Below are 72,089 nucleotides of genomic sequence, written 5' to 3'. Positions count from 1 at the left end.
ATGTAAGAAGAAAATTATCACTGTGTTTCAAGTTTCAAAATATGCTAACTCCAGTAATAATCAGCTCTCCAGCTAACATTGAAAATAAAATTTGTACACATATGCATAAAATGTATAAATTTAAGTATTTTAATTATTGCATAATTCTCATTAATCAAATTTTAAACAACGCCAATGCAAATCTATAGGGCAATGAATAAGCCTAATTTTGCATACTAATAAAAATAATTACTAAAATTATCCATAGCTCCACATGAGCGCATGTAAATTATTAACATATTCTGGGGTATGTGGATAAATTTTGTCAATATAACATTGATCTAAAAAAATTAAGAGACATAAAATTATACAGTATATGTAAAACTAATAAATGACTAAGAAAAAGATAATATTAAAGCACCAATGTTGCATACTTAGAAGTCAAATTAAATACATCCAACTCATTCAATACTCAGAATGCAGAAAGAGTTTGTTAGTGGATAGATTAAAACATAATTACTAGCAATCGTATTTGGACTTTTTTGAATATTCTATTTCCTTTTGTAGTATTTTATAGTATGATTTTAAATGAAATAGAATTATATAACTTTCCTTCCTCCAACTTCTCCCAAGTACCCTCATGTCCCCCAATTCCAGATGTCTCTTCCTGCACTTTCTCCCTCCATCCCTTCCCCACACTTGAACCCTCTTATCCTATCCCCAACAGCCCCAGTCCACCAGCAAATTCTGCTCTATTTTTCCATTTGCAAGGAGATCCATGTGTGTCTTCTAGAGCCCACTTTTTTACCTAAGCTCTCCAGGTGTTGGGTTGTAGCTTTATTATGATTATCCTTTACATAACAGCTAATAACTACTTATAAGTGAATATTCTAAGACAGAATGTCTGCTTCAGGTGTCCTAGTATTCTCCTTCTGGTAATCTTTTCATAGCCTCTTCCTCACTCTTCCCTGAGCTATACACAGAGAAGCTGTGATGTAGACGTAGTCCTTGGGGCTTGAATCCAGACAATCTGTTGATCTCTGAAATATGTCCAGTTATACCTTTCTGTTATGGTCTTCAAATGCTGTAAAGAGCTTGGTCCTCTATAACCGAAGAAACTACGCACTCAGAGCACAAGACTTGATTGAACTAGATCTGACCTGAATGCTTCCTTCCTGAGCTCTAGCCCCTGTGGTATAGAAAGCAGTATTAAATTGCCAGGGAGGGAAACAATTGAACAGTCCCACCCAAGCTACCAGGACAATGACCAGCATGGCAAGATATCTGGAAAGGTGTAATAAGTGGCACTTGCATATTAGTGGTAACCGGCAACTGTCTAATTGGAATTAAGGCTTAATCAGCAGGCGGTACATCCCGCTAAACTGAAGAAGTTAACAACATCTTAGTCTGACTACACTTGGTGTTTACTTAGGCAGTTCTTTGCCCTCTACCGCTCTAAGGCCTATCTGCTTTGGGAACACATTTACAACTCTCTTGAATGTGACCATGGTCCAGATGTATTAGTCAAACTAATTAATTTATACTAAAATATCTTTAAAAGGTATAAGTAAAAAATAATTGTCAGTATACATCTAAAATAATTACTATGTTCTTGCAGGGCCAAATGTTTCAAGATGACTCTGACCCTCATATAAGTTTAATGTGACTTACAGTTTTTGTAATTTTTGCCTTTAAAAACACTGTAGTCCTGAGCTTCAGCACCAGGAATCTGAAGCATGTGCCTAGTCTTGGTTATTGGCAAATAAAGGACTCATATCCTTTTAATTGGCTTAATCACCAATTCTTGTGAAGATAATTACAATGACTAGTATTGAATTTCTAGTGAGTTTTCCAAGGATAGTGAGGTCATGAAGATTAGACCTCATAAGCAGCTATTACTGGTGCTCTCCTAGACCAACATAATTTCTTACTACATTCTAAATCTGGGCCTTATACCTATACATATGTACCCTTACCTATCCGCATAATACTCCATCAAAATATTTGTGATTGATATTTCTACATCATAATTTATTAAGTAACTTGTTATATATAGCATTTCCTTCTGTGTATGAAGTCTTTCTAAAATAGAAAAAAAGATACATTCCTAAATGTGAAGGAATGTCTCCTGTAGATGTAGCAGCTACAATAAAGATCTGATTGGCCAATTAGATAGGCGGAAAGACAGGGATTGGAAGGCGGGACTTCCTGGGAGAAAGAGACTCCAAAAGGGGAAGGGAAAAAAGCGTATTGGCCAGGAGACACAGAGGAACACTGCTGAGTTGGTGGAAGCAAAGAAGAGCTGGCCACGTGGTGAAGCAGGGTGGACAGGTTAGCTTAGGTGAGGTCGGTGAGAGTCTACTCAGCTAAGGCCTAAGTCTTGGTGTCTTTATACGGATTAAGGACGTGAGGGAGAATTTCCTGGGGCATCTGTTACCCCATTGATTGCCAGGGTTGAATCAGCTGATCTGGCTAGCCAGGAGAGTGACCCCTTCCTCCCTCACCAGTCCATGTGCATCCCTCCCAAAGACGTGCCCTCAGTCGAAGAGGATGACCATCCCCAAATATAAGAGAGCCTCTCTTCATTCAGATCAAGGTTATAGGAGTAGCTGCCCTCTCCTCCTAGACCCTCAGTCGAAGAGGATGACCATCCCCAAATATAAGAGGACCTCTCTTCATTCAGATCAAGGTTATAGGAGTAGCTGCCTTCTCCTCCTAGACCCTCCAGACAAGCTCCGGGTCGATTTATGTGGTTTAAAGACAACCCCGGGGCTTAGGTTTTTTTCTTCATCAGGACGTACAAGCTGCTAGTCTTCAACCCAACCTCTAAAACCACGTAATACATTATAGTTTCATTATTGACAAAATATTACAAAAAAAAAAAAAAAAAAAAAAACAACCAACGAAGCAAACAAACAAAAACCACTGAGGCTATCTCACCTAGGGTACCACAGATTTCTCCAGGGAAACTGAACTCTCTTTTCAGTGAGTTGTCTCATGAATAACTGAAGTTAAGAACAGAAACAGAAGGCTAAAAGATAATTTTATTCAAGTTTAAGAAAAAATCAACAGGGCAGGCAGTCTGGAAATTTCTTCAACTGTACAGAGATGTAGAGCAAAAACCTTATCATTTAGATAAACAGGCATGTTCAACAATAAAGGTTACCACATGGCAGACAAGTGGCAGCATGACACAAGAAAAGAGTGACTTTAGAGAAAGAGTGAAGAAGTCCAAAGTCCTAGGGGAAATGTGCTTAGAAAAGAGAGAGAAGGACAAAGAAAAGTTTCACTCTCCTGGGTAATAAAGAGAAGCAGGCTGACTTAGGAAGCACAAGTTTGAAGCTCTGAAAACAGCTGTGAGGTTAGGCTTTCCAGGGAGAAAAAAATATAATCTTATTAAAATAATAATTATACCTCCTGCTGCTTTAGCAAAGATTAAAGCAAATCCACCTTCCAGGGGCTGGTCCCTTAAAAAGATGACCAAACTACCCACGAAGAATATTAAGTCTCCACCTAGAGGTAGATTTCCATATGTTAGCTGATAAAATATCTTTCCTTTAATGGGCCTTCAATACTACAGTAACAAAAGAATGAGATGCAAATGAATAATAAAAAAATGGTTGTCTCTATGAATTGTAAGTTAGTCAAGGTCACAGAGTAGCACCTTATGGAGAAATTGGAAACCATCCTTTTCATCTTCTGATACCCTTTGTAATACCAAATCTAAGAGCCTGTGAAGGAATGCATTTTTTTCTGAAACAGGTTGGCTTGAAAGGGAAAGTATAAATGCCACACACTCTTCTGAGAATAGTGACTGCAATAAAAGAGGAAGAAGTCACATATTTGAGCCTAGCCTTTTAATTCCTGAGTGATCCCAAGGCCATAAAAACAATGATTAATACATTGGACTTTATGAACTTTAAAAGCTTCCCTAAGGCAAAGTATACCATCATTCAGACAAAGAAACAGCCTACATAACGGAAAGATATTTTTACAAACTATACAACTGATAAGATGGTAATATCCATAATATATAAAGAACCCAAAAAACTCATTATCAAGAAAACAGCACAATAGAAAAATTGAACTACTTATCTAAACACAGAATTCTTAATAGCTGAAATTCAAATAGCTGAGAAGCACTTAACAATGTGGCCAACATCCTTAGTCAGCAGGAGGGAAATCCAAATCAAAACTACTTTGAGATTTTATTCTCATTTTACATCAATCAAAACAGTTAAGATAAACAAAACACATGAAAATTAGTTCAAGGGAAGATGTAGAGTAAGAAGACTCATCCATTGCAGGTAGGAGTACAAAACTGCACAGCCACTAAGGAAATCAGTGTGGTGGTTTCTCAGAAAGATGATAATTCATCTATATTAACATCCAGCTTTATAACTCTTGGGTATATACCCAACGGACGTTCCATACTACTACAGAGACACTTGCTCAACTGTTTTCATTGCTGGTCAGTTCATAATAGCCAAAAATTGGTAACAAGCCAAATGTCTGTTAATGGATGAACAGGTAGAGAAAACGGATATATTTACAAAATAGTTACTCAGCCATGTACAATAAAGTGAAATCATGAAATTCGTAGGTAAATAGAACTACAAAAAAAATCCTCTTGGGTGAGTTAATTCAAACCCATGAAAATATGTTATGTTGGTTATATGTGGATGTTAGCTGTTAATTCATTGATAAGCAAACTACAATCTATATAACCACAGAGTGTAGGTAGAGAGTCAGGGACAAGGCGTGAGGAATGAGTTTCCTCAGGAAGAGAAAAAGGAAAAGATGGATGGTGGGTGACTGGAATGGGAGGGACAAAGAAGGTGAGGAGTGAACTTAAGGAATGACAGCTAAAACTAAGGACCATTTGAAGGGTTATGGGGAAACCTAATACATTAGAAGCTTCCTGTAAGTGTACATATATGAAAGTGATCTAAATGAAATATCCAAAGACAAGGAAGACAGCTCCCCAACCAGACATCTCTCATCATCAAATAGGGCTTCCAGTACTGGGAATGTACTATATTTTATAAGGTCTTTGGCCAAAGGATTCCCATGAAAACTCATAAACAACTAAGGATATTGCCAAGACTCTTGTTTGTTTCTCAAAATCTGATGGCAAGGCCTCTTTGCTGAAGACAATACTTATACAATCCTTTGAACATGGATAAATTGAGCTCATACCTACATAAAGACTTAATCTGAATTCTAGCATCTTTGGTACAGGAAGGTACTTTGCAACCTAAAGGGAGAGAGAGACAGAGACAGAGACAGAGACAGAAATAGAGACAGCGAGACAGAGAGAGACAGAGAGAAATATAAACACCAATCTAACCACAAAGCCTTCAAATTACGTGAGTGACTTGTGTGCAAGATATGCTGGCTAATTAGTAATCAAAGTTTATGGGACTAACCAACCAATATCTCATTTGAGTAAAGCCATCCTCTTTTAGGTCACACCCATATCTAATGTTGCTTTACTGGCCAAGAAACAGAGGCCAGATAGTCCAGGGACCTAGGGGAACTCAAACACTATTGTTCTGCTGAAGGAATAAATTTCTGCTAAATATATTTCTGTTCTGATAATTTAATAATAAATAAAAGTACTCTCAATGTTCATGTTGCTGTACTCATAGACCTGTGCCTTGCTCAGCCATTGTCAGTGGTGCTTCCTCCTGAAGTAGAAAGGAATAAATTCAGAGACCCACAACCAGACAACAAGGAGAGAGTGAGGAGGGATCTTTGAACAATTAGCCCTGAAAATGATGTCTCTATTCACTCTCTCACATTAGGGCACAGGGAAACTTGAGAAATAGTAGGTAAAAATAAATATGTAAGAGCCTGAGTGGAAGAAAGGAACCAAGGAATCAAGGCCTTTTAGACACAACAAGAATTAGGCGCATATGAAGTTACAGAGACTGTGGTAGCATGGACAGAGCCTGCAAGGGTCTGCATCAGATTGGGTCCTAGAACTGAAAAGAGAAGTGGACACATGCCCCCATCCCAAATCCATAAGCTATATCCAATTGATAGACACTAGAAAATGAAATAATGGTTTTCTACAAGGGAGTCTCACTGGGGAAACCAACAACACATATGGGTAGGCCTCATGCCCAGAAGTATACGGCTAATACAAAACAAACTCAACAGTAACTTTGGAGACATTTTATCTCACAGTGTTATGTGAAGAAATTGATTTTATGTTTTAATGTTTAATTTAATCTCACAGGGGATCTTTCTGCATATATTATGACTTCAAAGTTGGCATTATGTGGAATTTCTGTGTGTGAATGTGCATTTCTTATGCCTTATCATTGATCCTTTTTCTTGTTTGGTTATTTTTTCATATTTTTATTTTCTTGCTCTAGATTTATCTTATTGTTTGTTGTCTAAGGAGAAACGAAAAGGATGTGAATCCAGATGGAGAAGATGTGGGAATAAACTGGAAGAAGTACAGAAAAGAGAATGTATAATCAGAATATACATATGAAAAATTATTTTAAGAAAAGAAAAAATAATAAGAGAAGTCTGCAAAGTATAGCTACAGAGGAAATAAGCACGCTTACATATTAGGAGCACAGGCATCTTTTAGGTGAGGTTACAGTCGTATTCTTTTCAACAGGAAGCATCAAAGTGGGAGAAATTCTGTTAATAAGTCAATTTTTGAGAGTGGAATAATAAAATATTCTTGTGCTGAGCTCACATTCTCTACTTCTATACAATCTGCAATACTTTACCCAGGATAATAGAGTCACAACATTCATCAGGTGCTCCGAACTACAGTTAACAAAATCAAGACAACCCCCACATACATGCCCACATATTAGACTTGTCTAGAAAATATACATTAGGAAATAAAAACAATATATTAAATAATAATATGATAATAAGGCATACAATGATTATAAAACATGGTTTTATAACATCTAAAAATTGCCAGGAATGATTTCAATATAATAATAAATCAAGTCCATTATAAATCTTTAGGCTATAATCATTTTATTAGCATAAAATGCATAGGTTGAAAGTATTTATAAATTTCATGTTCATATTTGTGTTTTTCAATAGATACTTTTTTGAGACAGAGTCTGATTTCATAGTCCAAACTGGCCTAGAATGCACAGACTGGCCTTGACTTTAAGATATTCCTTCCTCTTAGGTATCATACCCACTGAGATTACAGACATGAGCGACCACACCCAGCTTTTTCCAGCAGATTGCTATAAAAGTGCTGCAGTGGCACTGAGCAACTTTATTGAGAAGCACTCTGTGTACTGGTTTCTACGCGAGGACTTCTTTTCGGCTCCCATTCTATTTAGCCTATCAGGGATGTTCACCAGTGAAATATATTTAGACCTGTGCATTTGATGTGTGCTCAAGGAAATATCTGGAACTGTGATCACAGTGTCTTTTTTCTTGGGCATTAATTGTATGTATCAGTGTGTGTTTCACTTATAAATCTCTAATAGAGTTTGATTCTTCCATCCTTCCCGCCTTTGATTTTGTTTCATATTTTCATATGTTTTCAGTTAAAACTCAATCTAGTAAATTATTTAAATTGCTACTCCTTTAGAATATCTCTACATTTAACATTTCCCAATGCAGCAATCCCTGGGTCCCACTGTGTACTTAACACTTTGAACTTATGAATAATATATAAAAATGTCCAACAATTATCTAATGACAAGTCTGAGAGTCCCTGTCCCCTTTTCTACAAGGCTTTGTTTAAGCTTTTCATAACACATGTGTATGTTGATATTGTTAGGTTTATTCCCAGGTACATTAACATACACTTTTTTCACAGAAAAATAATCTGACTTTTATAAAAATCTTACTAAATAGTTGCTTCATAATTTTAATTTTAGATTAAAACAAGGAAAGCATGAATGTTTCTCTACTTGATGTAGGAAGACAACAAAAATTTGAAAGTTAACTCATTTCATTACAGATAAGAAATTTGTAAAATAAAGTCCATCTTTTTATTTAAAGATCACATCAAGAAAAAAGTTTCAATGACTTTTTCATCAACTCAGAGACGTGAAGCAGCCCTACTCTCACAATCTAAAGGCAGTGGCAGGACATAGAAGCTTCTGGAATCCAAATTGTAACACTGAGGTACACATACATTTCACTAAAACTCAGAAAAATGCCATGGGCAATAGATAAAAGGATTCTGAATAAATATAGAATCTCCTACTCCCACTCCTATTCATTCATTCATTCATTCATTCATTCATTCAGAGCCTGCATATATAATATGAACAGTTATATACCCTTACCATTATCACATTCCATTTCAATGTGACTATGTGCCTACCACTCAAGTATAAAATATGTAAGTTCATATTCATTGGCTGATAATTTGACTTGCATTACTAATGGAATCTGATATAATTTGAGTTGTGGTATTTAGACATTTGGGTCCTGCTCACATCTGCTATTCTTGTGCAGCAGGTCCTGGAATGTTAACAAGTCCAGAATGTCTGATGGATGATGAGAGGAATCAGATCTAGAATCACTGAACCCCTGGAAGGAGAGTATACTTATTTATCCTTTAATCTATAAAGCACAAACCTAGCTACAAAGGTGAAAGTCAGCTAAATGAAAATTATAAGATGCTAATAAAAGAAATTAAAGAATATACCAGAATGTGAATAGAGCTTTTGTGTTCATAGAATGACAGAGGTAATATGGTTGAAATGCTTATATTATATATTACCAAAAGTGGTCAATGTAGTCAGTGCAGTCCCCATAAAAATTGCAATGACATTCATCAGAACGAGAAATACATAGCAAATCATAATATGGAAATAAAAAAAAAACCTCAATCTAAAGCAAAAGGCAATAAGCCAGAAGTATGTTAATACTTGACTTCAAACTATGCTACAGAAGAATAATAGCAAAAAGGGAGCTACTGAAATAAAAATCTAAAACCACTTGGGAATGTAGTCTTACTGAGAAACTGTCTAGAACAGGCTGGCTTTGGACATGTCTATGGGGCATTGCCTTGATTTTGTTAACCAAGGTGAGAAGACTTGATCACTGAGGTGGCACCATTTCCTGGGCAACAGCCATGGATTGATATGGGTAGAGACAGTGATACCAGCACAAGTATATATGTGTTAATCCAATACATTTGAGCCTTGATTTGATGTAATGTGACCAGGAACAGAATATGATATGACTCTAGAAATAAATAATCACAGTAACAACCATCTCATACTTTGGAGAAACAGAGTCTCTTTTAAAATACCACTTAAAATTTAAATGTCCACATATACAAGAATAGAAAACCATCTTTATGGCTTATCACATGGTCCAAAAATTAAGTGGAAGTGGATAAAATATTTTGTGCACAGTATGGAACAGTGAAACTCCTAGAAGAAAACACAAAGAAATAGCTGTATGCAAAGACTATCTGAATCATATTTTAATATTCCTATGAACAAAAGCAGAAATGATATTGCATTGAATTTGTTGCATTCTGAGCCTGTTTTTTATTTGAGAAAAACAAAAACATAATGAGCCAAATGCTTCAGTAACCCATCTTAGCTTTTCATATTGTTGCTGGCTTCAAATACCATTGAAAGATAATGAAAATACTGTATTTTTACTTTGATCAAATTTTAATGTATGCTCTGATTTCTTAATTTTCTGTGTTTGAAGTCTTGTGAATTAGAAATGGCCATGCAAATATATACAAAATAGAGAAATGATAAAAACATATGATTCAACAATAAATTAGGTTTTCTGGGAATGATATATCTTTATTGGACCAAATTTATGCGTTACTTCACATAATGTAGAATGTTCTAAAAAATGTTTAAGCTTTTTCAATTCTTGCACCCTCTCCCTTCACCCTAGGATACGAAAATTTATATTTTAACTTATAGTCCCTCCTTTGTGATTTTTATAAACATTGACTCTTGTTTTATTAGATTGTTCTATGGAAATGCAGTTATGTTTGGAGGAAAGTTATATCATTTTATTATAAATAAACATTTACTTTTAAAATCTAAGTTAAACACTTTCTGTATTTAACATATCAACCTTATCAGTTTATTGACTCACAATTCGAAAGCTTAAAATTTTTACAACAAAATGGTTAAGAAACTGAATACACGGCTTACAGAATGGAATAAAAAAAAAATGCCACCTATTCATTCAACAAATAGCTTTTATCTGGCATGCATAAAAACTCAATGAATACATATCTAAGAACAATTAATCCAGTCAATAAGTAGTAAAATAGGCTAAATGACTCTCCAAAGAATAAATATAAAATGCTACAATGATACCTATTATTTTTTAGAAGTAATATATTTTAATGACACAAAAATAAATAAAAGGATAAAAGACGCCAATTGTGATGGCTAGTTTTTATTACTAACTTGACACAATCTGGGACTCCCTGGGAAGGAAGGTTCAGGGAGTGGCTGCCCATAGTCGGTTGGAAATAGCATCTCTTGTGTGGATCATCTTGACTGCATTGATTAGAGTGAGAAGACAGTCCCAAGGCAAGGTATGCAGAATTGTTTAAAGGCAGAGAACCAAGCTGAGGACTAGCTTGTATGTACAGCGCACTGCTGTCTGCACCCTGGGGTGCAGGATGACCAGTGCATTCAAATCTTCCTGCTGTCATGACGTCATGATAGATGGCAACTTACAATTGTGAGCCAAGTAAACCCTCTCTTCTTCGAGTTGCTTTTATTAGAAAAATTTTATCATAGCAACAGGAAACAGCACCGAGACACCAATTAGAACAAACTGTCCAATGAACTTAACCCAATTAGCTAAAATTTAGAATCATGAATTAATTAAATAGCATTTTAAGGCACTATTGGTATAATTTGTGTTACCACAGAAGCTAACTTATATCATCTATTATGCTTCAGTATCCTCGTTTGCAAAATGAGATCATCAGTTTTACCTATTTCATGTAGGTCATTTGGAGACTGTACAAATGTCTTAAAAAGTGTGGAACAGTACCCAAGTCCAAGCAATAATAAGCAATGTTAACTACAAGCCTGTTATTGAATATAATAAACCTCTGCAAGTTATTCTGACTCTGTTCTGACATGTCACATTTGAAATGTTATTTACAGATATACTATCTAGAAAATAAAATGCAATAAATGTGATTTCCTGGAAATGTCAATGTTCTCATCTTCAGAGGTTGCATGACAAAAATAGCCGTTTCCACAAGATTTGATAACTTCAATTTACATCCTTACTAGTATTACAGAGATGAATTATCTGCCTTTAAAAAAAAAGTACATAATACTAAAGTTGACTATATATGAAAGAGATGATTGCAGATTGTTCGGGTTTTTTATAATAGTATATTATCAACATTTATCCTGTACTTTTTTACTGTGTACTGACCCCTGTAGAAGAGGCTGTATCTTTTAATCCCTCTAGTGTATTCCAATCCTCTCATAGTGAATGTAACAAGTTTAAAAAGGTAAATAAAAGCTATGTAGCAAAGAAAACATGGTATACTGGATTTAAGAAAGCAGGTTATTATTATTAAATCAGACATAGTTAATAATTTTGAAACAGTGAAGGAATAGGTGTGGATGGCTGTGGGTTCCTTTCTCCAGGAGGCTGGCCTGAGAATCTGGTCACAGAGTTTTCCTCAGCATTCTGGAGGCTAGCTGAGGAGGGCCTCCTGGGTATGGAGGGAGCTTTCAGGCAGGCCAGATCCCCCAGCTTGAGGGAGAGCAGGGTGGACATGCACTTAGCTGGGGCTGAGACAATGGGAGTCCTTGTCCCTCCTAGTGGGAGAAGGGATCTTGGAAAAGGCCAGGTAACAAACCACATTTGGTTCAAATAAAGACAGTCAAGAGTCAAAGAGCTAGATTTTAATTCACTAAGCTTAAGGATAAAAGAAAGACAAAGACAGTGAGCTATTGAGGGAGAATTGGGGAGTGTGAGCCCCTACCCCAGACCTCTGGGTTTCTTAACCAAGGGAATCTGAATTGCAGAAGCCAGGCCCAGGGTACCTCTCTGGCTTGTCTCCAGGGCAGGTTTGATATCTATTTCTTCAAAGAACCAGCTTTTGACATCTTTTTGCCTAAGGTTTGCTTTGGAAATGTCCCTGTAAGGAATTAGACTTTTAACACATTTTGGGGTCTGGTAAGCTGTTGTCTTCAGGGGGTACACTCTAGGGAGTGTCTCCTCCACCTATAGACAAAGGCCCATAGATGACATCATTCAATACAACAATAAATGTTTGTGCCCACTATTCTAAAAGAGGGTATTATTTCATCTTATTCCCAACAGCCTTGAGCCTACGTTTTTCTCACATTCTTTTCTCAAAAGAGTTGGCTTTGGGTATTGGAATCAATTTTATGTCATTCTTTTTTCCAGGTATTGTGATGAAGATGGAAATGAATACACAACTGGGAATGTTAGTTTAAAAATAATATTTAAGTAATGACCTTTTTTCTACCCTTTACCACAGTGATAATACCTAATCACGACAATAAAAGTTTATTTAGAAAATCAGAAATAGTTTCCAATGTGTTCTTTGACACCAATAACCAGTAATTACTAAAGAATCAACAAATTAGCACAGAGTCATCATGAACACCATGTTTGCACAGTGATAGTATGACTGAGTGGTAACACATGTGCTCAGGGTGATTGATCCTAGTTATAAAAAAGGGAATGCAGTTGCAACACATATGAGGTAAGCAAGGGGAAGCTCTGCAATCAGAAATGTTGATTTTCAAAAATATTTATGGATAAAAGTAATGAAAATGGTTGGCCAAAACATGCAGACTGGTGACCAATGCATATTTATTTTGTGATCCTCAAAAGCTCTACAGAGATGTAAAGATTTAAATGTGGTGTTGTTTTTGTCTTAGAAGGAAAGATCTATTTGCAGCCCTAGAAGTACAATAAAATAGATAAAGTCACCTTCTTTATGAAATGTCTATGGCATCTTTATGTAACCCAGAGCCAGAGGTCAGATGAGTCATATCCCCCTCAACAGAGTGACCCTTGCAAGTATGTTTTTGCCTCTGGCAATGTGCTTGTGGATTCTAACATTCACGGTCAGTGCTCATGGGCTGACAGCTGGGATTTAAAATACTTGTAGCTAAGTCATAAAAGCAGCTGAGCAGTGTAGGCCATCTGCTGCAGGTGTGCTCTGAAATACCCTCAAATTCATCAAACACTCATTGACACACATTAACAAAACATTTATGAGCATAGGTTCTCTTCATGAGTTTTATTTGTGGTTAGCTCCAATGTGTATCAGTGGGCATGATTTCGTTTTCCCTCAGAATGGTCCGTGTCCTTAGCCAAGCAATCCTGACAGAGTGTTGTTCACATGGCAACATCCATCAGCCCCAGTGAAAGCTAGTGACCTGGCACGTCTTGGCCTTGCACCGCATCTGTCTGGTCTGGACATTTATTGAATAGGTGCTGGCAGTGCAGACAGAATTTTATCTGTCTCATTAGAATCCATTGAATTGACTTAATCAGCCACAAAAAATAGCCAGAGTGCCGAATAAGCCCCAGGCTCAGACTTCTAGGAAGGTAAAATATGCATCTGCAGTGTAATATTTTCCTCCTTACATGTGCACATTCAGTGCATTGGCTCTTGCTCTTCTGCCACATGACTTATGTGCTCATGATGAACAGCCAAGTCTCTACTGGTGTCCGTTTGACCCACCCATATTTCAATGAATACTGCATGAATCTACAAAGACATCCAGGTAAAATTATTTCTGGAGAAAAATAATCAGATCGAATAAGTTTGTAGTGAAATGGTGAATACATTTCTATAAATAGTTATATCAAAATAGAAAATACGCTCCCCAGAGCAAAGGATGTAGGTAACATAAAAATTCAACTTATATTTGCAACCAGAAAGGCTCGTTACATTAGCTACTTTACTGCGTTGACTAAATACATGACGAGGTAACACCTAAAGAGGGAGAATGTTTTTCTGGCTACAGACTAAAAGGGATTTTATCCATCATGCCGAGGAAGGCCTGATGGCAGGAATGCAAGATGGTTGGTGATTTTCCACTTATCCTCAAAAAGAAGATGATGAGATGGAATGGGGCTAGACTATAAAATATTAAAGCCCAGGCTCAGCATTCTATTTCTTCAGTGATATGCTACCTTCTAAACGTTCCACAACTTTAAAAAATAAAGCCAAAAATACTTGAGGACCAAGTAGTCAAATTCAAGAGTCCATAGAAACATTTTATATCCAGACCACAAAATGATTAATATAGCTCAAAATCCTAAAATCCAGACACAATTTTATAAATATCAATCCATGTATAAAAGTTGAAAGCACAGAAAGCAAGGGAAAGTCCTTTTTCTACCTTAGCCAGCCAAGCAGGTAAAGAGTGAGTTCTAAACAGGGCCTCAGTAGGTTGGAGATGCCATTCAACATTTCATAGGTGTTTGTTGTTTATTCAGAATACTAATTCAAATGCTAATCTATTCTAGATTAATTCATGCTCACACCCAGAAATAATATAACTAGCTCTCTGGGCAATCTATGGCAAGTAATCATAACTCATAAAATTGATCACCACATATTGCTTTACAGTTGATAGACTTATAAGCCAGCAATGGCCTCGCATACATCCTTTTTTAGTTAATTGTTTTCAAATGTTAACAAAGACTACATGTCTTGACAATATATAAATAACAAGAATGTTCAGATTTTTATATAGGCCTCATGTATTTGCAGTAGAATTTCATCCTGGTAAATTCCCCCAAGATAACATTTTCATCTAAACCGTTTAGTAAAACTGCGTTATCACCACCATATCTCAACTTCTCTACCCTTAAACTTACTAAAACAATTAGTGTGTAGCTAGTCAAAGGAATGCAGCACAGAGCTGATTTTATAATTGTTAACTAACTCGTTGAATTATTGTATTGTTTGATACCGAAAACCAGGATGATTTCATGTGTAGATATTTTGAAACACCAAAAATTTGAGAAAAGTTAAAGCACTGTAAGATAGTAGGCTGCTTTTGGAGCAGTTTCTTGATTAATGATTGATATATGAGGGCCCAGCCTACTGTGGGTATTGCCTTCCCCATCCTGAGCAAGTCATTAAGATAGCAAACTTAGCAAGTGATGCAAAGCAAGCCAGAAAGCAGCATTCCATCATGGGTTTCAGTTTCTGCCCCCAAATTCCTGCCTTGCCTTTCAGTGTTGATGTCCATAAGTAATTGACTATAAACTTTTAAGTGGAAATAAACATGGCTTGTCTAAGTTTATTTTGGTCAGTGTTTTATATGGCAAGTAGAAAGTAACTAAGACAGAAATTGTTACCAGAAGTGGGGCATTGCTATTATTCACCTGACCGCGTTGCTTTCTGGGTGGATAAAGAAGAATCCTAGGGCTTTAGGCTATAAAAGTCATTGAGTACTTAGAGCTCAATGACTGGTAATGCTGCGAGTAATGCAGGCAAGGGAGGCCTGGCTGCTAAAATGTTGAGAGAAGACGGAGGAACCATGTTGTGACACTTTGAATTAAGATGTTTCTACACAGCTTGAGTTCAGAAAAATCACCTGCACTTAGGGAACTAGTACCTCTGATATGAAAACAATGTCTAGTGCTACAATAGATGTCTAGTAGCTAGGGCTGAGAAATCAGCTGTGGTTAAGAAGAGACCACTATTACTGGGGAGGAGCCTGGGGAATATTTCCTTTGGGTCACCACACAGAAACTGAGGTTTATAGGATTCACAGGCTGTATCTCAAGCCGACAGCTGAACTTGGTAAACAGTCCCCGTCCGAGGAACTGAATTTCCTTAGCATAAAGCTGTAGTCAAGGAAAGATGCTTAACTTGCCACTGTGATACACTGAGAAAGGCCATTGGTAAGTGTGCAGCTCAAACCATAGGGGAAATCCCAGCTTATTGGAGATCCCAGGACCATGGGACAACCACCAGTGACAGCAGCAGGTGTGGAGTGAAACAGGCCTGAACTTACCAGACAATGAGACTACTACAGATAGCAGAATTGAAGAGGTTGGGTTACCTAAATCCTCTGAGCCCAGATGATTATGGGTGAGTTCCAACTGATTAACAAGGAGTCTTTTAGTATTGAGTTGTGTTTTTGTTTTGATTTCTAGTGGAGCCACACTTGTTCAAAAGTATATGATTTATTTTAGATTTTAGAGAAACTCAAAATTAAGAGAATGATTTTCAAAGAGAACTTGGTCTTCTAATGTATTGGATTTTTTTTTTCCTTTGGAGTGTTGAACTTTTAAAACTGGCCTTAATAAATAAGATTTTTCAGGACCTACAAGAAAGGAAAGGTATTTAATCTTTGTGTTTATGGTTAATAAGGGGTCACTTTTGCTGGTTAGTTTTGTGAACTTGACACAAATGAAGTAACCTAGAAAAAGGGAACCTCAGTTTATAAGTTGCTTCTATTGCATTGGTCTGTGGATATGCCTGTAGGAGCATTTTCTTATTAATTAGAAAGGCTCAGCCCACTGTGGCTGGCACCTCTCCTGGTCAATTAGTTCTAGAATGCATAAGGAAGAAGATTGAGAAAAAGCATCATCCCTCCTTGTTTCTGCTTCAGTCCTCTCTTCCGGGTTCCTTCCTGACTGCCCTCAGTTAGAATATAAAGTGTAAACTGAAATAAAACCATTATTTGTCAAGTTACCTTTTTATGTTTTATTATCATAAAAACTAGTACCACAGGATAGATGGGGTCCTCTGTTTAGGGCCTAGCTAGCCCTGAAATGTTCTCTCAAAACAGATATTCACTAGTAAAAAGTATATGGAAAATACAAGTAAAATCAAGGCAACTAACTTCCTAGCATTCTGCAGCTACTAGTCAGCGAGCAGCTATTAAGCACTGGTATTGTTGTCATTATAACCCAAGATCTAAAATTTCAATTTAATGAGTTCAGTTTATTTTAAAAATGAAATAGTATTCAACACATTTTCACAGAGAATAAATCAAAACATACTTTATATACTTGGGCAGGAGGATTAACACCTTTTTCTCTTTTTTGACTCAAAATCCAGGCCTCATATATGCTGGGAGAAACTAAAGCTAACATCCACAGCTCATATATTCAAACTTTAGTTTCCAAATTCAAGTGTGTTGACCACATCCAATAATCAGCAGACTTTAAAAACAATGTGAAAACAGAAGCACCTAGAACTTCTCATCAGTAAATTTACTATCGACTCTATGTGGAAATAAATTTGGGCCACACTGGCTTAAATAAAATATATTTTTAAGACTGATATCATCTGCTTGTTTTTGCATGTTGTTAGTGTAGTCACTATCAAATGTAAATACATTTTCACTGGACAGTACAGCCAAAGCGATAACACCAAGCAAACTTCCTGAGGTCTTGATCATTGGTTTTTCTTCCAGAGATACATACTTCGATCTTATCTCCAGGACCCTAAGCACACTGATGACAGGACTTATGTGTTTTCAAAATCTGTTCAGACAAATATTCCATAAACAAAAAATAAAAGTAAAATGAAAATTTTCATAGAGTAAGTGGTAGTCTTTGATCTACTGCCAAGATAATTTTTAAAATGAGAGATAAAGAAAATTGGACACAGAGAAATGGAATTCACTATAGAAATATATGTGGTGAAGGCTCAGGTAGAAACAGAAGACAATCACTCTTAAACATCCTAAACGTTATTTGGAGCGAGCCTTTTCACAATAAAATGTACTTACAAGTTAGATTAGGTTAGTTTATTTGCTTTGGTATCACATCCTATTCTCTTATATCAGAGACTAAAAGGCCTTTTAATCTACTGCTGAAAGGCTCCAAAGACATCTTTAATAGTCGTTTAATGGGATCGTATATTATCACTTCTAGCAGATCCATTGTGGATAACTTTTGGCTGTAAATTATTAATTATAACACTATGTATTTCAATATGCAATAATCCACAGGGTAATTTAAAGAGAATTTCTGTTTATAAATAAAGGTGATCTTGAGAAATTATTACTTATTGAAACCATCTCACCCTTCAAGATTTCTGCCAGATCTTCATGAAAGCTGTCTCCTGGGTCCCTGCTACAGATTTATCCTATTGCTTTTATTTTAATTACTGGGTATTCATATTGATTTGGGCTAGATTTCTCCACAGGATATGTCAGATATGCAATACATGTACATTGGAAGAACAAAAAATTTCAAATCAAATTGCCATTTCTGCCAAATCTGCCAAGGTCCATTTCTGACACCAGCTAGAAAGCTCTTGCATTAGTTAGTTAAAGGTATTAAACCAGGGTGGTGTATCACAGACCTACTTAAATCTCTTGTATTTAAATGTACCTGCACAGAACAGCTCACTACTTGTCATTTCAATCTCCTGGCATCTCATCTCCTGCTTAATTCTTTTCTCTATTGGAATCAACTTTAAAATGGAAAACATTTTATCACAAAATTTTGAATGGGAACAACTGTATCAAAAACATCCATTTCTTTAGATTAATCGCCACACTTTAACCAGTGAAGGCAGCCAATCCACATGAGAGTAGACTCTGTCTCTAAGAGCTCAGGTTCTTACCTATTGGTAAAACAGTTGTGTCATGTGCTTAAACAGAAATCCTAGCAAGAATCCAGTTTGTTGATAAAAACAAAAACAAACACAAAACCAGCATTATGTAGTGCCAGTATTCATGAAATGTAGACAAAAAAAGATCACATGTTGGAAGCTAGTCTGGACTAAGAAGCAAGACTCTCTCCAATATAATTAAAACCTCCATCCTGGATCTCAAGCTGCACTATAGGACAAAATGATTAAAACAGCATTGTAGTGGCACAGCAATAGGCTGTTTGATCAACGGAATAGAATCTAAGACCCAGAAATAAATCCACACACCTATGGACATTTGATTTTTTGACTAAGAAGCAAAATTCATACGATGGAAAATAGGTAGCATCTTCAACAAATGGTCCAACTGGATGTCAACATGTAGAGTAACGCAAGTAGATCCATATTTATCACCCTGCAGAAAACTAAAGTCAAAGTGGATTAAAAACCTCAACATAAAACCAGACACACTAAATCTTCTAGAAGAAAAAGTGCGGAAGATCCTGGAACTCATTGGCACAGGAGACAACTTCCTGAAAAGAACTCCAACAGCCCAGGCTGTAAGGTCGACAATTAATAAATGGGACCTCATGAAACTGAAAAGCTTCTGAAAAGCAAAGGATAATGTCAATAGAACAATATGACGGCCTACAGACTGGGAGAAGATCTTCACCAACACTGCATCCAACAAAGGGCTAATATCCAAAATATATAAATAACTCAAGAAATTAAACACCACAAAACCAAATAACCCAATTAAGAAATGGAGTTCAGAGCTAAACAGAGAATTTTCGAATGGCTAAAAAACACTTAAAGAAATGCTCAACATCTGTAGTCATCAGGGAAATGCAAATCCAAAGGACTCTGAGACTCCATCTCACACCTATAAGAGTAGCTAAGATAAAAAACTCAAGTGACAGCACATGCTGGCAAAGATGTGGAGAAAGGGGAGCAGTCCTCCATTGCTGTTAATACTGCAAAATTGTACAACCACTTTGGAAATCAATCTGGCACTGTCTCAGAAAATTGGAAATAGTTCTACGTCAAGACCCAGCTATACCACTCCTGGGCATACTCCCAAAAGATGTTTTATCATACAACAAAGACATTTGTGCAACTATGTTCATAGCAGCCTTATTTGTAATAGCTAGAATCTGGAAACAGCCTAAATGTCCCTTTATCAAAGAATGGATAAAGGAACTGTAGTACATTTACACAATGGAATACTACTCAGTTATTAAAAATAAGGTAATTTTGAAAATTTCATGCAAATGAATGGAACTAGAAATGGTCATCTTGAGTGAGAAAACCCAGACCCAAAATACACTCCTGGTGTCTACTCACTTATGAGTGGATAATAGCCCAACATAGATGTCCTCTGAGAGTCCTAGCGTGGGATTGGGCAGATGCTGGGACTTGTTGCTGGACTCCAGGTGAGAGTGGTGTGGAGTAATAGGGAGATATAAGGTGGTCCAGAAACCCCACAAGAAGACCATCAAGGCTGGCAGACCTGGACCCAGGGGGATCTGCACACACTGCTGTACCAACCAAGGACAACGTATGTAGTAAACCTAGACTCCATCTACCAAACTAGCTAATGGACAGCGCATTCTCCACACTCGTGGGGAGATAGAAGATTGCCTCTGATATGAAATCTAGTGTGCCCAACCTGATCACTTTCCCTTGGTGGGGAGACCAGGTGGCACACAGAGGAAGGGAAAGCAGGCTATCTGGATGAGAACTGCTAGGCTGTGGTCATGTGGTGGGGTCAGAGGTTCCCTTCTGGCAGAGGTCTAGGGGAGGGGACTAGGGTGAAGAGAGAGGGAAGGGGGAACAGGAGGACACAGGGAGATGTAATCTGAATAAAGGATAATAAATTAAAGCAGAAGGAAGCAAGCAACTAACAATTACAACAAAACCCCCTCCAATCCTAAGATTTTTAATCACAAGAGTTAGGAAGTAAATTTCCACTTCTCACCTGAGACTCTCCCTTGTTCAGTTTTTGGCTGTTTCACAGGTTTGGAAACTGCAGTGGCTGAACCAAACTGGAAACAATGTCAAGAAATTCAGTTTCTCAGTGTGCAGCTCAGGTCACAGCTTAGAACTCTGTGTCCTTGGGTGTCATGCATGCAGCACTCCTGCTGCTATAAAACATTTTAACAAAATCAAATGGAGCTCTTCCTGTTTAAGTTATAGTCAATATGATAGCCTATTTGGTTTAAATAAGCTTATAAAAATATGATAGAATAAACTTATAAAATATGGTAGAATAAACAGAGGATCAAATAGCATTTGACTTATGTTCAGTAGAAGAGAGAAAAAGTTTCATATATATAACCATACCCCATGTTGAAGCTCCAGCAAACAAAGAGCGCAGAGCTAGACGCAGGATCCCTTTGCATAGAGTAGGTAAATGGGCTGAGATTAAGAAAACATTTCTTTCCACTTGGACTCATTTCTTTTTAGATGCAACATACTATATCTTCTCATGAGCCCCTTCTTATATCATAAATTCTTTAAGTAAATAAATTACTCTCCTGTTTTCATTATATTAAATTCCTTTTTAAATTAATTAATTTATGTATTCACTTTATTCACCTTATGTACTGGTTGTAGCCCCACCCCTCCTCACCTTCTGGTCCCACCCTCCCTCCATCTCTCCCATCTTGAAGGAGAGACCCTAACCAATCAACCCAGCTAATCAAGTCATATCAAAACTGAGTGTGTCTTCTTCCCTGTGGCATGTCAAGGCAATCCCACCAGGGGGAAGTAATTGAAAATCTGACAAGGGGATCCATGTCAGAGAGATCCCCCACTCCCTTTACTAGGTGGCCTACAGGAAACCTGAGCTGCCCATCAGCTACGTTTTTTATGGGACCTAGGTTCAGCCCCTGCGTGGCTGGTGCTCCAGCCTTAGCAAGCCCCTCTGGGCTCTCGTTAGTTGGGTCTATTGGTCTTCCTGTCACTTCTAGCCTCTTCAGTTTTAACTCTTATGTATTTTACAAGTTTAAGTTTACAGTCATAATTTGTACTCAAAGTGCCAGTGGATTATCCTCTTGGCTGTTTCCCATTTTAGAGTACAGAAAGAACAGAAAACATGAAAAAATGAGACAAATTTGTATGAATAATAAAATGAACTCCATGATGATCATTTTCTAACAACTGCTGTATCTTACCTACAGCTTTCTCATGAAAACAGAGTGTAAAGGAAGCTTATTTAGATTACATTTTACATTATACTCAGGGGACAAAAATGCACGTGTTTTTGAATATAACACAAAGGTTCCTTTTATTTGCAGGGAATATTTCCTTTTCTTGTCATCTATGCCTCTCTTTTCCAGCACACAAAATCATTCTTGGTACTGATTTCCTAATTATTATCCCTATACGGTCTTTCTTTAGAAAGTCCTATCTTCCTTACATTGAAGTTGAGTGGAAAACAGCTTAAATGAAACAGTGCATAGGACAACCTTTAAGTGGAGTGTGAGTGTTTGTGAGTCAGTCTCTTGGGAAGCTCTGTGCAAGACTTGCTAGTGAATACAAACTATGTATATTTCCTGGTACATCTTAAATAGAATAAAGAACATGGCAAACTGTGACAGTGACAACATAAAATACAAAGAGACCTCTTCTTAAATGTGTTAATTATCATCTGCAGCTATGGCATCTTTAAAGACAAAGAACAACTTTGAAAATGAGTATTTACCCTCCTTCCAGTGACCAAACATCCGGTGTAACACAAAACACATGCCCCTACATTAATTTGACCTTGTTTCAGTAATTATAAAATTGCATTATGGAGTCAGTGGCCTGCATTATAAACTGCAAAATAGAGATTTATTCTGTAAAATGATACTGTAGTTTTTTGTTTTTTTTTTTTTTTTTTTTTTTTTAGGTCAAGACGCTAGTATGTGGCAGCAATGGTACTCGAAACACATCTTTTCATTGTACCAACATCTCCTTTTCACAGTTCTACAATGCTGTTCCAGTTACAGCTTATTATTAGAATAGAAAGAAAGCAAAATAATTTAGATGAAGAATTAGCTTTTTAAAAATTTTTTTTATTAATTTATTCTTGTTACATCTCAATGGTTATCCCATCCCTTGTATCCTCCCATTCTTCCCTCCCTCCCATTTTCCCATTATTCCCCTCTCCTATGACTGTTCCTGAAGCGGATTACCTCCCCCTGTATATGCTCATAGGGTATCAAGTCTCTTCTTGGTAACCTGCTGTCCTACCTCCGAGTGCCACCAGGTCTCCCCATCCAGGGGACATGGTCAAATGTGAGGCACCAGAGCACGTGTGAAAGTCATACCCCACTCTCCACTCAAATTAGCTTTTTTGAAGATGGAAGTTAAAGACTCTATTTCAGAATGGTATGCTAAGCAAAGTATAGTGTGTATATTCTTACTATCTCTGTGTCTGTTTTTATTTCTCTAAAATCTACCTTACTTGGTGGATTCTGTGCACAGAGACAAGAAACACTGATCCTTTAGAAATCAAACAATTGACACTTCCTATTAAAAGCACTATGGCTTTTCTATTTCTCTACCTAATTTTCAGTTCATAATACAGAAGGCTTCCTTTAATCTGCCAATTAAATTTTATTTTTGAGATTTAACTGGGACATATCTCTTTTGTTTGGTCTCTATATTTCCTTTAAGCTACTTCCTTATAATTCTTAAGGATTTTTAAGCCTGGATGTCTACCACTACCTAGGTTTTATGTTGTAAAGAGAGCAAAGGAGATACTGTAACAAAGAAGACTGTGTTCTATAGGAAGCAAAGTTAACTTAGGAGTGCTGTTCATGACTTTTATTCCTTCCCTATAAGGTAATTGATGATTCATCTAAATGTAAAATTGGTTACTATGTACTGGTACTGTAGAAATATTCCATGCCATATTGATAACAAACTGTTTTGTCTGTTTATTTTGGGTAAAAGAAAACAAGTACTTTTTACTTGAAATAGAGATAAAGATAGGGAAGTAAAGACAATTTAGAAATAAAGATGACAGAAACATAGATGTTATATAGGAAGATAAGTAGATTGATAGATGATATTTTAGATAGAAGAGAGAAAGATTATAGATGATAGATTGATAGATACATAGATAAATAGATAGATGATAGATAGATAATATATCAATAGACAAATGCAATTCAAGTGTAATGGTGCAGAAATTTGTCATCCTTAATAGTTCAGGGTTTATAGGCTTGCTTGTTCCCCAGTAGGATGTTATTGGTAAGTCCTGGAATGTTTGAAATGCAGTATTTACTGTGAGATCTTTAAGTCATTGGGAGCATGCTCCTCAGGGGACAATAAAGTAGCTGTCAGCCACTTTATAACCTCTTTGTTTACTGGTTCATGAGGTATGTACCTTGGTCTGCCAGGTATTGCACAATTATGTACCCCATGTACCAGAGTTCCACGGCACAGATGTATGTTAAACAGGAGCCTCCAGAACCATAAACCGAAGTAAAAGTTTTCTCTGCATGCTAATTGCCTCAGGTCTTTCATTATGATGAAGAAAAGCAGACTGCTATCTCATGCCTCTCTATTATTTTAAATCCCCTCTTTACTTACTCTCTTTATCTCTAGCCAAATTGTGTATAATGAACATTTTAATAAAAAATAATTAAAGTTACTAGAACTTAAGCTTTATGGCCTTGAAGCACGGTTTGGAAATAAAAATAGGTTGTACATATTTGAAAAGAATTTTTCTTCCCTCTCTATTTACGAAGCTGGCCTATCACTGTTTTCCTGGAAAAGGTTCAACCAGCACATGTCCTTCCTACGAAACTTCATTATTCCCTGATCGGATATATCTTTGATCGTTGTTCTACAGCCGCTGTTGCATTGCCCAGACACTTGTTTATATTGCATTTCTATTTTGGCTGGCAATAAAACAATGACTTCACAGCAAGTTAAGAAAACATAGGTGACTCACTCTTCCACTGACATGAACTTCTGTGGTCTGCTTGCTTTGTTCCATCAGCCTGTCAAGCACACCGATAAAAATGAGGTACTTACTACTTCAGACTGTATTCTAATATGAAAATAGCTTTAAAAAGGAGCTTACGTAGGGTTATAAGTAGTGTATTTAATGCTTTAACTTTTGCCTTCAGTAAATGTGCAATCCGCTTGTCTAAGGAGGGAAAAAAATCTGTCTGCATTTATACCATAAAAGACAGAGCTATCTCTGTTCTGTTTTACTCCCTACCTCATCACTAGCATGAAAGCTTTAATTTCCTTAGTAAGCTTATAGAAGAACCTTGCCTAACACCCCGGAATGAGGCCTCGAATCTAGGACATTCCTGAGATGTGCTTCATTGGTACAGGTGTTCCTGAACATAGATTGGGCTTTTGAATGGCACAGCGTCCTGTACAGTGTGTTCTACCACACTGCTGCAGATAAACAAGGAACAGGTCACGGTGTGAATGTCATATGAGTCTATGGCTCTCTGTTACTCATTTGAACACTTTTGCTATTTCACTGACACCAGTAGAACCATACAGAAACACACAGCCTAATTCTAAGTAGCCAACAGAAAAGAAAGAAAGACCCTAACAGAAGAATAAAGCTGGACTGGTATTTCTCACACGTAATGACAAAATGCTTTCTGTGTTTGTTTCTAGCATAAAGCGATTTCTCTTTATCATACATAACTCTATGTATAGGCTACAGAATACATAAGCTTTCTGTTTTTTTATCCATAATTACTCACATCAAGCCATTTCCCCATTACATAGAAATTGTTTTTATCTTTATATCTTTGTGTCTTTAGTACCCATATATTTTATTATCCATTCATTTAACAAATATTTATTAAATAATTTTGTGTACTAGACTCTGCTTTCTTGGTGCACAGACTTCTACAAACTTTGATACATTTATAAAGATGTTTATATAAGAAAAGAAAGAAAAACCAGTAAGCCTAGAAGACATGTAAACTAATAAAAGTTAATTCTATTAAATAAGTAGACTAGAATAAGGGAGATCAGGAATGGTTGGAGAAAATGGCTGTGGAATTAAGTAGGGCAATTTAGGGAGTTTCTAGGAAGTACAAGCAATTAGAATGAAGGACCTACAGAGAGAACAGTGAAAGAGAAAGGTCAGATAGCTTCCAGACACAGACTACTTGAGGCTTCATAGAAAAGTGTGAGAAATTTAATTTCATTTTCAGAGAGCTAGACTCTCAGTTGAGTTGTCAAGTATACTAAATAAAAATGAAGGGCAACTGTTACATAGTAATTTAGATGAACAGTCAATAATTTTACTATATCTACTAGGAAATATTTTGATATTTTTACACTATTACCTGAATAGCTAGCAGAATGGTGTGCCATGTGATACTTATGGTATACTTAAATTACACAATGTTATGTTTATCTGAAATTCTAATTTAATCGAGTGTTCTGAAATGCCTTGTCTGAGTGTAGATGTCTGGTAAAGAACATTCTGTGGAGATAATAGTAAATACTAAGAGAATGGGACATGGAGAAGGGAAAATGCATTCAGAGGTAGGATCATAGACTTATGTATAAGAAATAGAATTTGTTTACAAAATGACTTAAATCAAATGAATGAAGGGAAGAATGTTAAATCACATAATGAGAATAACTCAGACTGATTTGAAGACACTGGCTTTGTGGGTTTATTTCGTCAAGTTCTCAAGATTTACCTATAATTCACTATGTAGTGCAGGCTGGCTTTAACCACATGACAGCCTACTTTTTCTCTCTTTTTTTAAATTACTTTTTCTATTTTTCATTCTTTACATATACATTTATGTTATTATACATATATACAATAAACTACCTACAGCAAGAAGCATGAAACAATTAGGAATTATATAAGTATTATATTCATACTTTTTCATTATCTAGAATGTTACTGACTGTTACAGGAATAAGTACCTGCACTCAATTGTGTATGTATGTGTGCATGTGTATGTGTGTAATATTATATACAACTATTTATTTGGTGTTATAAAGAATTGACCTAAACCATTGACTGTCTAAACCACTGTGTGTAAATTTAAATTATATGGGTGATCTGTAGTACTTTAGGCATATATTAGCTATTACCTCCCTCCCAAAAGGCTGGACTGTGTTTTCTACGATTTTGGCAGAATTATTTTCTACTGATCTGTATCATATGAGTTAAAGTTCCAAATTCATGGTGTCTCCATGGTTACAGGAGGACAACCTGCCACTTTGTGCTCAGAAGAGCTGGAATTGTTTTCACCTGAGATTGAATAGCACCCAGCAGCATTTTCAAGATGACAAATTCAATAGTGAGTGACACATTTTTTATTCAACTATAAACAGGATGCATTTAAATCACATTAAGGCAGAGATGAAAAGCATTAACACGAGCACTTATTATTCTAGACCACGATGACACATTGTTCAAGAACATGAACCCAAGAGGTCACCTATGCAATTTTGAATTATGAGAACACTTTAGTCAGAGTGAAATCTTTTCCTAGAATTTTTTAAGATGGTAAAACTATCCAGTAACTGATGGGATACCAAATTAATTTTTCTAGCTTAATACCTATTTACACACAGAATGCATACATCTTCACTTTTTGGGTTTTCTATTTTTAATGTATTTATGAATATTCTAAATAAAAATCCCTCTCTATATTCATTTTTATTGTCTCATTTTTATTTTCTTTTTTTAACATATACATTTATGTAATTACACATGAATAAAATAAACTACATACAGCAGGAAGGACAATGAGACAATCAGGAATTATATAAATGTTACATTCATAGTGATTTGGCTATTTGTTTCCTCTCTTGTTGGGTCTAAATTTCTGAATGAAGATCAATATCTGTCATATCTCATCTCTATTAACTTAAAACAGCTATCTTGATCTAAAAACATCTTAATTCCTAATCAACTAAGCTTAATTGTAAGACTAGACTATCTGGTCTTCAACCCCATCAGAAACTTGAAATAAAACTTAAATATCTGAGTGAACTGGAAGTGCAGGTTAGCAGCTTCCAAAATTTTAAATGAACATTATTTTTCTCAAGATTTATCTCATCAAAAATTCATTTAATTCAGAATTTTCTTTCTTATTATTTGAAAATATGACACTAAAACATTATTGATGATTTCATTATGCTTGTCATTTTCAAACACTTAACAATTGAGGAATGGTTGTGTCTCAATCCTTACCCTATAGATGTGTACCACAGTCTGTAGGTTGAGCTGCTGGAGCAAGCTAGTGCAAAGTGTCTATGGATATGTAAAGAAATAAAAGAAAACCCGATGGAGTCAATATGGGTAAATCATAGATGCACAGGATGAGATTAAAAGACAAAAATAATATTAAAACAACACTAAGGATTAATTTCTATTTTGTAGCCTTCCCAATACTGTGCTTAGAGATGCAAGACATATCCAAGCTGAAAATGTACAGCTAAAGAAACTGTCATCAGCATATAAAGTAATAAAATAGGAAAAGATATGCTATTTTCCACAATATCATAATTTATAAAATCACAGTAATTAATAAACTACATTCATTTACTTGGCCACAACTTACCACACAGTCTGGATTTCTTTGATTATTAGGCACTGTCAGCCACAAAGTCTTACTTTCCAAATTAATTGTTAATTTTGAATTTCATATAGAATATTACTTTACTTCATTTGTAATATAGGTCATATTAGAAACAAAGGTATATAGTTCTCCTATGGATCCAGAGCTCTAGATATGAAGTTACCAAGCTGTTGAGCTTTTGTAGGCTTCCAAAGCCAAGCCACAAAACCTACCTCTCCATTTGTCATCTTTGGACCTGTAAGGCAAAGTACAGTACAGGCACAGATAGACTGAGTATGTAGAGGAAAGTATGGATTGATGGATGCACTGACAGGGTAAACAGCTATTTGAATTGGTTTTGCCAATTAATGGAAACCAAGCATAGCTGAAGTCCTAGAGACACCCGTGAGCGTGCTGCTTGTCAGACACTTGATTCGTACAGTGTGTGGCCATGTGACAAGTGGATGTGAGGCTATTGATATCAGTATTATAGGTTCTCTTTATGGCGTATAGGAGAGAGTTTCTTTTCTTGGTAATGGTATGCTCTCTACCATGACTATCTGATGTCATTTCAATAATCAGTATTATAGGTTCTCTTTATGGCGTATAGGTGAGAGTTTCTTTTCTTGGTAATGGTGTGCTCTCTACCATGACTATCTGATGTCATTTCAATAATCAGTATTATAGGTTCTCTTTATGGCGTATAGGTGAGAGTTTTCTTTTCTTGGTAATGGTGTGCTCTCTACCATGACTATCTGATGTCATTTCAATAATCAGTATTATAGGTTCTCTTTATGGCGTATAGGAGAGAGTTTCTTTCTTGGTAATGGTGTGCTCTCTACCATGACTATCTGATGTCATTTCAATAATCAGTATTATAGGTTCTCTTTATGGCGTATAGGTGAGAGTTTCTTTTCTTGGTAATGGTGTGCTCTCTACCATGACTATCTGATGTCATTTCAATAATCAGTATTATAGGTTCTCTTTATGGCATATAGGAGAGAGTTTCTTTTCTTGGTAATGGTGTGCTCTCTACCATGACTATCTGATGTCATTTCAATAATCAGTATTATAGGTTCTCTTTATGGCGTATAGGAGAGAGTTTCTTTTCTTGGTAATGGTATGCTCTCTACCATGACTATCTGATGTCATTTCAATAATCAGTATTATAGGTTCTCTTTATGGCGTATAGGAGAGAGTTTCTTTTCTTGGTAATGGTATGCTCTCTACCATGACTATCTGATGTCATTTCAATAATCAGTATTATAGGTTCTCTTTATGGCGTATAGGTGAGAGTTTCTTTCTTGGTAATGGTGTGCTCTCTACCATGACTATCTGATGTCATTTCAATAATCAGTATTATAGGTTCTCTTTATGGCGTATAGGAGAGAGTTTCTTTTCTTGGTAATGGTGTGCTCTCTACCATGACTATCTGATGTCATTTCAATAATCAGTATTATAGGTTCTCTTTATGGCGTATAGGAGAGAGTTTCTTTTCTTGGTAATGGTGTGCTCTCTACCATGACTATCTGATGTCATTTCAATAATCAGTATTATAGGTTCTCTTTATGGCGTATAGGAGAGAGTTTCTTTTCTTGGTAATGGTGTGCTCTCTACCATGACTATCTGATGTCATTTCAATAATCAGTATTATAGGTTCTCTTTATGGCGTATAGGAGAGAGTTTCTTTTCTTGGTAATGGTATGCTCTCTACCATGACTATCTGATGTCATTTCAATAATCAGTATTATAGGTTCTCTTTATGGCGTATAGGAGAGAGTTTCTTTTCTTGGTAATGGTGTGCTCTCTACCATGACTATCTGATGTCATTTCAATAATCAGTATTATAGGTTCTCTTTATGGCGTATAGGAGAGAGTTTCTTTTCTTGGTAATGGTGTGCTCTCTACCATGACTATCTGATGTCATTTCAATAATCAGTATTATAGGTTCTCTTTATGGCGTATAGGAGAGAGGTTCTTTTCTTGGTAATGGTGTGCTCTCTACCATGACTATCTGATGTCATTCAATAATCAGTATTATAGGTTCTCTTTATGGCGTATAGGAGAGAGGTTCTTTTCTTGGTAATGGTGTGCTCTCTACCATGACTATCTGATGTCATTTCAATAATCAGTATTATAGGTTCTCTTTATGGCGTATAGGTGAGAGTTTCTTTTCTTGGTAATGGTCTGCTCTCTACCATGACTATCTGATGTCATTTCAATAATCAGTATTATAGGTTCTCTTTATGGCGTATAGGAGAGAGTTTCTTTTCTTGGTAATGGCGTGCTCTCTACCATGACTATCTGATGTCATTCAATGTGCCCTTGTGCCCAGATGTTGCCAGCCTACTATAAGTAGATCATCGGTGGGGTACATCTTTTACTTGTAAATTAAGCAAGCTATGTGTTAGACTGTGCTGCACAACTGCTACACACACAAGACACAAAGTCACCCTGCATTTGTATTTGAATTTAAAGTGGAATCAATTGCTGTTTTATAAAGTGGAGTAACCCAGGGTAAGGCACAGAGAAGAAGCCATAATTCCACAAGACACTGAGTCACTTCAAGCAGGACATAGCCTGGTCTCTACAGAAATCAGATCATTTTCAAGTATTTCAAATGTAGAATAAAAATAATTATAAACTGTAATTAGGATTAATTCAATGCTAATTCAACATTTAAAAATGAATAAATATTATATACGACATCTAAATTCTATAAGATCCATATGGTACCATCAATAGATGAAGAAGACATATTTAACAAAATCAAATATCAATTAATCATAAGAGAATATTACAAAGAGAAGAGAAAAATTCTTCAACGTGATAAAAAGAAAAGCTACAGCTAAATTAAATTCATGATGAGGAACTTAAATCTTTTCTACTAGTGTGAAGAAATGATAAATCATGACCACACTGGCACCTCCTTTTATACCTGTACTAGAAATGCTTCCTAAGTAATGAGATACAGAACGAAAGATCTTTCAAGGTATGGGTGAGAAATGACTCAGTTTTCTCTAAGGGGATAGCCACTTGGAATCTAACCATTCTCCAGTGACTATAGGGGCAACACAAATTGGACTTGGATTTTTTTTTGGGGGGAAGCACAGGGTCTTGTGGCAGACCTGGGTGGACTGGAAAGTGAGTGGGATCAGGATGCATAATGTGAAATTCCCAAATAACCAATAAAAGTATTATTTTGCAAAAATGAAGGGAGAAATATGAATTTCTTTTTAGAGAACATTATTATCTTTTGAGAAACTCCGAGTCAACAACAAAGGCCATCTTAAACCAACAAACAATTCTAATAAGGTGTTAAGATAAAGAATTAATGTAATAAAGTTAATTACTTTTCTATATATGAGCAATGGGCAAGTGGGATTTGAAATTAAAAACAGTGGTAGGCACTAGTAAGGATGAATGGAGGTACTTTTATATTGTAAATTATACTCATTCATATTGAAGAAAGGATTCTGCACATATAGACTGTAAATAACTCACCAAGTATACAAACTGGTCAGGATTTGTTTAGACTTATCCTTCATCCCAGATGATGCCCTGAGAAGAGGGTGATGCTCACTGGTCTTGGAGTGTACAAATATCCAGAGAAAGAGGAAGAAACAGAGGGAGGAGGAGAAGGGGGACAAGTGTAGACAGTAGTAAAAAGAGTAACACTAACACTATGAATCTCAGACAAAGCTGGTCACCTGAACAGAAGGATGAGAAAACGCCTTGGAAATATTTTCTAACATATTTTTTTGCAATAAACATACGGTTGTTAATATATTCTTTCCCAGTATTTTCTCAAACAATATATTTCAGTCGTATTTCCCTTTTATCCTGTAGAAAGCAACTTTAGGTTCATTGGGAAGAGACCACTCTATCCTACTCCTACTTGGTGAGCCAATAAGTTTATTGAACTCACAAGAATATGTATGATGGAATAATTATAGAACTGTAGGTGAATCCCAAATGTCCACTTTATCAAAATATCTCATTCTATTATGTGCAATTACCTCGTGCAATGTACATCAGCTAGTCCCAACTTCATTTAGTTTTCTATCTGGTACATACTTTAGAGTCTTGCATGGTTAACTATGGTTGGGTGTAACAGCAAGGACTTTCTATTACCTTCCTTGCTTGTGGCATTAAGTTGGGAAGATTCTGAGTTATTTTAACCTGGCAATACTGGTCCATTACATGTTTTACTCAGTCTTGGATCACTCAAGAAAGGGGCATAGAATATAGTGCTATGAATGGATAAAGGGAAAAATCAAACACACTGAGTTTGTACAGTCTGTACTGCAGGCCATCCCAGAATCTCCAGTTTGCCTAATGCAAAGTCTATTATGGGACCTATAATCTTCCTTAACCATTTAGGCCTATTCCTCTGAAATAATTTTTCTACATATATAACTAAATATCTCATTACTTCTGTATCTATGAGGAACATAATACAAATGGATAAACTATAATGTATCACAACAGTGGAATACTATGTGGTAATAGATAAAATGTCCTATCAAGTTTTTAAAGGACACAGAAGAAATCTAAGATGACTATAGCTAAGTAGAAGAAACCATTCTGACAAGGCTGACTCCAATTCATAACATTCAGGAAAAAAAGGCCAAAGTACATGCTCATTATAAGTTTTAAATGTCTCTGAAGGAAGAGTAGAAAGCAGTGAAAGATAGAACACAGTCTATTTCACAGTGCATTAATGACCTCTGTAACTCATGAAAAATTTGCTCAAACCCATAGAAAGTCCATTATTAACAATGAATTCCAGTATGTTATTATCACTGAATGACCATGATTGTGAACTCTGTTATAAGCTGTGGTAACCGAGTGACTATGAACTATCGGTTTTCACTGACTACTTGTGGAAAATGTTACAACTATGGTTAAGAATCCTAAGTACTAAGACATCCATGCATATGTAAATGTAGGTCAATTGCAAATGCTACTATCCTTCTCCAGCTCAATGTTTGTATGACTTTAAAATTACTCTAAAAATTAAAATTTATTACTAAGGATATGAAAATACTTCTTGAAATCACCAGACTTTCTTTCATAAAAACTGGCAGCCTTGGATACTCATATTTACCATGTCTGGAGTAATGTTTAACAATTATTATTTAATTATTTTTTTGTTTTTTGAGATTATAGTATAATTACATGATTTATTCCTTTCGTTTCTTTCCTAAAATCCTTCATATATACCCCTCCTTGCTCCTTTCTAAACTCATGGCCTCTTTTTTATTAGTTGGTGGTGGTAGTGGTGGTGGTGTGTGTCTGTGTGTCTGTGTGTGTCTGTGTATGTCTGTGTGTGTGTGTGTGTGTGTGTGTGAGAGAGAGAGAGAGAGAGAGAGAGAGAGAGAGAGAGAGAGAGAGATGAGAGATAAATAAATAGAGAAATAGAGAGACAGATAGATAGACAGGTAGATAGATAGCTAGGTAGGTAGATAGATAGCGATAGATAGAGATGGAATAAATAGATAGATAGACACATAGATAGATAGATAAATTGGTAAATATCACCAGTTCAGTGTGTATAATGTTTGTGCTTTTCCCTGGGGAAGACTATTTCCCCTTTAAAGCATTCCTTTGTTGCCTGTTGTACTTTGTGAAGGCTGAGGATTTTCATAAACTATACCCATGTAGTCTCACCAGCATGACTGCCTAAAAAAGAGATGTACAAGGGCAGCAACAAAGAAAACATCTTACACAAGTGTGGCAATTGCTACTGTAGGGTCATTTTGTGGATTCTAATCTATGCAACAAAAGTTGCTCAGAAATTACTTAAGATTTCAGTGTTTCAGGAGTGCAGGATAGGAGCTTTCCAAATGAGAAGATGAGTGAGATAGTTTGCTACCTGAATAATCACCCAAAACTCTCTATGATGTTGGAGCATCTTCTTCAGACTTCTGGCCCAATATATCTAACAGACATATTTGTGAGGCAGGAACTGTTGAGTACTAGGTTACCCTGTCTTAGCAGGGTTTGGCCTTCCACTCTGTCAGATTCCAAGCTTGCCGTTTTTTAGTCAGAATTCTGTCTGTGGTAGAAACAAGGACATTTTGCCCAGTGGCTTGTTTGCCACATTTGAATCTATCTCCATAAGGAGGTTCTTTGATGTTCATCATCCTCTTTGAGGTAGGCTGGGTGTTGCTACTCAGGTAATCAAGTTTATTCTTTTCTCAAGTCTCTGATGGAGTTGAAGACCAGGTAGCTTAGTTTTACAATGAAGATTAGTTGTTTAGGGGTTAAGATATTTTTAGATCTAGATACATGTTTTAAGTTGATAATGACAAGATGTGATTTACATTCAGAATTTTAGACACACCAAGATAGGAAAGATATTTTCTTTAAGGCTGTCAAATACAAATAGCCAAAACACTAGGGATGTAACATTTATATAATTCCTGATTATATCATAGTTCTTCTTGCTATTGGTAGTTTCTTGTATAAATATGTAATAATAAAAATATATATGTAAAAATAAAAATGTTTAAAATAAATAAATAAATAAAAAGATTCAGAAAAAAGTATCTCAGTATTTCCATTTCACTGGTGATAACCTGGAATAAAAAGATTAAGGAAAAAAAGAATGTTGTAGAATATGGTTATCTGTTCCATTGGACAATTTCAAACAATGGCTAATTCAGTAAGAAACTGAGGTTTCATTAAAGAAATTCATGATTCCAATTGTATGGCATGGTGTAGAGAAGGTGAGCTCAAAAAGATAGGAAGTTATTAAGTACATCTAGAATCATAAAAAAATGAATAAAATAAAATAAAATAAACAACAACAAAGAAAGCACCTGGAATAGTTCTCACTGAATACTCATGGTGCCAAGGAGGCAAGGATGCAACAAGGAATCATATGGTATTGAAAGTCCTTTGATATGTTAACACCCATGAATTTATAATTAAAATGGAAAAAGCTCATTATCAACTCTGGTTGTTATTAGGACACTATCTCAGTGTTCTGAAAATAGATAAACTCATGAACACGCACACACAATTTTACATTGTATTTCTATGTCATCTGTAGTTATTTAGAAAAAAATACCTTTATGTTGAAATAATTTAAGTAAAAATGCAAGAAAATACATGATCCCCTGTATTTTGTCATATTTTATGCAAAGTACAGATAAATTTAAGACTGAATCTTGAGTTTGTAGCCCAGTATGATGATCAGATGTATTAGTGGTTAATGGAAAGGAAAAAAATCACTAATTATGACAAGAGACAATTAATTAAACAACCAAATCTAATCAACTTCAAATGGAGCTCCTCCACCAACAGCTTGAAGATTACAAAATTTTCAGGAGAATTTGGATTGAAAACATTGTGTAAGAGGATGTCTGTAGAAGGTATGTGTAAAAAATTTTTAAGAAGATATCTTAGCGTGAACCTTCCAGATCCAGATCATTTCTGTGGGCCTATCATATTTTAATTTAATTGCAGATATAACTTCTAGTTGTTTCCATATTTTTACTTCTATACCTCCATCTCCTACATTAAGAAATTTTTAAAGGAGTGAATACTATTGTGCTTATTTCACATGTTCTATTTACATATTTAAAAAATTGAAAATTCATTCATGGATGTGAACTCATTCTCTGCATAGCTGACAGGAGACGACTATTTCATCATCTGTTCCAAAGGAGAAAAGATGCAGACTTAATACATTATAGCACACACCCTATGTTCTGTCAGCCCAGATCTAACATAGGTACCATAGTGGCACCAAAAAAAGTATCAACTAACTCATTATTATTATTATTATTATTATTATTATTATTATTATTATTATTATTATTGTTATTATTATTATTATTATTATTGTTATTGTTATTATTAAATTTGCATTATATCCTGGTTGTTATTCCCTCCCTCTTTTTTTACAGTTCCCACCCTCCCTCCCTCTTCCACCCTATTCTCCTCCCCTAGACCTCTGATTCTGGGGGGGCTCCTCCCCCACCATTTGATCTCAGCCTATCAGGTCTCATGAGGGTAGCCTGAACCTCCTTCCTCTGTGTGCCCCCAAGACTGCCCAGCCAAGGGGCTGTGATCAAACTGCAGAGTCTGTGTCAGAGGCAATCTCTTCTCTCCCCACTCTGCATAGACATGGAGCATGAGCTGTCCATCAGCTACATCTGAGCAGGGGTCTATGTGATCTGCATGCATGGTCCTTAACTCTTTCAAAATGTAGTATAGAAAGAACTCCAATCATGGCCTGAGATCTGGCTTGGAAATCAAATTTGTCCATTTCACTGCAAATATCCTGCAATATTCTTTGCCTACTGAATGATTCCACCAACATATCTCCAAGTTTTCTCTTAGTGGTAACACAATAGAGACACAATTACATAACAATAGAAGGTGTAACTTTTCCCATAAAGCTTTATTTTAAAATATCGCTTTTATACACTTAAAAAAAAAAATCTACCATTAGTCATTAAAATAAGGCCTGATTTACAACGGAATGAAATTCAAAGCTTTCATTCCAGCCAGGAAAGCAGGTAGGCTAACTACAGATATTCACCCCTCCTTCACCTCCAGAAAACGAGGCCCCCACTCTTCTCCCCAGATCTGTAGCAGGAGCACCTTCTGCAGCCTCCCTTCTCCTTCAAGTATGTGTCTGGTGGATCACACAGATGCTTACCTTCTAATTTCCCTATGCCCAACTTACTGCTTTATTCCAGACCCCAACTCTATCAGGTTTCACCCACAAACCATAAATAGGTCACTCTGGGCAGGAGAAAAAAAAGGCTAACTGCAGATCTTCTCTGCCTTTGTTCCTCCACCTCCAACTCCCCAGTCTCTTCCCCAGCTTTGTAGCTGACTCCCTGCTTCGGCCTCTCTTCACTCTCTGCCCCAATTCTCAGAGGACTGAACAATCCCTGTAGAACACTCTGCTTTCTCTGTCATGACGACACCCTCAGCACCACTTCCCAGCCCATCCCCATCCCTAAGTGACAGCTCCACATACCCACAGCTACATCTTACCTGGAATGACCATACCTATCAACGTGCCAGAAGAATTTTCTAACAGGCAATACACAGCCACCACAATTTCCTAAGAATCAAAGAGGGTAACATAAATAAAGGAACAAAACACCCCACCCAACAAAGCAAGAGTAGATATAGTATTCAGAATTATAATCTTCAAAAAACCAAATAACTAGATACCAGCATAAAGGAAAATTAATAACAGCCAGAATGATATGTCTTTACTAGAGTCCAGAAATACTACCACAGCAGGCTCTGAGTGTTACAACATAGCTGACGCACAAGGAAAACATCTTAAATGCCCTTTATGGATATGAAAGAGGTTCTTAACAAGGATTTAATAAATCTCTTTGTGTCAGGAGAAGACAGTGCAGAAATTCCTCCGTCTTGCATTCTTGCTGAGGCAATTTTGTTTGACCTAGAATTTGATCTCCTTGATGGAGAACGCAGTGGAAAATTATCCAACTCTACTCTAAGGATGTGAGGACAAGACGCCCTCAGCTAGTTTATCTTAACCTCTGTGAAACTATCTGCTTGTGAAAACCTCCCTCTCCACCTAACTGCTTATGGTAAAAGTCTGTTAAATCATCTGTGCGAAAAGTTCCCTTTGAAGCTGTAGAGCAAGATACCCGTGTGTGTGTGTGTGTGTGTGTGTGTGTGTGTGTGTGTATGTGTGTGTGTATGTGTATGTGTGTGTGTGTGTGTGTGTGTGTGTGTGTGTGTGTGTGTGTATGTGTGTGTGTGTCTGTGTGTGTGTGTTTGCTTTTTTTGCCTTTAAAAGCTCCTTATGTTAAACACTCCACACAATACTTGGTTCTGACTATAGCTGAGTATAGTCCCAGCTGGCTGGCACAAAGATTTTCAACTTAAAATCAGAATGTAACGTGAATAAATTATATATATATATATATATATATATATATATATATATATATATATATATATATATATATATATATAATCTTCCCAGCCTCAGGTGAAACAAGGTTTATTAAAATCTAAAAAATAAAATGAAATGAAATAAAAAAACTTTTTCTGAGTTTTAATCTGGTTGGCTGCCTGAAACACCTTAAGTCAATCTAGGAAAATACAAACAAACAGTGAAAGAAAATGAAACAAAGTAAAAGAAAATTGATCTGAAAGTGGAAATAGAATGAATAAAGAAAACCCAAGCTGAGCAAAAGCAAGCAATAAAAACTTTAGGAAATCAAAGAGGAACCTTAGAAGCAAGCTATACCATCAGGATACATGAGATAGAAGAAAGACTCTCAAGCATTAAAGACACATAAAATAAATGGATAAATTGGTCAAATAAAATGTTGAATCTAAAATAATAAAAAAAAAATCCCTCTGGGAACAAAACATCTAGGACACCATGAAAAGACAAAATCTAAGAATAATAGGAACAAAGGAGAAAACTTAGGTAAAGGCACATAAAATACTTTCAACAAAAGAAAATTACCCTACCTACAGAAAGAGATACTTAAACAAGGTACAAGAAGCATACAGAAGAACATCAAATAGAATGAAACAGGAAAAAAATCCCCAGGGTACATAATAATCAAATACTAAAGAACAAATAATAATAAAACTTAATAAATAATAAAACAAAATAAATAACGAAACAAAAAATAATAAAGAAAACATAAAAAATAGATAATCAATTACTGAAGAACAAAGAAATAATATTTTCATGATAAATTGAAAGTAAAAGAAGACCAAGTAACATGTAAATGTAGTAGTATTAGAATATTGAGATTTCAAAAATCAGAAGAGCTGGGCCAGATGTGTGGCACACTCTACAGGACCATAGCTGCCAGCCCAAACTACTACATCCTAGCAAAATTTCAATCACAATAGGTGGAGAGAAAAAGACATTTCATGATAAATGCAAATTTAAGCAATATATATATATATATATATAAATCTAGTCATGCAGAAGCCAGAATAAGGAAAACTCAAACTTAAAGAGGTTAACCACACCAAGATACAGGTAATACACAATCCCTGACCAGCAAATCAGAAGACAGGAAACACACACTTTTAATGAGAACTTTTTATGGGAGCTCCATGGCTATTTCTCCAAAAATGAACAGATACCTGGATACAAAGCACATTTCAACAGATAGAAGAAAATGGATCCGAAACATCACATTCTATCTGATGGCCCCAGCTTAAAGCTGTATATTAACAAGAGAAACAGGAAAGCTTACAAATTCATGAAACTGAACGACTTCTCACTGAATGTAAAAAGAGTCAAGAGGGAAGTAGAGTGACTTTCTAGAATTGAATTAAAGTGAATGCAGGACACGTGCAAACTTAAAAGACATAAGGTGGAGCGATTTCATACCCAAAATCATACCCAAAAGGATTGAATGGCAAAAATAATCAAACTCAGGGCTGAAATCAAGGGGAAAATAAAACACAATATAAATGATCAAGAAACAAAGAGTTAAAAAAAAAAAAAAAAAAAAAAAAAAAAAAAGAAACAAAGAGTTGGTCCAATGAGAAAATCAGCGAGATTGACAAGCTTTTATCCAAATTAAGCAAAAGGCAGAAAGAAAATATTCAAATTAACAAAATTAAAAATGAAAATAGGGACATAATAACAGAGAACAAGGAAATGAAGGATCATAAGGACATACATTAAAAAACTGTACTCCACAAAATTGGAAAACTTAATGGAAATACACCATTTACCAAAGTAAAATCAAGACCAGATAAGTAATTTTAACAGACCTATAGCACCTAGCAAAATAGAAACAGCCATTAAAAGATTCCAATCAAAGTGAGCCTAGGGCCAGATGGTCATGAAATAGAATTTTATCAGACTTTCAAAGAAGAGTTAACGTCAATTCTTCTCAAATTAATCCACAAAATAAAATCTCTAGGAACATAGCCCAGTTAGTTTTATAATGCCACAATCACTGTGATACACAAACCATATAAAGACACAACAAAGAAAGAATAGTGAAGCAAAGTCCCTTGCAAACAGAGAACCTAATATACTGATAAAGTGAATCCAAGAGCACATCAATAACATCACCCAACGCAATCAACTAAGCTACATCATACTTGATGTTCATCCAGGAATGGTTCAACAATCGTAAATTGATAAATGTAATCAAACACTATAAACAAACAAACAAAAAAGCACATGGTCATCTCATTAGATCAAAAATAATTTTTTTTGACAAAAATCTAATAGCACTCCTTGGTTAAAATCACGGACAGATACTGGATACAAGAAACATACTTCAATATAACAAAGGCAGTTTATAGCAAGCCCAAAGTCAGGCAACTTAAATCACAACTAAAATCACAAACAAGATGAGATTATCCACTTTCACCATACCTACTCAACATCGTACTTGAGTAAAAAAACTGGACATCAAGTAGATACAAACTGCAAAGGAAGAAGTAATAGCATCTTTATTTGCAGAATATATATATTGTTTTCTTTATATAGATACTATAAATGTGTGTATGTTTGTTTGTTTATTTATTTATTTACTTTTTGTCCTGATTGTAGACCCCTCCCTCCTCTCCTCCTGGTCCCACCATCCTACCCTCTTCCCCTTAGTCTCCTTCCCCTTTTCCTCAGGAAAGGAGAGCCCCTCTCCCACCAACTCACTCTGGCACATCAAGTCACATTAGGACGGAGCTCATCATCATCCGCTGAGTCCAGGCAAGGCAGCCCTGCCAGAGGGAAGTGATTACAAAGCAGTCCATGTCAGAGACAATACCCACTTCACTTCCTAGTGGACTCACATGGAGATCAAGCTGCTTATTAGTTACATGTGTGTAGAGGACCTAGGGCATGTCTATGCATGTTCTTTGGTTGGTGCTTCTGTCTCTGTAAGCCCCATTAAGCTTAGGTTAGTCTTTTTGTGGAGTACTTGTCTCTTCTGTGTCCTTCTATCTTGCCCCTACCTTCCTCCAGGAGATCTGCCTAATGTTTGACTGTTAGTCTCAGTATCTGTTTCAATCTCCTGCTGGGTGGAGCCTTTCAGAGGACAGTCATTTTAGGCCCTTGTCTGTAAGCACAGAAGAGCATCCTTAATGGTGTCAAGGTTATATATATATACGATCCTTAAAATTCCATTGGGAAACGCCTACAGATGATAAGTACTTTTAGCAAAGTAACTCACAAAAATCAGTATCTATCCTATGTGAAAATGGCAAATGGACTGAGTAAAAAAATCAGGAAAGCAACATCTTTCACAAATAGCCTCAAATAATTTATATATTAAAAATAAAAACCTTTGAGTAACTCTAACCAAGCAAGTGATCAACCTACATGACAACAACTTCAAATCTTCGAAGAAGGAAATTGAATAAAATAGCAGTAGATGGAAAGACTTCTTGGGCTAACAGAGTGATAGAATTAACAGTAGATATAGCCAGCCTACCAAAAAGCTATATACAGGTAAAACTCAATCCTCATCAAAATTCCAATATAATTCTTCAGAGATCTTGCAAAGATGATCTTCAGCTTCATACAGAAACACACACACACAGAGAGAGGATATCTAAAACAATTCTGAGTAATAAAAGAACTATTGAAGCGTTAGCATCCCTGACTTCAAGTTGCACTTCAGTGTTATTATATTAAAAACCGTATGAAAATGGCATAAAAGACATACTGATCAATGAAATTAAATTGAAGATACAGGCCCAAGTCCACACACCTATAGACATTTATTTTTTCCATAAAGAAACCAGAAAACACAGATGAAAAAGACAGTGCCGGTTAAAGAGTAAGTATTAGTGTAGAAGAATGCAAAAAGATCCATACTTATCACCCTGCACAAAACTCAGCTCCAAATGGATCAAAGAACTGAACATATAACCAGATATAATAAACTGGATAAAAGGGAAAGTTGGGAACAGCCTGAACTGAATACTAGTAGTGCAGGCACTAAGACAAACAGTAAATGGAATGTCATGAGACCAAAACTCTTCTGTATGACAAAGGACATCAATATTCAGACAACGCAGCAGCATACAGAATGGAAAATTACTATTTATGTATTCAATAGTGAGCTATTATCCAAAATATATAAAGAACTGAAAACACCAGCTATCATTTTCTCAATTTTGCTTATAGCAGGTTTATTCATAATACCCAGAAACTGTAAAAACCCTAGATGCCTCTCAACAGAAGAATGGATAAAGAAACTCAGGTCCATTTACACAATGGAATACTACTCAGCTATTAGAAGCAAGGAAATCTTGAAAATTTCAGGCAAATGAATAGAACTAGAAAAGATCATCTGTGTGAGGTAACCCAGACTCAGGAAGACACATATGGTATGTACTTACTTATAAGTGGATATTAGCCATATATCACAGAGTAAACAGTACTACAATTCACAGACCCAAAGAAGCTCAGTAAAAAGATGGCCCAAGGAAGGATGCTTGAATCTCACTCAGTGAAAGTGGATGAAGACAGGAAACTGGTAAGGGAAGGATGTGGAGAAAGAAACAAGTGGAACATCGAATTTTGGGGAGAGTTGGGAGGGGAGGGGCATGGGCAAGCTGGAGATGTGCCATAGAGTAGGCTCCAGGGAAGATGTGGGGATGACTCCAGCTGAGCCTCCTCACAGTGGAGGATAAGCACACTGAGGAGGTCGCCTTCTAGCTAGGCAGGGCTTATGGTGGAGGGAGGGGAACACCAACCCACCTACAAAACCTTCGACCCAAAATTTATCCTGTCTACAAAACGTGCAGACATAAAGATAGACTAGACTAATGTAATGTCCAAACAATGCCTGGTCCAACCTAATACCCATCCCATGGGAGCGAGCCAACCTTGACACCATTAAGGATACTCTTCTGTGCTTACAGACAAGGGCCTAAAATGACTGTCCTCTGAAAGGCTCCACCCAGCAGGAGATTGAAACAGATACTGAGACTAACAGTCAAACATTAGGCAGATCTCCTGGAGGAAGGTAGGGGCAAGATAGAAGGACACAGAAGAGACAAGTACTCCACAAAAAGACTAACCTAAGCTTAATGGGGCTTACAGAGACAGAAGCACCAACCAAAGAACATGCATAGACATGCCCTAGGTCCTCTACACACATGTAACTAATAAGCAGCTTGATCTCCATGTGAGTCCACTAGGAAGTGAAGTGGGTATTGTCTCTGACATGGACTGCTTTGTAATCACTTCCCTCTGGCAGGGCTGCCTTGCCTGGACTCAGTGGATGATGATGAGCTCAGTCCTAATGTGACTTGATGTGCCAGAGTGAGTTGGTGGGAGAGGGGCTCTCCTTTCCTGAGGAAAAGGGGAAGGAGACTAAGGGGAAGAGGGTAGGATGGTGGGACCAGGAGGAGAGGAGGGAGGGGTCTACAATCAGGACAAAAAGTAAATAAATAAATAAACAAACAAACATACACACATTTATAGTATCTATATAAAGAAAACAAATGACCCAATTAAAATAGGGTACAGACATAAGCAATGATTTCTCTTATATTTTTGGTTGTGAGACTAGTCATTAATGGATGAGCCATCTCTCCAGCCATAAACAGCGAATTTTCAAAAGAGAAAACTTAACTGACTGACAGACACTTAAAAGGTTCAACATACTTAGCTATTTGGGAAATGCACATAAAAACACTTTGAGACTTTATCTTATAACTATGATAATGGTCATATGACAACCTGTGCTAGTGAGATGTAGAGTAAGGGGGACATTCACCCAGTGCTGGTGGAAACTGTACTGTCACTAAAGTCTGGTGGTTCCTTAGAAAGATCATAATTTATCTACCTCAATATCCAGCTATACAACTCTTGGGCACACACCCTAATGATGCTACATCATACCACAAGAACATTTGTTCAACAATATTTGTTGCTTCTCTGTTCATAATAGCCAGAAATTGGAAACCACCTAGATTTACCTCAGCAGAAGAATGAATAAAGAAAATGTGCATTTATACTATTTTTACTCAGCCTTTAAAACCAGACAACATAAAGTTTGAAGTTAAACGGATGGAAACAGAAGAGAATCTTCCACTGAGATAACCCAGATTAGAAAGATAAATATGTATTTGTTTGCATGTGGTTATTAAGCCAATGATAACCAAGCTAAAATCCATAAAGCAACAGACATTAGGTATAGATTAAGAGACTAGGTGGTATAAATAAATCTCATTAGGAAAGGGGAATAGAATAGGTAGCTATGAGTTAGGGTTAGTGGACGTGACTAGAATATGTGGATCAACTGGGGAAAGTGACATGAGAGGGAGGTAAGGGATGGAATTCAGAGAGAGACAGCTAAAATTAAAGACCGTTGAAAGGGTGGTGTGAAACCCGACACATTAGAAACTTCTTAAATGAGGTCACTAAATAATACAGAAGACTGAAGACCAACCAGCCATTTTTATCACCAAATGAAGCCTCCAGTACTGGGATTAGCATACATATAATTGAACTGTTGGCCAAGGGGGTTCGTCGGTAATCCCAAAACAACCCAGGCTTTTTACAAGACTCTCCACAAACTGACGACAATGCGCCATTGATGAAGGCAATACCCACAGAACTCATTGAACATGGAGAAATCAAGTTGGTACCTACATAGAACCTTCACACCCATGTTCTAGAGTTTTCTATAAGGAAATTACTTTGTATGCTACCAAAAGAGAAACATAAACACCAAGCCACCTACTAAGGCTTTGCTCTACAATTGCCCTCTGCATGAAAGATTAACCTCAGGCAATGTTGACACAAAGTGTATGGTAGTAACCAACCAACATCTGATTCAAGGCCTCCTACATGAGATGGAATCTGTACCTGGCACTGCTTGGGTGACAAGAACATGAGGCTAGGTAGCTAGGCCTACAATAAAACCAATTACTACAGTTCTAAAAACAAACAAAAAAAAAGTAGCAGTGAAATGACTACTAATGTCTGCTATAGTCATAGACCAGCGTCTTGCTCAGCCATTATCAGAGTAACTTCCTACTGTAACACATGAGAATGAAGACACATATCCAAGTCAGAGACTGTGCAGAGTGAGACATCTTGGAAAACTCAGAATTAAATGGGATGTCTTCATCAAATTCTTAACCAAAAGGCTCAGAAAACTTTAAGGAAGAAGAGGCAGGAAGAATGTAAGAGTCAGAGGACCTGGAGATTATCAAGAAAACAGAGACCTCTAAACCCTCATGATAAGGCTCGTATGAATTCACAAAGACTGAGGCACCGTGCACAGAGCCTTCACAGGACTACAGAAGTCCTTTGTGCATATACTATGACTTCTGTTTAGTTTTAAAGATTCCTGGGCATGCAAATGTGTAGGTCTCTGTTTCTCATGCCTTCTCTTGGGACATTTTCTGTTTGTTTTTTCCCATTTTTGTTGGCATAAGGGAATTCAAATGCTGATTTCTGTATCTCTCCCCCTAATTCTGGTTGCAAGCTTTGTTCTGAGAATCTCATGTTTCAATGTTGTATAAACACTGCTCCCCAAATGTCCCTTAGTATGCCAATAAAGCAGCTTTAATCTAATAGCTGAGCAGGGCAAAGAATAGGGCTGGATTTCCTGGCAGCCAGAGAAGGAAGAATTAGAGGAAGAAGTAGGGTATTCAGTCACCAGGGAATCAGCAAAGTCCAGGAGGGATCAGAAGAGAGAGCTCAGCAAGGAAAGCTACAAACTCAGAGAATCATGGGGTTTGGAGGGTTCAGAACAGAATAATAGCTGCTCAGTTATTGTGTGGTTATACTGTTGTATAGGGGGAAGTTGGGAAGCAATGTTTACAACACTTTGAAAAGGGGAGATTCTCAGAACAGGGATTGAAATCAGATATGGGAAGGGGTGCAGAAGGCAGCATTTGAATTCTACAATAATCTTATGTCTAAAGGTTCTAACCTGTTATTGTTTTTATTTTATTATCATTCCTTAGAAGCCTGTGTTTTGTTTTGTTTTTTTTTTTTTAATGATAGAAATGGGGTGGATCCAGAGGAGAGGGAGGTAGTGAAGGACTAGGAGGAGGACCAGAAAGAGAAACTGTAATCAGGATATATCATGTGAGAAAAAAACCCTCTTTCTAAAAAAGGAAAATAAAAGAAATTCAAAGTTTTGGGGGAGATGACAGAAAGGAATTAAATGCAGTGTGACCAAGGTGAAAATATAATTTGATTCTCCCTTCACAAAGCAATAAGTAGATGTGATTATTACAAAAAGTTTGAATAATTTTTAGATGCTAACTTTAATCTCCTGTATGTAATGAGATAAATTAAAAGTATTCACCTTGAGAGAATTGAGAGACTTGCCAACTCTTGTATTCCAAAGTCATACTCTATCTCTTTACCCTAGGTTCCCTCTGGAGGATTATTTTTTCAGGGCACAATTGGGAACATTGTTTAAAATCATTATTTCCCAAAAACATCTAAATTCAAATCTTAAAGTTTTGCTCCTGCTAACTAAAACAGGACTGTGTATCCTTCATTCTAATTTACATAAGCTGTTTCCATACTTATTAGGAAAATATCCCTTAGTACACCTACAAGGTTAAATAACTTAAAGCTGTAATTAGCTATGTCAACAATTTCCAAAGCTGCTATATATAGTGTATTGTTATTTTCTGTTATGTCTATGTAGATATCTTCTGGGAGAGTTCTCATGGAAAATGTTCATGAAAACACTAAGCTTAAGAAGATATTCACTGTTGTTATTTCTAAAGTTGGCACTGGAACACAGAATGTGTATTATGTCTGCTGAGCAAAAACCAAAACAAAATAAAAACCAAGGATTAAAAAATGTAAGCCGAGTGTGGTGGCACATGCCTTTCATCCCAGTACTTGGGAGGCAGAAACAGGCAGATCTCTGAGTTTGGGGCCAGCATGGTCTACAAAGCAAGTCTAGAACAAACAAGGATGTTACACAGAGAAACCTTGTCTCAAAAAAACAAAAAAAAAAAAAAAAAAACAGGAAAAAATGTAGAAAGTTGGAACTTTGTGTCATGCTGTTTCTAATATGAGATAATAGTGTGCTTCAGAAAGCACTCCTAGTTTACCCTGTTCCTCAGTTATGCTGAGACTTAAACTGGAGGAGCCCTTGCACACTAACACCACTACATGGATGCCCACAGAAATATTAGTCATAATTGTCAAAAGGTGAAATCAGCCCAGATGACCACCAAACTGATAAATAACTGGACAAAACAGTATAATTTTGTGAAATATTATTCAGTCACCATACAGAATGAGGCATGAATCAAACTTATAAATGATAGGTTCAGTTAAATAAACAAGATACACAAAGCTGCATGTTCTATGACTCCATTAGTTTGAAATGTCTGGAATAAGTGAATTCATGAGGACGAAAGGACATTGGTAGCTATTAGAAGCTTCAGGGAGGAGAGATCAGTGTTAGCGGTTTTGTATTTTTTAAAAAACGATATAAAATTAGACAATGCCAAAGGACAGGCAGTATTATAAACCTTGAAAAAATGTTGAATTATACTTTTCAGAAATGTGAATGGTTTATCTGAATTGCATCACAGTAGGAAGAGATGGTGCTACGTTACTACTGTTGTCACAATTGGTATCCCTGGAACAGTGAATCACCAAGTCTCTCTAGCCTGGCTGTGCTGGCTGGAGCAAAAATTGTCTTTGATTCATGACTCACTTTAAGTGAAAAGAGACATTACCTCTTTCAAACCTTGTTAGTATGGATTTTCCTTTTCTGTTCTTACAGGAAAAATACAGAAAGATTTTGTGTTGGAAAATCCCTTACTCTAAATTGAACATTGCCTTGTCTTCTATATGCCAATTTCTATTTCAAATAGTCTCAAGAAGAATTTTGAGAAATGTTCTGTTCATTAAAGCTCATATTTTTAAATATATTTTATTAATTTATTCTTATTACATCTCAGTAGTTATCCCATCCCTTGTATCCTCTCATTCCTCCCTCCCTCCCATTTTCCCCTTACTCCCCTCCCCTATGACTGTGACTGAGGGGGACCTCCTCCCCCTGTATATGCTCATAGGGTATCAAGTCTCTTCTTGGTAGTCGGTAAAGCTCATATTTTATAAATAAGACTGAAGTGAGTAAAAGTTGTAAAATTTAACCTGTAAAGAACTCTTCAAATGCTGCATATGATTAGATTAACTCTAACACTATAGGTATACCACATAAATGTGGTAACACAGTATATACCTGTTGCTACTAACATTTTTAATACATTAACAAATTATATAGAATGTAGAGTAAAATGAATTTTTAATACTTTCATTGTTTTGATGGACAAAAAGTGAAGTTATTTTAAATCACTATAATCAATATGTTCTGTATACATTTATACATGTGTATGTAAGGTGATAAGAATTTTTATAATATTCAAAACATCTGTAAATATATTAATATTAACTTATAAAGACAATTCATACCTAACAAATTTTTCTATGATTCATGCTGTCAAACAAATTTCTTTACAATAACAAAAAATATTGCTACACTACTGAGATGTCAGCACTAGAAAGCACCTCCCTTTCACTGTCTTTTCCTTAAGTCAGTTGCTTGACACTGCTATGTGTCTGCTATGTGTCTGCTTCAAGACACAATATACAAGCATCAAGCTCTCAAAACCACAAACACGTTTACTTGGGAGGGCTCCTTGTGCACATCGTAATTCTTCATCTCCTCAGTGGAATCCCAACATCAATGGGGAAAAGTATAAGGCCAATAAAATGAGTTGAGGCTTAATTTTACATTCAGGCTGATTGAGAAAATAACGCACTCAGGACTGCTGCAGTTAATGTATAAGTATGGCCTAATAAATGTTTATTATTAGGCCAATTATTATTATGGTGGGCTCTTCTAACCCGAGAGCAATCAATGGACTCACAGACCCCTGATGTATATTAGAATAAACCTTTACCTGGGGCAAGGCAGATGTTACCTCCTAAGGCATCCTCCAATAATTCCCAGTCTCCATCCCATTCCACCTGCTACCTCCTATCCATTCTCCCAAAATACTTGCTGTTGTTGTTCGTTTTGCCTATCTCTTTCTATGAGGAGCTTCAGCGTTCCTTTTCTGGACCCCTGGATGTCTTTTTCCATCCCGTGAGGATTCTCCTCCTGCGTCTTCCTCTGTCTCCACCTTCCTTTCTACCTCCCAAGACTCTTTCTTTCTTCCAAAGCCCAGGAACCTTAGCGATGCCTATCCCATTTGCCTGCCCAGATGTATAGGTTTTTATTGGTCATTTAGGAATGAGAATTCAGGCAAGGTTACATTGTAATACTCGGGGCACAAAGACATCCAGTAGTAATTAGCATTAAAATACATCAGGCCAACCTCCAACACAAGACTAAGACGTGAATATACAAAATGGAATATTCTGCAGTGTTTTAAATATGAAGACATTCAGAGAGGAAACACCTAAACCCAGAATGCACATTGATCTGTTTTTCTATAGACATTAAAGAGATATGAAAGACACTATAAAAAGTCCTCTATGGACAAACTGCAACAAATTAAACTACAGGTGACATGAAGCACTTTATTATAAAACAGAACACAAAAAATAAATACTCTGGCAATTTTCAGTTAAATATTTAAATAAATGAATGAAAAGAATAGCAAACTCCGTGAAGAATTGCAACTTATTCTTCTCAGCACTCAGAGTCAAGGAAAAATAAGTATAATACTCAACTTTTTACATATAAGTAACACAAGGTGCCTCCTCCTCATTGTGGGGCAGAAGACAATGAAGACAATGGGATAGTTGGGTACAGACGGTTGGGGGGTCTCAGCTTTGATCACTTGCATGGCTTTGCCCCTCGATACTTCCTGCAGTAAGAGTGCTAGTTTACTTCTGGTTTTCCGTTTTAAAAAACCAGTTATTCTCATATGGTATCACTCATAAATTTTCCTAGAAGTAGTAATTTAGCTGAAGGAAGTGGTGTGTTGAAAATGAAGATGGCAGCCTATTCTCAGCAGTAACTGTGATAGGCTGAGCTCGGGTCATGTGTGCAGAGAAGAGGAATCCACCTTAGGAAAGGGGAGTTTGTTGACATCTTCACCTTGGCCTCCTGTATTGTTTCATGACAATGTTTGTCAGCATATTTCTTACTCCATTCTTTCGATCTGTTAGGACCATGTTCATCTACTAAAACATTATTCATTGTGCCTATTTTTAAAAATCCCAATTTTTAATTTCATTTGATTTTAAAAATGAAACCAATTAGAAATTTGTTTTCAAAGTTTGAAGATATTATCAAATGTCTGTAACATAAACTTTATCATTCTTGAAGCATTCTAAAGAGAGAGTGTGTGTGTGTGTGTGTGTGTGTGTGTGTGTGTGTGTGTGTGTGTGTGTGCAGGTGCCCAAGGAAGCCACGAGAGAGGCATCAAATTACCTGGAGCTGAGGTTATAGGTCACTGTCTGTGAACCATCCTATATGATTGCTTCAAATAAACTAATAAGCCTAGAAAGTATTTGCTCTATGGTAAGAGAAAAATGCTCATACTCTGATTTTTAGTTTTCTCATATGTGATATAAAATAATACTTAGAGCTTAAAATACCTTAGACCGAGCCTCCAGCAGGATCCTGGGTGTATACTTAGCACTAGTCATCAGAAACATGGTAGATGTATTTAGTCCTTTCATTAGGATCCCCTTGTGAGTCAGCATTTGTTAAAATGCAGAATGCCAGCCACAGAGGCAGAAGATGACTGGAGGCCACTGCATTCCACAGAAGGAGACACCGTGCCTCAAGAAGATAAACAATATGCTCTGAGACACATTATTTGCAAGTGCTTACTTCAGACCAACAGTCACCTAGGTAGCCAGGATGGAGAAATTCACCCTTCAGCACACCACACTGCTACAATTTTTACAATAGGCAGACTCCAAACCAAACAAAAAAATTATAATTCCATCAGGCATGCTATTTAAATAAACCTTTCCTTCGAAGAAAAAATACAAATAGATGTCACCAAAGCTGTGTAAAAGTTCCCATGTTCAAAAAGGTAGATTTATTTATTCAACTGTTATAGTGAATGCTATTTTGTTTGTCATTTTTTTAATCTCCAGAGAATACAAGTTACCATTTTAATTCAAGCTTTTGATTTACCCAAAATAGAAAAACATATCTAATCCTTATTAAAACTGATGAATATTCAGCTTTCTTGTCAAGGATATTATGCTGGATTGAAATAATCGAAATCCCCTTGGGATACAGCCACATTTTATTATGTGGATGATTTAGCAAACAGGATTCCCTCATAAGCACTCCAGAGAATTACTGTGAGAAGCATGCCCAAGGCATTAGCAACCGAGCACTGTACTTCAGATTTCTCCTCAATGTAAAAAAAAATTCACTTAGTATACAGGTGTTGTGGGTTCCGACTCTAGCATCCCCAAAATTAAATAAATAAATAAAATTTAACAATGGAAGATGATGACATTTTAAACATCTTGATTTCAGTGTGTGAATGTAAAGTTCCTTTTTAAGCACAACTTTCTTTTTGTTTTTTCATGATAAAGGAGCAAAGACAACCAGAGAGGCAGATGTTAAATTAGTAGGGGAAGGGCAAAGCGCTTCAGAGACACGTGCTCTACCAATTCTCACCATGCAGTCCGTGGACATTGAAGACAGCCTGGGCATTCCATATGTCCAGTGTCTTGTCGTTAAGAATCTACCCAGCAACATGGCCTCGTGTTTTGTTCATTAGATTCCTGTGACTGTGCACTGTCATTGGAACAAAGCCAATTCCTCAATTACCATTGTCTGAAAAGTAGCTTCTTTTCTTCTTTTGTCTTCTTAAGTCTGACCACAATGGTCTCTACCCTGTACCTCAGTTTTCCTTTCAGGAAGATATTGCATTTCCCCTTTGATGTCCATAGACTACCCCAGATTTTGACAGGCCTTCCTCCATTGCACCTTTTGTTTTGGGGCTTCTTTTTTTTTTTTTTTTTTTTTCTTTATTTGTATATCTATACATCCAATTTTTGATCCATACCTCACAGAATTTCCTTTGAGAATTATTTCTTTTTCTGGCTGATTTTAGAATATATCTTAAAGGTGACCCTTTGGATAAAGATTGCTACCTTTAATATTAGAGTCAGGCTTGTGAGAATCTACCTAACTCTTTCGTAAACGGAGCGATTTAAAACTGTTTATGTCTTGGTTTAAGCACTTATTTCAGAGGGCTGTTTATAACAGTAACTTCCAGCTCTAAATGGAAGCCGAGGAGCACAACAGCCTTCGGGAAGGACGTGTGAGTGAGTAAATTCAGCAGAACCTTCCGCCCTGAGCTAGTAGGCAAAGCAGCAAAGGACAGCCCTAAATTCCACTGTGGGAGAAAGGTTTCCTTCCTAGCAAAGGAAATCAATGCTCCTGGCTCAGCTCCCAGGCTCTTTCCAGAAGCTTGCTGAGGAACAGGAAGCTGTGCGGTAGATACCCTGGGAACCCACATCGCTTTCCCTGCCACACCCCACAAGTTCCTCAGCTGCGTGTACTTTAATCTGTATTTGTGGTGGTAACTTCCACCCTTTGCTGGAGAAGGCAAGTCTACCTGCATCCCAGTTAACCCCAAATATAAGCCACATTTTTACTATTAACTGCTCTGCGGATGTAAAAGGTAATATTTTAATCTATATTTTTCCTATCCTTTTTGAATATTTTAATTGCCCCAGTACTCAAGTAGGGAAAGATGACATTGCTTGAGATTTCCTAAATCCCCAAATAAGCAGAGCTTTTCCTGACTGCCCTCCGTGAAGGCTGCACGCCACAGCCTGGAAGGAAGCTCTGCTGTGAGCTGGGATTAGTTCCACCTCAAGCAAAGATCTGCTTCTTAAGTAGAACAAAAATTAAATATCTCGTATGAAACATAATCCATGGCACATGCAAGGGTTCCTTAATTAGTTGCGTAAGTGTTGAACTAATGATTGACCGGTGTTCTCGCTCTCCCTCAGGTAAGAAGTCAAGCCCAGCAGGGATGCGTTCCACTCACCCGCTATGCTGAGCACACAACAGTAAATATATCCATATTCATAGAGCAGTTAAGGTGAAGGGAGCAAAGGGCTGTGGCAGTTGCTTCAGCAGACAGTACTTCCAGATAGTGAGGGCGGGTGGATTTCTCCCGAAATAGAAACAGTACATATGCATCAGTGATTTAGGTAGGGCTGAGGGTCCGGAGGGGAAGTCCGCGGTGAGCAATGTCAGGGGAACACTGGAGAAACAATTCCAATTTGAAAGAAATCAACACTAGCCGGAAGATTCATTAGCAGCATAGCCCTCCCCAAATCAAAACGCTCTCTAGGAGCTCCACTTTACCTGTTGAGCTGTACTTGCTGATGGCCTCTGGTTGTTGTTCAACCCTCCTTGAGTTTGAAGGTTTAAAAAGCAAAATTTACGTAGCGTCATAAGAAGTACTGTGTCGAAACTTTTCACGGTGTCTCACAAAATAGTAAGGCTAGCGACCCAGAAAGTTTAGAACTCTAGCCACAAAAATTGCTGTCTGCAAGTCTGTCCAGAGAGACAACGATCCCCTAAGAGACGGTGAATGCTGACTTCCTTGATGCACACAGGCAGCTACCAGCTTGCAAGACTCCTTTGAGAGCAACTGTTCAGCCTCAGTCCCTGAGGAGGAGGCTGGGGTTCAGAAAGGTTTGGGACTCACATCCATCAAGGCGGTTTTCACAGTCCCTTGTACTATCTCTTTGAAGACCAGTTTCCTAGGGAGCTATCAGAACCACACACAGTCAATCTAATTCAGTGACGTCAATAACTAACTACAATGGCGCTGGCAATTTTGGTGACTGTCAAATAGAATTCAATTTTGCGAAATCGATATACGTCTGAGCCTTGCACACACACAATCCACACTGCCCATCTCAAGTGGGTTCATTTCATGAAAGTTGCTCAGTTTTGACAGCTCATCATAATGCCGGGCTGACTTTTGTATATTTTTTTTGCACAGTCTTGTCTCAGTATGAATTAAGTCAAACTGTAGCCTCCTTCAATCCGTTGATTTAGAAGTCAGGTTCAGTTGAAGTAATCAGTCACTCAGCACTCCAGTGGGGAAAGGGCCCTTTGTTTGCAAGATAAGCATAATGCCATAATTTCTGATTTCAGAGGGCAATTTTGCAGAAAAGCATCTGAAGCACCTGTTACCAAGGCTTAGGAAACCTGCCAGTAGCCTCTTAAATGCGGCCTTTGCCTGCTTCCCACCATTGCAGCATCTCACCATCTGGACACGGCAGAAATTTCCCAAGGTTCAGCCAAGTTGTCAAAGTAGCTTCTTTTTAGCCACCTTTCGAGAAATGAATTTCTTAGAAAACAAGAAAACTTTCTTGACAATCAGAAGTGTGTCTTCAGTGATGGAAAGCCAAGTGTCATACAGGGATGGGTGAGGCTCAGTTTTCGTATAACTGGGTTTAAGGCACTGCTGTATTGCTCAGGACATGAAGACAATAGAGCATGCTTGTTAGCATGTGATAATTCCTCAGTGCAGAGCCATAATAAATTATTTTTTAAAATGGAACATTGCCCTTTCCTAATAGTCAACAAAATAACCATGTTGTGAGTATTTCAGTGAGCTGAGCAGTGAAACATTTTAAAGCCGTACACAGTTATGCCACAAAGTTTCTGTATGAAATACTTGAAAATGGATCTATGGGACGCAATTGGAATAAGCCATCTTTTCAAGAAGTCTTTGCCTATTTTTGCTTAAGAATTACTGGAGCATACAGAAACAATCAAATCAGAATATTATTGACATAGAATGGCACAATTTCCAAGAGAGTACAAGGTGGAAACAGCAAAATGCACAAATTTCAAGTGCAATAACTCAATGCACATGACAGCTACACATATCTTTCCAACCCCATTACTTTGCTGAGTTAAAATGTAGCCAGAAACCCACAAACTTCTGCCTTAGCCTCCAATTAATCTCATCTCCTTATGTGGAGTCTCAATATTATCCTAACTTTTGAAATCATATTTACTGGCTAATAGAAAAATTCATTTGAATGAAATTGTCATATGCTTTGTATTTGTCTTCACTATTTAAGATGCTACCATTTTAATTTCATTTTTAAACTTTATTTTATTGTATAAATATGCAATAATTAATGTATATATTTCTGGTTAAAAGGTATTCAGGATACAACTAGTTATTAATAATCTGTTTTGAACAAAATGAAGCACTGCTAAGAATAATTAATTTAACTCAAAATTTTCAACTTTAAATAAATGGTGTTTGGTTTTTTGTTTGCTTGCTTGCTTGTTTTGGTACAGGGCTTTTCTGTTACACAGAGCCCTGGACTCTCTTTGTAAACCAGGCTGGTCTTGAACTCACTTTAAAACTGTACGTGATGCCATTTATAAACAGAAACATCAGAATAAGTAAAAAGGTAAAGAAATGTGTATTATGTGATAAAAGTATGAAGGTAGTGATAGCTTTCAAAGAACACATTTGATGACTTCTTAAATACTGTGATCTTTAAACACAACAATGCACAAAAAGCATTATTGAATGTCTGGAAAGTAATGGTTTGTTTATTTTACAATCGTGGACATAAGGAGATTTATGTAGAATCAAAGGAAATATATAAAAAGATCATTTATCAAAAGATAATAGGTAAAATATGAAAGTATTTCAAGCCCTTGCTAAATTTTGCTAACCTACTACTTATTTATTAGAGGTCTGTAAGCGAAGCAGACCCAATGTAGACCATAAGTCTTCAGATGGGAGGAATACATTTAGAGTACTGAAAACCATGGAGGTAATAGTAAATCAAAGCCATGTTTATTTTGGTTTTAAATACCTAATGAAAACTTGCTAGATCAGTGTCTTGAACAGCTGAAGTAGAACAGTCCATTTTATCCTGAACTGCTAGGTGTCTTGACTGGCACAAAGCAGTGTCTCCTGGATCACACCAAGAATAACACACCCATAAACTCACAGCAGCAAGTGGTAGACACTGAGACAAGATCAGGCTAGTCAACAGTCTGTGGATAGAGCAGGGGCTCTCAAGGCCTCGGCCCTAGCCGAGAGGTTTCAGTAACTGATGTCTTCTGTAAGAAAGAGAATATGCTTTCCTTCAGTTACCAAAGTTCAAACGGATGGTCCAACACTCATGAGCAGCTCCAGTTGGACTCAACAGGCAATAATGAAAGAAAAAGGATATGAAGTTCAGGGAAAGACATAGAACCAATCTGGGAGAAGTTGGAGGAGGGAAAGGGTATGATTAAAATATATCATAAATTGTGTATGTGTAGTGTGTGTATGTGTGTGTGTGTGTGTGTGTGTGTGTGTGTATGCATGCAATACTCAAAGACTAGATAAAATAAATTTTTATAAAATGGGAAGTAGAAGATGAACAGATGGAAAATCATCTTAATCTATTGCAATTAAAATATATTACTATAATATTTGTTAGTAATAAATTATATGTAGTACTTTGATAAGTTTCCCTTAGAACCCAAGATCGTCAGAAGTCGTCTAGGAAGCAGAAGGGGTCTGTATCTTCAACTTCCTTAGCATTGTGGTGATAGCATCAATGTATGGTCTTTTGCACAGAGGTAATAGAAAGGAGATTGAGCAAACAAAAGGGCACACAGGCAGTGCTATCATGCAGGATTCTGATGGTGAGATCAAGGGACTCAGCACCCATCAAAGACAAGACCAAGATTCCCGACCCTCAGGGGAAAAAAAGAGGCAAATGCTTTGTTGACTTGCTGAAGTCAGTCTGACCCAGGCACTTCTGAGCTCCTCCTGGTTTTGTTACCAACATAATGGTGGGCATGAGCAGCAGCTGCTGCTGCAGCTTTTGTAAGAGTATGAGGGGCAGAGGGAAGAAGTCATATATTCTGCTTCTAAATGATAGCAGATTCAGAGCACAGGACTGTGTCTTTTGCTCCAGGTAGTGGCCCCTGTCTTCACCAGACAATGCAATTGATAAGTTTTAAACAAATTTTGTATCATCAACAAAAACAACAACAACAAAAACTTTTAACATATAACAAAATAATTTATGTTTCATTTTTTGGCAGCATTATCTGTTCTGAGGTATGGTCAGCTCAGTGTAAGTGGAGGAGAGAATCCATGAGCAGTAGGCCAGAAATCTGACTAGTGGAATTTGTCTCAGTCCTACTGTGTTCTACCTATCCTGCCCAACATAAGACACCTTCTCTTCTTCACCACAATAACTCAAGATCATTATCTGACTTTCTAGCAACCTGTAAGATAGCCAAAATTTGAGCAATAAAACTGGCTAATGAAGCTTTTGCTAAGCTTTGAATTAAAAATATTGATTTTTATCTGAGCCCTTATTGATCATACATCTTATAGCCAGACAAGGATCTAATTCTCATACCTATTAATCTATTTAACATATGTTTCTTGATGCTTTCCATGTGCAACGCATTTCCTGAATAAAGGCCAACTAATATTTCAAGGATAAAACATAATAAACAAAAAATCATATGTACTATTACGTTTTCAGAATGAAATGTCTCACAAAAACTTATGTATGCATTGAAGGTTTGAGCTAGAGTCTTGAGAGTTAATATGATTGAAGAGTCTCTAATCATGTGGATGTAAAAATCCTTCATGATTTCATAGCCTAATGGAATATTCAGAGGTGGAGTCTAGCTGGACAATGCAGGCATGCCTTCATAGACCATGTTTATCTCCTCTGTCTGTCTGTCTATCTGTCTCTCTCTCTCTCTCTCTCTTTCTCTCTCTCTCTCTCTCTCTTCTCTCTCTCTTCTCTCTCTCTCTCTCTCCTCTCTCCCTCTCCACTCCTCTCTCGCTCCTCTCTCTCTCTCTCTCTCTCTCTCTCTCTCTCTCTCTCTCTCTGTGTGTGTGTGTGTGTCTGTCTCCCTCCCACCCTCCCTCCATCCATCCATCTCTTTTCCTTAATGCTTCACACTCCTTTGTCTCTCCTCACAATCAAATGATCAGCTTCCTTCTACTGTGCTCATTTGCATGGCCATTTTTCCTCAGAACAATCTTAAAAGCAATTGATCTAGTCAATTCTGAGTTGACTCTCTGAAATAATGAGCCAAAATAATACCATCCCTTTAAAGTTAATATTCCCAAGTATTTTGACAAGGCAACTGAGAGATGACTTGACTAACTCAAATATTTTTAGCCATATGTAGAATTTGAAGACACCTTGAACAAAAAAAGGTAAAGAAGTGTGATTCAACACGACGCATTGAATAGATGGATAGGACTTTCTTCAGCAGGTAGATAATGCAAAAACGTGTGACTCACGAGAGAGGTTAGGGAAGACATCGCTTTGGCATATAATATAGACTTTTAGAGACATAATCATATCTTTGGTATTAAAAACAGTGTCATCATAAAAATATTATCTTCCTATAGCTTCATCATTCTATTGGGGGTTTTTTTTTTCCACCACAGATACATATTTTTTTTAATTGATTACAGCCTGATTCCAGGCCCCTCTCTCCTCTCCTCCCAGTCCCACCCTCATGACCCTCTCCCTTTCCCTCCCTCTTGTTCTTCTTGGAGAAGGGGAGGACCCCAAGGGGCACCAACCAAACCGTGGCACCTCAATTCTCAGGAGGAGCAAGGGCATAATATCCCACTGAGGCCAGACAAGGCAGCCCAGCTAGGGGAAAGTGATCCATCAGCAGGGAACAGAGGCAGAGACAGCCCCTACTACCAATGTTGGGGGAACAATATGATGACCAAGCTGCACATGTGCTCCATATGTATAGTGTGTCTACACCCATTGCATACATGCTCTTTGGTTGATGCGTCAGTGTTGCAGAATATTTTATCCCATGGTGAACCCTGGGATTGTGAACTTTCTGTTTATTATAAACAGGTGATTATGCTGTGTCTCGGTCCTAGCACACACCTTTAATCCAAAAGCTTTCTGCACACAAGATTTAATATAGTTAGTCCTAGGTCTGGAGATGGAGCGCAAAACAGCTGACAGGGATTAATTATAAAGGGTTGGGCCCGAGTTGAAGGGTGTTTAAGATAGTGTGGAGAAGAAGGAGGACAGGCTTTTGGCTTTTTTTCTCCTGGGTTAGCAGCTTTTGTCATTGGGCTTTTGCCTTTTGTCCCTTTGGCTCTTTCCTTCTGGATTAGAGTACAAAGCTCGGCTGGGTACTTTCTCTGCCTCTTTGATCTAGCAGTTTTTCACTCCGACATCTGGCTCCTGATCTTTTTATTAGTAATATCAAATGATTGGAATTTTTCTTTCTTTATAACAACAATTTGGCACTCTGATGAATAGCATGACCCCACAGACAGAGAAATCACTCCAGCTGAGGACAAACTGAGAGGCGAACAGATTTTGTAAGTTATCTGTGTAGAACTCAAGGGGAAAGTTAAGGATGGGAATACCATAATAGAAGGCTTTAGGACCCTGCGTAGCGCTACTCCAGTTGCCTTGAAAACAGAAGCAGAAAATGAAAAGCTTAGCTGAAACTGTCCCAATACCAATTATAATTACTATCATTTTGTTATTTTATACTTTATTCTTAATAACCAGTATGGCTCTCTGTTCCCACTCAAAGATAAAGTGGATTGATAAGATGCAAGTATTAGAAGGAAAATTAGAAAGACTTATAAAGGAGAATAAGAAAAATATTCAGACACAAAAGGAGGAGTTTAGACAAACCTTAAAAGTCCTATTAATGAGAAAAAGGAAAATTCTCAGACACAGACAGAGGGAGTTAGAAAAGAGCCTACTACACCACCACATAATGAAACTGAAAGGGGGCAATCCAAGATTGTAAGAAAACCAACCTTCCTTTATCCAATTACTATATAAGACATCCCAGGAGACGATAAGTATCCCCCAAGGTATGGGTAAGTTAAATGGAATCCTATGAACACGTTAGATTTGAGGAGATTTAAGGAATTGATCATCTCCTAAGGCATGCCTCCATCCTATGTGAGGCAGATTCTAAATTCATGAGCAATTCAGAACCAGATCATCCTCCAAGACTGAAGAGATTTGGTAACAGCAATATTGGAAACTGGTCCTCAGTTACATTGCCAGTCATGATGGAAAGAGGAAGAGAAGGCCACAGAACAGTGAAATCAGGCCAGATGTATTGATATTTCCAGGGTCAGTGACTAGGTGAAGGTCGATCCACTGATTTACAAAGGCAGTTTAAATTTGATGATCACGTTTTGGCGCTATGTCATCTAGCAGCTTTAAATGTTTAGCTTAAGGTTGAAGAATTTCATCTCATTCTGGTAAAGCAAGTATGCCTTGGTCTCCGATCATTTACAGCAGTTTGCCAAAATATTTGTTTTGTGGTCCTTGAATTTTTTTTTGTTTTATCTACTGAAACTGTTCTGTACTTGATTACATGCAGAGCACTGTTGTAACAACAGGAAGTAAATTTTATAATTGCTCCGTGGATGAATTTCGCCTATGATGACAGGGAACAATGGCATTGAGTTTGATGCCAGGGCTTGCCAGTGGCCGTCTCAGGAATTTCTCAATGACAAAGGACTTTCTTGCCTGTTTCTTGTTGATGAGCACTCACTACTCCAGCGCTGGCCTCTGCTACACCTTCTGCATAGCCCTGAAGGCTGGGGTCTTCTTTTTGGATTATCTCTTTTTAAAAAACATTGTTTCTAGGAAGGCCTTGCCTATAATCTTCCTCTACAATGCCTCGCAAACCAAAATTAAAACATCTGCCATTTTGACTTTTCTTAAGACTATCAGAAATTACTTCTCCTATCAGATTAGCCTCATAAACATGAGGTGCACTATCAGCCATACCTCCAACTCATTTCTCTATTTGATCTGATTTTGACATTAGAGGTCTAATCACTCTTTTGCATTCTGAATTATCATTTTCAAAAGTCAAAGACTCAATTGGTATTTTTTGACTTCTGAACTTGATGCTATTTACAGCTGAAATCAGTCTTTGAAAAAAAAATCACTGAAGTCTTCTTTTGGGCATTCTATAATTTTTGTAAATGACTGTGATGTCTTTTCTGAATCCCCAATTGAAACATTATACATTTTTTATTACCAAAAACATTTTACCCTAGGAAAGGTATAAGCCACCAAAAAAAGGGATATCTCCAAGTCAGGGATGAGGCAGGATTTTGGTTTTAATCTTTCCAGGAGAATAAAAACATCTGACAAGGATCCAGAGACTGCTGGACAAATGACACACCTGAAGAAGAAGGATGGGCCATCAAGAGAAAATGTCACAGGAAAAGGAACAAGTTGGCCAAGTGGCAGTGCTCACCTCCATCTTGTGTTTTCTGTATTCTACAGACATAAATGGCAAGTGATCTTTTAAATGGACAATTAAAAATATAATGCTGGGAAGTAGAATGAATGAATCAAAAATTAATTAATTAAAATTTAAAGCTGGTTTTGGGGTTGGGATTAGAGGTTAGTCTGATGTATTTCGATGCTAGTTATTACTTACTGTCTCTGTGCCCCACCTGTACCTTGCCTAAGAGCCTAACCTGTTTGGCCTATAAGAGGCCATAATACTTGGATAGGACAAATAGAATAGGTGTGACTAAAGTCCCAGGACTCAGGGAGACATAGAGAATCTTGGGAGGAAGAGGGGAGGAATAATAAAGCTGTGCTATGCGTTAGGTGGAGGAGGAGCACATAGCCAGCATGGATGGAGACTTGGCCCACATAACGATAGCTAGCAAGTATTTTTGATTATGGATGAAAGGTAACATGATAGAAAGCATTAGAACCAGATGGCATGGGATTGGGGCATACCTGCCCCACTACGGGAAGTAGTTTAGGGGATTAATATCTGCTCTGCCCGACATTAACTAAGGCTATTTTAAAAAATAAAGGTGTCGTGGTGTAGATAAAAGAATTTAGTCGGGCGGTGGTAGCGCACGCCTTTAATCCCAGCACTCGGGAGGCAGAGGCAGGCGGTTCGCTGTGAGTTCGAGGTTAGCCTGGTCTATAAAGTGACTCCAGGACAGCCAAACCTACACAGAGAAACCCTGTCTCAAAAAAATAAAATAAATTAATTAATTAAAAATTTTAAAAATAAACCTTTAAGAAATAACAGGTGTCTCTGTCTTGATTGATTGCTAGCAGGTTAGAAAATACAGCCGTAATAATAATTTAGACCTAATAATAAACATTATCAGGCCATACTGATAATTAACTGCAACAGGCTGAAGTGTGACTTCTTCTCTAAGCCCATGCATGCTTGTTTAAGGAAAACTCAAAATCTTTGTCTTATATTAGAAAAGCCTCCTGGTACGGGATAGAAGAAAACAATACTATTGTATTGCCACTAATCTCAAAATCTTTTTGTTTTCATTTGATTCTCTAACATTTTTAATGTATAAATATTATCTCAAAATCTATAGGATTATTATGTACATATAAGCATTCTGTTGTGGTGCGAGTGCCCTACAGGGCATTACCTAATTCTAGAAATAAATTTCAGCTAGCATCTGTATGTGTTTTCGAGTTTGAGTGTGAAGCAACTAACTAGGAACAAGGTTAGTCTACCTTGGATATATTAAATAGATGATTGACCTTCAACCTTTCTGACATCTTCTGAGTGTGACATTTAAAGTGCTTAGCTTTCTACCACTCCTAACAGTAAACTTTTAGGTTTCCACGAAGACTAAGGGGCCCCCAACGACTACTCCACCTGGGTTGTTCTACATCAACCTCTGGGGAAAACTGATCCATGTTTTTTCGGCTGCCTGCTTCTGCACAAACAGTGGGTACCTTTGAGGTGACTATTAGTTCTACCTATGCAAGCTTGCCACTAAGCTGCCAAACACCACCCAATGATCAGCTTTGGACTACAGGCTGCTTAGGACATTCAAATTGCTAGGTTTATATGAGAGTAACATGAACATTTTACAAAGCTTTTGACTCAAAAGTACTTAATCCTAAGACCAAATACAACCAAGCTGGACTTTTTAGAAAAAATTGTTTCATTTTTGTACATGGTCATGCTGTATCAGGGTTAAAATAATTCCTTTTTATTTAGGAAAAAAAGGGGGCATATAGAAATAATCTAGGATTGATAGGGAAGAAAGGGTAGATGATTGAATCTACTCTTACAGATCTTTGTATATTGATACAAAATTAGCACTATATTTTGGTTACAGCATACTATGTTTCAACTCTTTTTAATGGTACCTATGTAGTTCTTAAAACTGCAATGTGAAGTTCTAGTCCTTTTGAAAGCTACTATCACAAACTGTTTAGGATAATTAAGAAATGCAAACTAATAATCACTCTTGTGGTTTGTTAGGTAGTAGTTTAGTGGAGCACAGGGGTTTTCTAACTTAATAAGTCAGTGTATAGCTAAAAACAAGCAATTCAGATAGACTGGAGATAAATAGATGGCCTTCAAATACCTCAGATATCTACAGAGTATGGCAGTTAAAGGTGTTTTATCAATATGAGAATTTTTGATAATGAGACATCTCAACTCCCGGCAGCTCCCCCTTTTGACTTTGAGGCAGCTATATTTAATAGAAAAAAATTACCTGACTGAAGTCAATGAAATATTTGTTTCAAATAATACTGCCACAGTGTCTTCTAATTTACATTCAGTTTCCTTCTCTGTCTGAGAGTCTCCTCTTTGTCCACATGTCTACAAAATTTTCTCAAGATTATAGGCATTTACATTTAATCTTTATTTTCTTAATTTCCATTAATTTTCACATGTTTGGGTATTAAAGCTATTTATATTTTTATTTTCATGGAGGACAAGATATAAAATTAATTGTATGAGATCAATTTAGCCTTTTTACATTTATGAAACTGTTTGGCACAGAAGTGGATTCTACTGAAACCAGTTCATATCTATGTATACATATGCACATATCCAGTGCATACATACCTACTTATGCCTGTGTTTCAACTTTTATTTTGGTTAAACTACTTTTTTAGCCATGCACAGATTTTTCACAACATTAAATTATATAGCATTATATTCATATTTCATTAAACAGACTTTTAAAAAACCTTCCTGTTGCTAATTGTATGCTTAAACACATACTTGTTGCAATTGTACTTTTAAAAATATTTTGAGCTAATAGTAAAAGTAAAACAGTATGCTTCTTTATAGCTTTTTCACAGGACCTTGGCGTTACTCCACCCCTTTCCTCTCCCTCTGTATGTCTTCCCTCCCCTCTCTTAGTCGCTCTCCATTTTTTCCCATTTCCCCTTCAAACACCAGTGCCCTACTAGCTCCTTCTCGAGAGCACCTCCTTGTCTCCTCATCATTCCTTTTCTTAAGAAGTTTCAATATCATAAGATCTTCATATAAAACTCAGATGCCATCAGGAAGAACTTCTTTCTCTGCCTCTACAGTATTGGGTTCACCTCTGATGAACACAGTTCAGTCTGTTCTTTACTCAGTGCCCTTTACTAATGTGCAAACCCTTCTCTAGAGCAACACTACAATTATTAGAAATTTTAGGCTATGTATTTAGCCTCAATAATCCTAGTACTCATGTGAACAAACTATTTGTTATCCTGATTATGGCCATGATTAAGATTAGGATGCTTGTATTTGCTGTTTTGTTTGCTACTTTTAGTGGCAAAATTTTTGACTTTGTTTTTAATCTTCCCTACGGCTCCTTTGTTGGAAGAAATAAGAGTTTGTCTAAAAAGATTCCTACGCACTCATAAGCTGCTGCTAAAAATGTTTGGCACATCTTCTACTTTATAGTTGACTGAGAATGACCCAAGAGTACATACTTTGTTAACATCACATAACAATTTTTTAAAAAACTTTATATCTCTGAAGAGATTGAAGATGACATCAGAAGATGGAGGGATCTCCCTAGATCATTGATTGCAGTTAATTAACATAGTAAAAACGGCCATATTACCAAAAGCAATTTACAGATTCAATGCAATCCCTATCAAAACACCTACAAAATATTTTAAAGACACTGAAAGATCAATTCTGAACTTCATATGGAAAAAACAAAAAACCCAGAATAGCTAAAGCAATCGTGTACAATAAAAGATCCTCCAGAGGAATCTCCATACCTGATCTCAAATTGTACTATAGAGCAACAGTAATTAAAACAGCATGGTACTGGCACAGCAATAGGTGGGTGGATCAATGGAATCGAATCAAAGAACCAGAAATGAATCCACACACATATGGTCACTTGATTTTTGACAAAGATGCCAGATCTATTCAATGGAAAAGGGATAGCATCTTCAACAAATGGTGCTGGTCTAACTGGATGTCTACATGTAAAAAAAAATGCAATTGGACCCATATTTGTCACCGTGCTCAAAACTCAAGTCCAAGTGGATCAAAGACCTAAACATAAAACCAGAGACACTAAATCAGTTAGAAGAAAAATTAGGGAAGACCCTGGAACACATTGGCACAGGAGACAACTTCCTGAACAGAACACCAATAGGCCAGGCCTTAAAGTCAACAATAAATAAATGGGACCTCATGAGGCTGAGAAGCTTCTGTAAGGCAGGAGACAGTGTCAACAGAACAAAGCGACAGCCTACAGACTGGGAAAAGATCTTCACCACCCCTACATCAGACAAAGATCTAATATCCAAAATATATAAAGAACTCAAGAAATTAAACACCACCAAACCAAATAACTCAACTGAGAAATGGGGCTTGGAACTAAACCGAGATTTATGAACAGAGGAATATCGAATGGCTGAGAATCACTTAAAGAAATGCTCAATGTCTTTAGTCTTCAGAGAAATTCAAATCAAAACAACTCTGAGATTCCATCTTACACCCATCAAAAATTCAAGTGACACCACATGCTGGCGAGGATGTGGGGAGAGAGGAACACTCCTTCATTGCTGGTGGGAATGCAAACTAGTACAGTCACTTTGGAAATCTCTCTGGTGCTATCTCAGAAAACTGAGAATAGGGCTTCCTCAAGACTCAGATATTCCACTCCTTTGAATATACCCAGAAGATGCTCCACCACACAACAAGGCCATATGCTCAACCATGTTCACAGTGGCCTTATTCATAATAGCCAGAACATGGAAACAGCCTAAGTGTCCCTCAGTAGAAGAATGGATAAAGAAACCCTGCTACATTTACACTATGGAATACTACTCAGCTATTAAAAACAAGGAATTCCTGAAATTTGTGGACAAATGGATTGAATTAGAAATGATCATAATGAGTGAGTTAACCCAGAAGCAGAAATACTCAACTGGTATATACTCACTTATAACTGGACACTAGCCCAAGGGGCATGTCCCATGAAAGTTTTCACCTACCAGGAAAGTGAGATAGATGTGAGGACATCCTTTTGGGACTCTAGGTGAGAGAAGTATGGGAGAATGGGGAAATAGAAGAATCCAGAGAGTCCTAGAAATCTACAAGTAGAACATTATGATGGGAAGATCTGGGCCCAGGGGTTCTGCTCAAACTATGGTACCAACCAAGCACAATACGTGCAGTAAACATTGAACCCCTACCCAGAACTAGCCAACGGACAGGACATTCTCTACAGATGATTGAAGAGTTGGGACTGAATTTCACACAAACTTGGGTGCCCCATATTTGACCACATCCCCTTGATGGAGAGGCCTAGTGGCACTCAGAGGAAGGATAGCAGGCTACCAAGAAGAGACTTTATACCCTATGATCATATACAAGGGGAGGAAGTCCCCCTCAGTCACAGTCATAGGGGAGGGGAATAGGGTGAAAGTGAGAGGGAGGGAGGAACGGGAGGATACAAGGGATGGGATAACAATTGAGATTAATTTGAATAAATTAATAAGTAATAAAAAAGTGAAAAAAGATAAATATATATATAATTTATATGTGATTCTTTTGAGAGTTGTACCTGTCAACATTTTATTCCTATCACTTATAACAGTCATTACAGCATGGAATATTAGAAAAAATTAGCTTGCCAAATAGAATCTTCCACAAACAAAGAGATTTTTCTGGCTGTCAGCAGGATTAGGATGAGAATAAAGTGAGGAAATCTAACTTAATATGGGTAGATAAGTCTTGCATCATTATGTAAATGTGAAATGTTCTAAACCTTGTTATGTAAGAACCAATTTTTGTTATGCTTGAGGGACAACTTGTGATGTTAAGTTCCAGCTGTAGCACGTGCAGCTACGATTCTTCCTTTTCACTGCTTTCCTATGTTAAGACTGGTAGGTGATATGAAATATACATATATGGGTTTGTGGTGAATATGAATTGATTTAACAGAAAAAGAGCCTAATTCAGGATTTGTCACACTGAAGAGATCTATGACTTGTAGTTGACATTATATTTATATATAGCACTTAGTTTATTGCTTACAGTAGAACCAAACCAAAATTTAATTGATGTGAAACACTATTGTTTCAATTGGATTCAAGAGAACTAGCAACATTCCTAACTCACCTCACTTATCGCGATGTAGGTTCCTCACCAAAACCGGAACTGTTCCTACCTTACTGCACATGATTGGTCCAATATTTTTCTTACACAAAATAGCCAAAAGCTGAAGACTATGACCTATCTCAGGCCCCATTTTTTTAAATCAATAAGTGTATAATATATGTGGGTCTTAAATAATTTCTTGTTCATAAGAGACTGAGAAGTCTCTCAATGCTCCTCTATCATTTGTTCTCTTTCCTCACATTTAACTTTCTGGTTGAGTAAATAAGCTCACTAGTCCACTGGCATTTCCCATAGTGTGGTTTCTGCTAAATGTGCTTTTGAAATCTAAAATACTTTTATTATTATTTAAGTTAGTTAAAAAATAACTTGAAAATAATTTATATATCTACTAAAGGTGACTAGTCAATTGTGGACCACCCATGTAGGGAGGTAATTACTTCTTCATGGTAACCTTTAAGCATATTATTAATGAAAGGCAGTGTCACCAAAAGTATATAAGATGCTACAATTTATCTCATAAAGAGCAGATAAAGTTGTATATACCCAATTCTTAATGATAAAATTATCCAGCTGGATAAGTTATATTTATATATAAATGTAGTTATATATAAGGAGAGAAGAGGTCATGTTACAGGCAATGGAAAGATAAAAGCTAGAGTACCTTGAATAAATATTTTAGAGTTTACATAGAATAATATAAGTATATCCTTTAATTTACAAACCCAAATAAAGTCCTAACAAGTAATCTCTGAGCGATGAAAACAACACGAAAAAGAGTGGTAGGAAGCTAACAGATAAGGACATTCAAACATTTCCAGACAAAACAATTTGTTTATATATCCTGTGTGGGTGTCTTTTAGTGGGGTTTTTAATGAATGTAAAATATGCCTAAAATGCTTTCAGAAATTATTGATGAATATTAGTGTTATACTGTATTATTATAATTGGTGTATGATGAAATACAGCAAATAATAAATTACCTTGGTAACATAGGAAACAAAACATTTTGTGTAGTAAATGAGAAATAGATTTGCTTATACAAGAATATTGTCAAATAAAAATTATAGATAGAAATTTATAATGTATTTCACTGAATAAATATGTTCTATGATAGTTAAATAGCTAGTGATGAGACAGATAACAGATGGATAGCTGATTGGTGATAAATAAATAGATAGATAATTAGATAAATAGATAGCTACTAAACAGATAGATATATAATTAGATAGATAGATAGATAGATAGATAGATAGATAGATATTGAATAGATAATATAGGCCTAGTAAAAGCCATCATGCAGCAGTGAAGAATTCAGCTAGTTCTTAGTTTTTTCAGCAAATAGAAGTTAACACTCATGTGTGTACACACACACACACAGAGAGAGAGAGAGAGAGAAGAGAGAGAGAGAGAGAGAGAGAAAGAGAGAGAGAGAGAGAGAGAGAGAGAGAGCGAGCAGGGTGAGGAGACAGAGCAGATGATAAGAAAAAAAAGGAAATGTAATTGCTTGGAACAAAAAGTCAATGGTAGTGTTCCTCACTTTGTAAGTTTCACAAATATTTACAAAGTCTCACATGCATAACAAATAAATGACAGTTACTGGCACTTTGGACTTCAATATAATCAAATGATTAAGTGAACACATTTACTGAAGATGCTCCCTTTGATTTGGAAAGCTTTTCAGATGTAGTCTTAAATTTATATGAGGAAAAATCTATGGGAAACCCTATTTTAATAAATATTGACTGTAGTGTTATTGATTCAGAGGAGCAAGAAAAAAATAAGCAATACAATTTGTACCTAGTCTTTTCCTAAGGCAAAGTTCATCTTTAATATACGAGAAGGCCCTGTCAACATGATTAGCATTCACATTAAATTTGGCTTAGAATATTCTTAAGACTTGGTTTGTAACATCATCACAAATCTTCTCTCTGAATAATCATAATAACAGATATTTCTGAGGAGACATTTTTTTCAAGTTAAGGTTGAAAATCAGCATGGGCTGCACAACCCCATGCGGAGGAGAATGAATGTGTTGAAGAGGTGACAAGCTTTTTTGTCCACAGGAGAAGGGAAAAGCTGTGTCATCCATCTCCTTACTAAAGCTGCCCTGCTGTGCAGTAGCTTTGCAATGATAGCACTCTTTGTCCACTCTATTGGACTCATATGTCTCAGGAACACATAATACCATCCCCTACATAGTCTGCGGCATTGATTACTTTGTGATAATGTTACAAACCAAGTCTTAAGAATATTCTAAACACTATCCAGAATACAGTCCAACACGCACACATACACACACACACACACACATACACACACACACACAAATACAGATGGAAGAGAGAGAGAGAAAGAGATGCACACATGCATATCACACAAACAATGTTATATGTTGCAGCCCAAGATTTAAATAACCTTTATGAATTTACAGGTAAGACAAACTCTGATTCTACTTGTACAAATACTATATACAAAAACGGCTATGGTAAGTAGAACAAAGCATTGGCCTTAAGTAACATTTATTAAAGTCCCACCTACCTAATTATGTTTAATTGGTTTATAGAACCCACTAGCATGCTAGGTTTACCTTATCATTTACCCAAATGGTTATAGTAGATGCAGAGCATGCCACTAACCACATCCTGTAAAAAAAAAAAAACACATGCCAGCTCTAAACTTCCTTCTAAACATCTGGTGAGATAAAGTGAGAGAGTTTTAAATGGATAATTTCTAAATTAACTCAAATTGCAGAGGACCATGGCTGTATGATGAACTTTATCGAACGCAATATGACAAGAAATGCCTATATGACTAACTGGCAGTTTTGCATGTTCATTTAAGAGGATGATTACTAAGTTCCTAGGCTTGTTTTGTGTATCAAAGGCCACACCAACTATTTCTTGTAGTTCATGTAAAACATCAAATTTAGAATCTGTCCTGGAAAAATAAAACAGTAACCATTAAGTACTTAACAATAACCAACAATCATAAAGAAAATGCTGGATGAATTTCAAGATTCAGCTTTACTGGACACTGCCTATGATAGGGGTAAAGACAAATTACGTTCTGCCAACCAAGAATGCATTAGTATGGATGGTGATATTTGAATTGAATCTTCAAAGATGAGAAAAGTCTCTATTGTGTCTCTCACATGTCTACAAATGCATGTCACAGTTTTCCTAAGGGTGATCTCGTTAGTCATTGTTTCCCACGGCTCCAAACCTTTAGGAGCAAAGAAGAATTTTCTGTTTACCCATTTCACAACAGAGAAACTCAAAATAAGAGAATGACATTGATATGACTCACCACAAATATAGCTCCAGATATTAAGAAGAAAACTTCCAAAACAACCAGAGCATGCTATTCACCACTGCTTGAAGTATTTTCTCAAGTTTCAGGGACCCTTTAAACTTAAGGAGAATGGAGAAGGAAGCTCTTGTGTCTCTAAGGAAGCATCTATGTCAATAAAAAGCTAATGGCCTATGGTTGAGCAGGAAATAGGTGGTGGGACATCTGGCTGGCAGAAAGGATTCTGGGATATAGAGCCAGGCATGGGAGATTTGTCCAGTAAGATGTGAGGAAGACAGACACAGGTTACATAGAGGAGGTAACCAACCACGTGGCATAATGTAGATTTGTATAAATGAGTTACTTTAGTTATGACCTAGTCAGAGAAGAACCTAGCTGTACAGTATTTGTATATACATTTTGAGTTTCATGATTCTCATTCTAGGAGCTTGAGACCAGGAGGAAAATAGGTATGTACCACTTTGGAGAGCCTGTTCAGGTCATAAACCCCCATGATAACCAGTTTAGACTTCATTATTAATTATTACAAAGTTATTATAGCAAAGATTATATCCAGTTTCTATTTTCCAAGAGAAGAGACTGTTAAAACCTTTTAGTGATACATATTCATATAAGTCTGATAATATTAACCTTTAAAATGAATATGATGAGTGTAGAAGTAGGCAATAATTCAAAGAAAGCAAGAATTGCACAGGATTTGTTTTTGCTGTATAATATCTTAATTTCTAAAACAATCTTGTATTCTACTATATTAGGAACTCAATTTTATTGTTTTATTAAATATGAATGCCTTTCTATGTTTAAATATGTACTTTTGTCAGCAAATAAAAATCTTAATTTGCATAAGAGTTTATTGAACTGCTTGATCTTTCCTACACTTTTCCTTTTTCTTCCAAATTTTCCATTTCAAACAAAAACAAAAACAGATTAAAAATAGAAGACTGTTCACAGCTTAAGATCCAGAAAGAATGGTTGCTTTAGAAACAGCATTCCCAAATACTTGAAACACAGGGGTCCTAAAACTAACAATGAATACTTTGCAAATTTTAAAAGTGTTTGAGCTATTTTCCTCAATTATTTCCACCATATGATGTTCCCTTCTTCACAGTGTGAGATAAGATTGAAAGTTTTTGATTATTCCAGGGGGCCAGGAGAGATCATATGGCAATGGAAGCTGTAATTGAGCAGGAGTGGTTTTGCAGCCAGACCCCCCTAAGGTGACTGTGAGTAGACAGTGCACGCGTGACTGCCAATTGTCAATACCAGGAG

Source organism: Acomys russatus, chromosome 22, assembly GCF_903995435.1.
Source record: "Acomys russatus chromosome 22, mAcoRus1.1, whole genome shotgun sequence".
Classification (NCBI taxonomy): Eukaryota; Metazoa; Chordata; class Mammalia; order Rodentia; family Muridae; genus Acomys; species Acomys russatus.
This window is presented reverse-complemented; position numbering follows the sequence as displayed.